The sequence below is a fragment of the Ostrea edulis genome, chromosome 3 (genome assembly GCF_947568905.1).
Source record: "Ostrea edulis chromosome 3, xbOstEdul1.1, whole genome shotgun sequence".
Classification (NCBI taxonomy): Eukaryota; Metazoa; Mollusca; class Bivalvia; order Ostreida; family Ostreidae; genus Ostrea; species Ostrea edulis.
In genome coordinates this window covers 24,331,845-24,402,507 of record NC_079166.1, presented here as the reverse complement: position 1 = coordinate 24,402,507, position 70,663 = coordinate 24,331,845, and the positions used below count along the sequence as shown (strand labels likewise).

The window sequence follows — 70,663 nt, the reverse complement described above, 5'->3', positions numbered from 1 at the left end:
CTGACAGCCAATTAATAGAAGGTTATCAAAACATATGAGGGGTAATCTGATCTAGTAGTGTTGTTTCTCTGTGACAGTAAAACTGTCACTACCCTCTTTAACTCAGATACATTTTGCAGTGAGGGTTGCTTGCTAATTCCTATCATGATAATAAATTATTACATAATATCACTTAAACTTGACATGATGCTGATAGAGCACTGGAAAAAGCACATCACAAGTGAATTTCACTTCAGACAGAATATTCCTAGCAGAATTATACATGTATGTCAGTTTTCAAAGATGGGAAAATTCAAAAAAGGGAATAATTATGGTTTTAAGCCAAAATATGTGCCTCACAACAAGGGGAAATTACATGAAAAAAAGAAAACTCACCTGCACCATTCACGAGAGTTGACAGGGAAACCCTACAACTGGTGACGCATCCACCCTCTCTGTGCGAGGAGTAGGAAATGATGCTCAGGCCTGGGTGCCACCGACTGCTTCAGCCAAGACCCCTGAAAAAGGAAGGAAACCATGAGACTTTAAATCAGGCTGAATCCTCAGGGTAACGATTACAATTCTTCTAACTTTCTTAAATTATGAAACAAAACCTCTTTGAGTCGAAAATATTTTTTCTAATTCTCAGAATAGGCCCACATATGGCCAAATTGGCTGAAATAAGGGGTATCCCTAAGATCCTGTAAATTTAATTAGCTTAATTAATTTTATAATTAATAAACTCTCTAAATTATAGCAACATTACAATAATTGTTCATTCATATGAAGAGAAAGTTACAAAAAACAGTTGTTAGGGACTGTGATGAGCCTCTTGACTCAACTTTGAGAACAAGTATAGTCAAAGGGAAGTAACTCTAATTTCTGAAAATGAACTTGCCTGGTTAGGAAGTAATCAGGTACATAACTGATTTCGGCAGGTGTGAAAATGACTCCTACAGACTGCTGCATCTGGAAAAGACATGTGGCATGTTCAACGCAGAGTTCAAAGAACATGGGCGGGCCAATCCAGGCTGTGATGGTGACCTAACCTGGGACTTGGACTCTGAAGAGAGGCGTGGCCTGGGCACTAGGTTACGGCTTAAATGTAACACCTGCACCTACGTGTCCAAAATGTATAGCCTCTATGTCGAAGTAGAATCCGGTTCCAGGGGAAGGAAAGCAGCAGCAATAAACTATGGCCTACAAATAGGTCTCAGTCAAACCCCCATTGGCAGTTCTTCTCTTCGTAAAATCCTCATGTCAACCAACACCCCACCTCCAGCCGAGTCTTCTCTACAAAAAACAAGCAACACCATTATGCAAAAAGTAATCACCTTAAACAAGTCTGATATGAAAAAAGAATGTAAGAAATTAGTTGATATTAATAAATTGAGGGGGGCCAAAAGTCCAAAAACCATAGGAATTCAGTGCGACGGGATGTATAATAACGCCCTATATTCTGGGGTAGGGGAAACCCCCTTCCAGCCAGCTATTCAAAACCACCATCTAAATATGCTAAATGAAATGAAATTTACATGTAAAATACATATAATTACATAAAATGCACCAGGGCATGTGTGACTTGCTGCACACCCCCTGCAACTGGCAGTGAATCCTCTCCTGGTTGATAGAGTGGGACTCCACTACCAAATGCTGGGGGTTCACACACAGCTTGGTATGGCAGAGGTGGCTACTTTCTACATTGTCACGTGGAAACTGACTCCGAGTCAGTTTCCATTCTGCCATAAGGGCAACTCTGTGGGCCTTTTCCACCTTTCTTCCCTCCTCTGGCCAGTAGACAGTTTGTAGCCCATAGCCAGAGGGGGAAATCCTACCCCTCCAAATGATGCAGGTGCCCCCTTGGGGGCCCCGTACACTTTTACGATTTACTTTTTCTTTCAAATTATCAAAAAATGCATCCATTTTATTGTAAAACTGACAAATGGCGCTAAAAATCCACTACTTTCTTACACTTACCTCATAAACTGGTTCTCGCTACCTCAGTATAACCAAATGGAAAACAAAGTGAAAAAGTGGCCAATTTGACATTTTTAGATAACATGCACATAGTACATGTAAAATATGTAACATGAAAAAATTACATGAAAAAACATGTAAATTATGACTATCTATATAATGTAACCCCTCACACATGATGAACTCAACTGTGATATGAAGCTGTGTTGAATGTCAACTTTATAATGACTTTTTACAGTGCTTATTGAAGTAAAAAATGTAAATAACAGTCTTATTGTCTTATTTGTTATGTTTTCAAGAGGATCTGAGGATTCACATGCAATTTACATATTCAGGGTACATTCTACCCGGTTTTTGAAAAAATGGCCAAAAAATCTTAATTTATCAAGGAAAAATGCTTTCAAAATGCATTTACTTTTCCAATTCAGAATGAATTCACTAAGCTGCTGACAGCCAATTAATAGAAGGTTATCAAAACATATGAGGGGTAATCTGATCTAGTAGTGTTGTTTCTCTGTGACAGTAAAACTGTCACTACCCTCTTTAACTCAGATACATTTTGCAGTGAGGGTTGCTTGCTAATTCCTATCATGATAATAAATTATTACATAATATCACTTAAACTTGACATGATGCTGATAGAGCACTGGAAAAAGCACATCACAAGTGAATTTCACTTCAGACAGAATATTCCTAGCAGAATTATACATGTATGTCAGTTTTCAAAGATGGGAAAATTCAAAAAAGGGAATAATTATGGTTTTAAGCCAAAATATGTGCCTCACAACAAGGGGAAATTACATGAAAAAAAGAAAACTCACCTGCACCATTCACGAGAGTTGACAGGGAAACCCTACAACTGGTGACGCATCCACCCTCTCTGTGCGAGGAGCAGGAAATGATGCTCAGGCCTGGGTGCCACCGACTGCTTCAGCCAAGACCCCTGAAAAAGGAAGGAAACCATGAGACTTTAAATCAGGCTGAATCCTCAGGGTAACGATTACAATTCTTCTAACTTTCTTAAATTATGAAACAAAACCTCTTTGAGTCGAAAATATTTTTTCTAATTCTCAGAATAGGCCCACATATGGCCAAATTGGCTGAAATAAGGGGTATCCCTAAGATCCTGTAGATTTAATTAGCTTAATTAATTTTATAATTAATAAACTCTCTAAATTATAGCAACATTACAATAATTGTTCATTCATATGAAGAGAAAGTTACAAAAAACAGTTGTTAGGGACTGTGATGAGCCTCTTGACTCAACTTTGAGAACAAGTATAGTCAAAGGGAAGTAACTCTAATTTCTGAAAATGAACTTGCCTGGTTAGGAAGTAATCAGGTACATAACTGATTTCGGCAGGTGTGAAAATGACTCCTACAGACTGCTGCATCTGGAAAAGACATGTGGCATGTTCAACGCAGAGTTCAAAGAACATGGGCGGGCCAATCCAGGCTGTGATGGTGACCTAACCTGGGACTTGGACTCTGAAGAGAGGCGTGGCCTGGGCACTAGGTTACGGCTTAAATGTAACACCTGCACCTACGTGTCCAAAATGTATAGCCTCTATGTCGAAGTAGAATCCGGTTCCAGGGGAAGGAAAGCAGCAGCAATAAACTATGGCCTACAAATAGGTCTCAGTCAAACCCCCATTGGCAGTTCTTCTCTTCGTAAAATCCTCATGTCAACCAACACCCCACCTCCAGCCGAGTCTTCTCTACAAAAAACAAGCAACACCATTATGCAAAAAGTAATCACCTTAAACAAGTCTGATATGAAAAAAAGAATGTAAGAAATTAGTTGATATTAATAAATTGAGGGGGGCCAAAAGTCCAAAAACCATAGGAATTCAGTGCGACGGGATGTATAATAACGCCCTATATTCTGGGGTAGGGGAAACCCCCTTCCAGCCAGCTATTCAAAACCACCATCTAAATATGCTAAATGAAATGAAATTTACATGTAAAATACATATAATTACATAAAATGCACCAGGGCATGTGTGACTTGCTGCACACCCCCTGCAACTGGCAGTGAATCCTCTCCTGGTTGATAGAGTGGGACTCCACTACCAAATGCTGGGGGTTCACACACAGCTTGGTATGGCAGAGGTGGCTACTTTCTACATTGTCACGTGGAAACTGACTCCGAGTCAGTTTCCATTCTGCCATAAGGGCAACTCTGTGGGCCTTTTCCACCTTTCTTCCCTCCTCTGGCCAGTAGACAGTTTGTAGCCCATAGCCAGAGGGGGAAATCCTACCCCTCCAAATGATGCAGGTGCCCCCTTGGGGGCCCCGTACACTTTTACGATTTACTTTTTCTTTCAAATTATCAAAAAATGCATCCATTTTATTGTAAAACTGACAAATGGCGCTAAAAATCCACTACTTTCTTACACTTACCTCATAAACTGGTTCTCGCTACCTCAGTATAACCAAATGGAAAACAAAGTGAAAAAGTGGCCAATTTGACATTTTTAGATAACATGCACATAGTACATGTAAAATATGTAACATGAAAAAATTACATGAAAAAACATGTAAATTATGACTATCTATATAATGTAACCCCTCACACATGATGAACTCAACTGTGATATGAAGCTGTGTTGAATGTCAACTTTATAATGACTTTTTACAGTGCTTATTGAAGTAAAAAATGTAAATAACAGTCTTATTGTCTTATTTGTTATGTTTTCAAGAGGATCTGAGGATTCACATGCAATTTACATATTCAGGGTACATTCTACCCGGTTTTTGAAAAAATGGCCAAAAAATCTTAATTTATCAAGGAAAAATGCTTTCAAAATGCATTTACTTTTCCAATTCAGAATGAATTCACTAAGCTGCTGACAGCCAATTAATAGAAGGTTATCAAAACATATGAGGGGTAATCTGATCTAGTAGTGTTGTTTCTCTGTGACAGTAAAACTGTCACTACCCTCTTTAACTCAGATACATTTTGCAGTGAGGGTTGCTTGCTAATTCCTATCATGATAATAAATTATTACATAATATCACTTAAACTTGACATGATGCTGATAGAGCACTGGAAAAAGCACATCACAAGTGAATTTCACTTCAGACAGAATATTCCTAGCAGAATTATACATGTATGTCAGTTTTCAAAGATGGGAAAATTCAAAAAAGGGAATAATTATGGTTTTAAGCCAAAATATGTGCCTCACAACAAGGGGAAATTACATGAAAAAAAGAAAACTCACCTGCACCATTCACGAGAGTTGACAGGGAAACCCTACAACTGGTGACGCATCCACCCTCTCTGTGCGAGGAGCAGGAAATGATGCTCAGGCCTGGGTGCCACCGACTGCTTCAGCCAAGACCCCTGAAAAAGGAAGGAAACCATGAGACTTTAAATCAGGCTGAATCCTCAGGGTAACGATTACAATTCTTCTAACTTTCTTAAATTATGAAACAAAACCTCTTTGAGTCGAAAATATTTTTTCTAATTCTCAGAATAGGCCCACATATGGCCAAATTGGCTGAAATAAGGGGTATCCCTAAGATCCTGTAGATTTAATTAGCTTAATTAATTTTATAATTAATAAACTCTCTAAATTATAGCAACATTACAATAATTGTTCATTCATATGAAGAGAAAGTTACAAAAAACAGTTGTTAGGGACTGTGATGAGCCTCTTGACTCAACTTTGAGAACAAGTATAGTCAAAGGGAAGTAACTCTAATTTCTGAAAATGAACTTGCCTGGTTAGGAAGTAATCAGGTACATAACTGATTTCGGCAGGTGTGAAAATGACTCCTACAGACTGCTGCATCTGGAAAAGACATGTGGCATGTTCAACGCAGAGTTCAAAGAACATGGGCGGGCCAATCCAGGCTGTGATGGTGACCTAACCTGGGACTTGGACTCTGAAGAGAGGCGTGGCCTGGGCACTAGGTTACGGCTTAAATGTAACACCTGCACCTACGTGTCCAAAATGTATAGCCTCTATGTCGAAGTAGAATCCGGTTCCAGGGGAAGGAAAGCAGCAGCAATAAACTATGGCCTACAAATAGGTCTCAGTCAAACCCCCATTGGCAGTTCTTCTCTTCGTAAAATCCTCATGTCAACCAACACCCCACCTCCAGCCGAGTCTTCTCTACAAAAAACAAGCAACACCATTATGCAAAAAGTAATCACCTTAAACAAGTCTGATATGAAAAAAAGAATGTAAGAAATTAGTTGATATTAATAAATTGAGGGGGGCCAAAAGTCCAAAAACCATAGGAATTCAGTGCGACGGGATGTATAATAACGCCCTATATTCTGGGGTAGGGGAAACCCCCTTCCAGCCAGCTATTCAAAACCACCATCTAAATATGCTAAATGAAATGAAATTTACATGTAAAATACATATAATTACATAAAATGCACCAGGGCATGTGTGACTTGCTGCACACCCCCTGCAACTGGCAGTGAATCCTCTCCTGGTTGATAGAGTGGGACTCCACTACCAAATGCTGGGGGTTCACACACAGCTTGGTATGGCAGAGGTGGCTACTTTCTACATTGTCACGTGGAAACTGACTCCGAGTCAGTTTCCATTCTGCCATAAGGGCAACTCTGTGGGCCTTTTCCACCTTTCTTCCCTCCTCTGGCCAGTAGACAGTTTGTAGCCCATAGCCAGAGGGGGAAATCCTACCCCTCCAAATGATGCAGGTGCCCCCTTGGGGGCCCCGTACACTTTTACGATTTACTTTTTCTTTCAAATTATCAAAAAATGCATCCATTTTATTGTAAAACTGACAAATGGCGCTAAAAATCCACTACTTTCTTACACTTACCTCATAAACTGGTTCTCGCTACCTCAGTATAACCAAATGGAAAACAAAGTGAAAAAGTGGCCAATTTGACATTTTTAGATAACATGCACATAGTACATGTAAAATATGTAACATGAAAAAATTACATGAAAAAACATGTAAATTATGACTATCTATATAATGTAACCCCTCACACATGATGAACTCAACTGTGATATGAAGCTGTGTTGAATGTCAACTTTATAATGACTTTTTACAGTGCTTATTGAAGTAAAAAATGTAAATAACAGTCTTATTGTCTTATTTGTTATGTTTTCAAGAGGATCTGAGGATTCACATGCAATTTACATATTCAGGGTACATTCTACCCGGTTTTTGAAAAAATGGCCAAAAAATCTTAATTTATCAAGGAAAAATGCTTTCAAAATGCATTTACTTTTCCAATTCAGAATGAATTCACTAAGCTGCTGACAGCCAATTAATAGAAGGTTATCAAAACATATGAGGGGTAATCTGATCTAGTAGTGTTGTTTCTCTGTGACAGTAAAACTGTCACTACCCTCTTTAACTCAGATACATTTTGCAGTGAGGGTTGCTTGCTAATTCCTATCATGATAATAAATTATTACATAATATCACTTAAACTTGACATGATGCTGATAGAGCACTGGAAAAAGCACATCACAAGTGAATTTCACTTCAGACAGAATATTCCTAGCAGAATTATACATGTATGTCAGTTTTCAAAGATGGGAAAATTCAAAAAAGGGAATAATTATGGTTTTAAGCCAAAATATGTGCCTCACAACAAGGGGAAATTACATGAAAAAAAGAAAACTCACCTGCACCATTCACGAGAGTTGACAGGGAAACCCTACAACTGGTGACGCATCCACCCTCTCTGTGCGAGGAGCAGGAAATGATGCTCAGGCCTGGGTGCCACCGACTGCTTCAGCCAAGACCCCTGAAAAAGGAAGGAAACCATGAGACTTTAAATCAGGCTGAATCCTCAGGGTAACGATTACAATTCTTCTAACTTTCTTAAATTATGAAACAAAACCTCTTTGAGTCGAAAATATTTTTTCTAATTCTCAGAATAGGCCCACATATGGCCAAATTGGCTGAAATAAGGGGTATCCCTAAGATCCTGTAGATTTAATTAGCTTAATTAATTTTATAATTAATAAACTCTCTAAATTATAGCAACATTACAATAATTGTTCATTCATATGAAGAGAAAGTTACAAAAAACAGTTGTTAGGGACTGTGATGAGCCTCTTGACTCAACTTTGAGAACAAGTATAGTCAAAGGGAAGTAACTCTAATTTCTGAAAATGAACTTGCCTGGTTAGGAAGTAATCAGGTACATAACTGATTTCGGCAGGTGTGAAAATGACTCCTACAGACTGCTGCATCTGGAAAAGACATGTGGCATGTTCAACGCAGAGTTCAAAGAACATGGGCGGGCCAATCCAGGCTGTGATGGTGACCTAACCTGGGACTTGGACTCTGAAGAGAGGCGTGGCCTGGGCACTAGGTTACGGCTTAAATGTAACACCTGCACCTACGTGTCCAAAATGTATAGCCTCTATGTCGAAGTAGAATCCGGTTCCAGGGGAAGGAAAGCAGCAGCAATAAACTATGGCCTACAAATAGGTCTCAGTCAAACCCCCATTGGCAGTTCTTCTCTTCGTAAAATCCTCATGTCAACCAACACCCCACCTCCAGCCGAGTCTTCTCTACAAAAAACAAGCAACACCATTATGCAAAAAGTAATCACCTTAAACAAGTCTGATATGAAAAAAAGAATGTAAGAAATTAGTTGATATTAATAAATTGAGGGGGGCCAAAAGTCCAAAAACCATAGGAATTCAGTGCGACGGGATGTATAATAACGCCCTATATTCTGGGGTAGGGGAAACCCCCTTCCAGCCAGCTATTCAAAACCACCATCTAAATATGCTAAATGAAATGAAATTTACATGTAAAATACATATAATTACATAAAATGCACCAGGGCATGTGTGACTTGCTGCACACCCCCTGCAACTGGCAGTGAATCCTCTCCTGGTTGATAGAGTGGGACTCCACTACCAAATGCTGGGGGTTCACACACAGCTTGGTATGGCAGAGGTGGCTACTTTCTACATTGTCACGTGGAAACTGACTCCGAGTCAGTTTCCATTCCGCCATAAGGGCAACTCTGTGGGCCTTTTCCACCTTTCTTCCCTCCTCTGGCCAGTAGACAGTTTGTAGCCCATAGCCAGAGGGGGAAATCCTACCCCTCCAAATGATGCAGGTGCCCCCTTGGGGGCCCCGTACACTTTTACGATTTACTTTTTCTTTCAAATTATCAAAAAATGCATCCATTTTATTGTAAAACTGACAAATGGCGCTAAAAATCCACTACTTTCTTACACTTACCTCATAAACTGGTTCTCGCTACCTCAGTATAACCAAATGGAAAACAAAGTGAAAAAGTGGCCAATTTGACATTTTTAGATAACATGCACATAGTACATGTAAAATATGTAACATGAAAAAATTACATGAAAAAAACATGTAAATTATGACTATCTATATAATGTAACCCCTCACACATGATGAACTCAACTGTGATATGAAGCTGTGTTGAATGTCAACTTTATAATGACTTTTTACAGTGCTTATTGAAGTAAAAAATGTAAATAACAGTCTTATTGTCTTATTTGTTATGTTTTCAAGAGGATCTGAGGATTCACATGCAATTTACATATTCAGGGTACATTCTACCCGGTTTTTGAAAAAATGGCCAAAAAATCTTAATTTATCAAGGAAAAATGCTTTCAAAATGCATTTACTTTTCCAATTCAGAATGAATTCACTAAGCTGCTGACAGCCAATTAATAGAAGGTTATCAAAACATATGAGGGGTAATCTGATCTAGTAGTGTTGTTTCTCTGTGACAGTAAAACTGTCACTACCCTCTTTAACTCAGATACATTTTGCAGTGAGGGTTGCTTGCTAATTCCTATCATGATAATAAATTATTACATAATATCACTTAAACTTGACATGATGCTGATAGAGCACTGGAAAAAGCACATCACAAGTGAATTTCACTTCAGACAGAATATTCCTAGCAGAATTATACATGTATGTCAGTTTTCAAAGATGGGAAAATTCAAAAAAGGGAATAATTATGGTTTTAAGCCAAAATATGTGCCTCACAACAAGGGGAAATTACATGAAAAAAAGAAAACTCACCTGCACCATTCACGAGAGTTGACAGGGAAACCCTACAACTGGTGACGCATCCACCCTCTCTGTGCGAGGAGCAGGAAATGATGCTCAGGCCTGGGTGCCACCGACTGCTTCAGCCAAGACCCCTGAAAAAGGAAGGAAACCATGAGACTTTAAATCAGGCTGAATCCTCAGGGTAACGATTACAATTCTTCTAACTTTCTTAAATTATGAAACAAAACCTCTTTGAGTCGAAAATATTTTTTCTAATTCTCAGAATAGGCCCACATATGGCCAAATTGGCTGAAATAAGGGGTATCCCTAAGATCCTGTAGATTTAATTAGCTTAATTAATTTTATAATTAATAAACTCTCTAAATTATAGCAACATTACAATAATTGTTCATTCATATGAAGAGAAAGTTACAAAAAACAGTTGTTAGGGACTGTGATGAGCCTCTTGACTCAACTTTGAGAACAAGTATAGTCAAAGGGAAGTAACTCTAATTTCTGAAAATGAACTTGCCTGGTTAGGAAGTAATCAGGTACATAACTGATTTCGGCAGGTGTGAAAATGACTCCTACAGACTGCTGCATCTGGAAAAGACATGTGGCATGTTCAACGCAGAGTTCAAAGAACATGGGCGGGCCAATCCAGGCTGTGATGGTGACCTAACCTGGGACTTGGACTCTGAAGAGAGGCGTGGCCTGGGCACTAGGTTACGGCTTAAATGTAACACCTGCACCTACGTGTCCAAAATGTATAGCCTCTATGTCGAAGTAGAATCCGGTTCCAGGGGAAGGAAAGCAGCAGCAATAAACTATGGCCTACAAATAGGTCTCAGTCAAACCCCCATTGGCAGTTCTTCTCTTCGTAAAATCCTCATGTCAACCAACACCCCACCTCCAGCCGAGTCTTCTCTACAAAAAACAAGCAACACCATTATGCAAAAAGTAATCACCTTAAACAAGTCTGATATGAAAAAAAGAATGTAAGAAATTAGTTGATATTAATAAATTGAGGGGGGCCAAAAGTCCAAAAACCATAGGAATTCAGTGCGACGGGATGTATAATAACGCCCTATATTCTGGGGTAGGGGAAACCCCCTTCCAGCCAGCTATTCAAAACCACCATCTAAATATGCTAAATGAAATGAAATTTACATGTAAAATACATATAATTACATAAAATGCACCAGGGCATGTGTGACTTGCTGCACACCCCCTGCAACTGGCAGTGAATCCTCTCCTGGTTGATAGAGTGGGACTCCACTACCAAATGCTGGGGGTTCACACACAGCTTGGTATGGCAGAGGTGGCTACTTTCTACATTGTCACGTGGAAACTGACTCCGAGTCAGTTTCCATTCTGCCATAAGGGCAACTCTGTGGGCCTTTTCCACCTTTCTTCCCTCCTCTGGCCAGTAGACAGTTTGTAGCCCATAGCCAGAGGGGGAAATCCTACCCCTCCAAATGATGCAGGTGCCCCCTTGGGGGCCCCGTACACTTTTACGATTTACTTTTTCTTTCAAATTATCAAAAAATGCATCCATTTTATTGTAAAACTGACAAATGGCGCTAAAAATCCACTACTTTCTTACACTTACCTCATAAACTGGTTCTCGCTACCTCAGTATAACCAAATGGAAAACAAAGTGAAAAAGTGGCCAATTTGACATTTTTAGATAACATGCACATAGTACATGTAAAATATGTAACATGAAAAATTACATGAAAAAACATGTAAATTATGACTATCTATATAATGTAACCCCTCACACATGATGAACTCAACTGTGATATGAAGCTGTGTTGAATGTCAACTTTATAATGACTTTTTACAGTGCTTATTGAAGTAAAAAATGTAAATAACAGTCTTATTGTCTTATTTGTTATGTTTTCAAGAGGATCTGAGGATTCACATGCAATTTACATATTCAGGGTACATTCTACCCGGTTTTTGAAAAAATGGCCAAAAAATCTTAATTTATCAAGGAAAAATGCTTTCAAAATGCATTTACTTTTCCAATTCAGAATGAATTCACTAAGCTGCTGACAGCCAATTAATAGAAGGTTATCAAAACATATGAGGGGTAATCTGATCTAGTAGTGTTGTTTCTCTGTGACAGTAAAACTGTCACTACCCTCTTTAACTCAGATACATTTTGCAGTGAGGGTTGCTTGCTAATTCCTATCATGATAATAAATTATTACATAATATCACTTAAACTTGACATGATGCTGATAGAGCACTGGAAAAAGCACATCACAAGTGAATTTCACTTCAGACAGAATATTCCTAGCAGAATTATACATGTATGTCAGTTTTCAAAGATGGGAAAATTCAAAAAAGGGAATAATTATGGTTTTAAGCCAAAATATGTGCCTCACAACAAGGGGAAATTACATGAAAAAAAGAAAACTCACCTGCACCATTCACGAGAGTTGACAGGGAAACCCTACAACTGGTGACGCATCCACCCTCTCTGTGCGAGGAGCAGGAAATGATGCTCAGGCCTGGGTGCCACCGACTGCTTCAGCCAAGACCCCTGAAAAAGGAAGGAAACTATGAGACTTTAAATCAGGCTGAATCCTCAGGGTAACGATTACAATTCTTCTAACTTTCTTAAATTATGAAACAAAACCTCTTTGAGTCGAAAATATTTTTTCTAATTCTCAGAATAGGCCCACATATGGCCAAATTGGCTGAAATAAGGGGTATCCCTAAGATCCTGTAAATTTAATTAGCTTAATTAATTTTATAATTAATAAACTCTCTAAATTATAGCAACATTACAATAATTGTTCATTCATATGAAGAGAAAGTTACAAAAAACAGTTGTTAGGGACTGTGATGAGCCTCTTGACTCAACTTTGAGAACAAGTATAGTCAAAGGGAAGTAACTCTAATTTCTGAAAATGAACTTGCCTGGTTAGGAAGTAATCAGGTACATAACTGATTTCGGCAGGTGTGAAAATGACTCCTACAGACTGCTGCATCTGGAAAAGACATGTGGCATGTTCAACGCAGAGTTCAAAGAACATGGGCGGGCCAATCCAGGCTGTGATGGTGACCTAACCTGGGACTTGGACTCTGAAGAGAGGCGTGGCCTGGGCACTAGGTTACGGCTTAAATGTAACACCTGCACCTACGTGTCCAAAATGTATAGCCTCTATGTCGAAGTAGAATCCGGTTCCAGGGGAAGGAAAGCAGCAGCAATAAACTATGGCCTACAAATAGGTCTCAGTCAAACCCCCATTGGCAGTTCTTCTCTTCGTAAAATCCTCATGTCAACCAACACCCCACCTCCAGCCGAGTCTTCTCTACAAAAAACATGCAACACCATTATGCAAAAAGTAATCACCTTAAACAAGTCTGATATGAAAAAAAGATGTAAGAAATTAGTTGATATTAATAAATTGAGGGGGGGGGGCCAAAAGTCCAAAAACCATAGGAATTCAGTGCGACGGGATGTATAATAACGCCCTATATTCTGGGGTAGGGGAAACCCCCTTCCAGCCAGCTATTCAAAACCACCATCTAAATATGCTAAATGAAATGAAATTTACATGTAAAATACATATAATTACATAAAATGCACCAGGGCATGTGTGACTTGCTGCACACCCCCTGCAACTGGCAGTGAATCCTCTCCTGGTTTATAGAGTGGGACTCCACTACCAAATGCTGGGGGTTCACACACAGCTTGGTATGGCAGAGGTGGCTACTTTCTACATTGTCACGTGGAAACTGACTCCGAGTCAGTTTCCACTCTGCCATAAGGGCAACTCTGTGGGCCTTTTCCACCTTTCTTCCCTCCTCTGGCCAGTAGACAGTTTGTAGCCCATAGCCAGAGGGGGAAATCCTACCCCTCCAAATGATGCAGGTGCCCCCTTGGGGGCCCCGTACACTTTTACGATTTACTTTTTCTTTCAAATTATCAAAAAATGCATCCATTTTATTGTAAAACTGACAAATGGCGCTAAAAATCCACTACTTTCTTACACTTACCTCATAAACTGGTTCTCGCTACCTCAGTATAGGACAAACACCACCAAATGTTTTCCCATAGACTTCCATACAAATTCCAATCACTGTCAATTATTTATTAAGCCAATTTTCAAAAAATCAGTCACCATTCAGCAAAGTTCATCATCTCCCCTTCAAAATTCCACCAAAAAATATATGGCTTGCCGTTGCGTTTTTCCTTCAAATTTTGGCCTGTTTACAACTAGTGTAGATCCGCACTGAATGAAATTGTCCATCCAAATATCACCTGTCCACTCAGATCTTCCCTTATAACTTCTGTATCTTTCTACATATTCTGTTATGTCACCTGTCATTTTTATCACTTATATTTCACTATTGAATTCCATCACAAAGATTTTCTGTTAATGACCAATCAGATCTCCTGTCAACTTTTCTTCTCCGCACAACTTTGGCTGTCCACAATGGCGGCGCCCTGTAACTAGCCAATTCTGGTGTTTTTCCAACTAGGGCAAGTAAATGTATAAAGGATTTTTGACCAAGTGACGTCATAGACGCCGTGGCTGAGTGGTAGAGAGCCCGTCCTTCAAGCAGGAGATCCGGTTTCAATTCCTACCCGTGTCAATATTTTTTTTTAAATCATACTGTTAACTACATTTTTCTTGGCATTATTGAAAAATTAATTTCTTTCAAGACACTGAAGATGAAATTATACCTGAATACAAATAAAAATCAATAGGCCTATGCAATCACAGAACACCAAGAAAATATGCAAGGATTACAGATTACATTTTTTAAAATTCATTGAAAAAGAAACAACCAAAATACTTTATTTTCGGACTTGATTTTATTTCAAAGTATGAACCAGCAAAAGATAATGGAAAGAAAAGTTTTTCCAATGCATCTAATGTACAGAAGAAAAATCAGAAAAAATGTGAATCCATTAGCTGTTCGTCATTTCCTGCAGAGTAAGAACTTTCTTGTTGAAACCACCACATGATATATTGTGTAGCAAGTGTAGACATGTGTGTCAGTAAATTCACATCCAACAAAATTGTCACCACCAATCTCGACCACTTCCTGAGACAAAGTCTCTACAGACAATTTCAATACCTCTCGACAGAACCAGGCCTGTGGTAATGGTAATTAAATGACAGCCAGTTTCAATGTAATGCGGGTGTAATGGACCATTTTTGCATTACAAGTAATGTTAATGTAATGCATACTGTACTGCACATTATTTTTCATTACATTTACACTACTTCAAATATTTGATGATATTTTGAAGATTTAGAATAATTCATTTTATTAGTGAGATTGACTGAAGCATTTGAAACATTGATGACAATCAAATGCAATGAATAACTTAATAGATATGTTTCCTAACATTGCTGAATATTTTGTGTACTTATGTTAATGTATAATTAAAAATCATAATACAGAAATAATTTTTCTGCCATTTCTTTAATATCTGACAGTATGTTATGTAAATGTGTAATGTAAATTCTCTCTCAAGTAATGTAATACATTATATTTCAAAATAGGAGTAATGGTAATGTGAAATTAAGGGTAAACTTCAGAGTCGACATGTTTCTTCCAAGCAATATAGTCTTGTTTGGATCCAGTTTTTCCAGTTCTGATATAACTGCCTAATTCTGTACAATGTAGGTGTCAATCTGGTCCCCCTATTGTGGGAATCTGTTTCCACATAACTGCTGTATAATCTGGTACCTTGCTATTGGCAGGCACAACAAGGAAGCTATGTATGAATCTGATGGCAGTGATGATAGCATTATATGGATTCTTGTCAATCTGATTCATGTCACCCTTGCCATCAATTTTTGCTGTACATATTATATCATCCTGAAATTCAAATTACTCCAGTATTATATCATTATCAAAACTATATCATAAATGAAAGGTGAAGATAACAAACAGTGATCAATCTCATAACTCCTACAAGCAATACAAAATAGATAGTTGGGCAAACACGAACCCCTGTATTATGATATTCATATAAAAGTTGTACTTTCATGCCCTCGTGTATTTTCATTGATATAAAATTCAGAAAAATTACATTTATGTATTCGGTGGGAGATTGACATGTCTTCAACTAAACAATAGAGGACAGTTTAGCTACATATACATTTCTGCATAAATAATTATATACACAAACATTTCATTTGAATTTGATCCCCCATCTAATAATTTTTGTTGTAGCTAATGTTGATATATTATCTTACTTCACAATTATCAGCAAATTCACAAAATATTTTTATGTTTCATACTCTTTCTTGTGGGAGATGTATGGACAAATTTAATATTCAATAATATAAAGGAGATAAAAAATATATGCTTAAATCATGGTAGTACCCATGAAATTCAACATTCTCTGAGTGATTCTATATCTAATCCCAATGCAGGCATGTAAGTTGTAATTGTTGAAATTAAGTTTGACATGTTTTACAATTTATCTTGAAATATGGCACATTTAAATTATAAAACCAAACTGTTCTTATGATTTTCCTGGCTTAATGGTGCTTTTAAGTATTTAAAAATTATTGAATGTAAAAATCGTTCTGACTTTTCTAATCCATGTTTCCGCGTACGGCCAAAAAAAAAATATATATGTTAATTGGTTTCCACTTTCCCAACCTACCCTAATTAAAAATTTCTGTTGACCCTAACACATTTTTTTCTATTCTCACAGATTTTGCAAATGTCATCACTACAACAAAAATATATTTATTGACTTATGAAGTTATTTATTATGCACTAATACCAGACAGATTCCAAAACACAGAAACAGTTTTTGTTTACAGTAAATTGAAGAAATGTATCGATTCATCATATAACTTTTATTTGATTACTAAATAATCACTAAATTAAGTTTAAACATAGTAGAATACTAGAATACCAAATCATTCGAAAATTATTCAACCTATAACCCCCCGCAGGCCTACATGTTACCCCAGAGACATATACCGTTATGGAAATATACATCTATATACAATTATATGTCTCTTTAACCTATACAAATACTTTTTAGACCATACAATGATACATGGAAAGTTCAAAGTGTAAAGTGAGTCAAACATCATGTAAGAAAATTCAAATAGACCCGAGAAGGTCATACACTTGGAATTGAAAATGGCATGATCCTGAAACAGCTGATTTTTCTGATCAGCTGATATACATACAATTTTAAATCTTAACAATATATAATTATAATAGATAAACAATAAATATATGTTGACAACAGTTAACAGATTTGTTGTGGGATTTCCAACAGCCCAATGCGTGAATATTATGAGTTTATGTCAACACACCACATGCGCACCATACTATTCGTTCCATGCGACTTGTTTATCATTTTTAAGAGCAATTGGTACACCTATTTGGTTATACAGTTTAACGAGTAGAGGTGAAGTATATTCATATTTCTGAAACTTACGTTGAAATGCGATGAGTACATCCTCTGCAACTTCCACGAACAGCGCAAACAGGCTAACGGCGCGGTGTGTGAAAATGGCCGAATGAAGGAGATTGAAAAATATGGTGTGCCATTCGGGCTATAAGTAAAATAACCTTATTGCGTATTGGGAGAGAAAATTTCTTTTTCAAGATCTTATTATATATTAAACCACTCATTGCATAATTATGTTTTACAATACGTTACCACTTCTAATAATATATAGCGACGTTGTATGACGCAATCTTAAAAAGTAGAGCAAATTATAGGATTTATACTAGTAATGTAAACCTAAAAATAGTGTTCTTTCACGAACTCTACGTATAAAAACCAGTACATTATAGGAAAAGAACATGTTAGAGGATATTTCTAACAAAAAATTATTCACTTTGGACGTTAGGCCGAATTTTGATAAACATGGTCTTAGTCCTTTATTAGAATGTTTGTTACTATTTCAAGACTTATTTTCCCTTTTCCTTTTCTTAAAAAAATATGATTATTTTGTTTATTTATTTTTTATCTTTGATCCCGAACTTTATTTTTGACTTTGATTCCGAACTTTATTAAAACTTTAACTTCCATGCATAACTACTAAACGTGTACGTCACTAATTGAAAATAATTTCTGTGATCTTATAATGGTAGATAATTATCTTTTCAATGCATGGTATTTCATAGCAACATGGCTGAGTGTTTGAGTCACATACAACATTACAACATTTGTTTTAATGAGTGGGGATGTCTTTTTTTTTTATCTTTTATTTAATTCAATATCAACAAATATATAAATCATTCATCAACATTATTTCAATGTTCTACATATTCAAATATATGTTATATATCAATGAATTTGTAGTGCAATATATAATACAATTTTATGCAATAGAGAGGGGATGTCGTTGCGAAATAACTAGAGAGAAAGGTATCTCATTGCCACAATGGAATGGAATCTACGCCTGTAAGTGACACTACTGAACGAAATGATTGTCAAACTGTTCGAAATATCTAGTTCGGCATTGTACCCATAGTCTAACCAAGGAATGTGGTGTCTGAACTGACGTCCGAGAATGTATCGTTATTTTTACTACGGATAACTCCGTTTACCTGATCTTGATATAGAGCTCACGGCGGGTTGACCGGTCAATAGGGGATGCTTACTCATCTTAGGCTAGGCATCTGATCCTACTTTTGGTATATCAAGGGGCATGTATTTCCCCAACTCTCTATTTTGTATTTCTTATCCAGAGGTGAAAATAGGAGTTATGAGATTGATCACTGCTCGTTTCATGCTATGAACTTTTGTTTGAATGTGTCTGATATTGTTTCCATTTCATAGCATATCAGTCTCCATTTTTATCAATAGTGTGCGCAAAGATGATATTCATATATTGTCACCTTGAAATTGCGCCCAATCTGAATGCATGACACGTTTAAAATGGATTCATTTGCAGTAACATGTATTTACTCATAAACAATGCGAAAATTCAGTAGCATCTCCTATGACTAGCATTTGACAATTTTATATATATATTCTAGACATATTTTTGCGCTTCAAGCTGGTAGCAACTTATGACTTATATGTCAATGATACGGAATTCATAGGAATGTGGTCAACTCCGGTAATTCGATATAATGTTGTTTTAATTTGGGTATGCATTAGACTCCAACAGTTTTTATTTAAAGGACTTGTATTTCTTGTGCGACTGTCAATAAATATTCAGCTGGGAACCCACATATACGTGAACTTTTTTTAATAAGTAAGACAACGTTATGGTTTTTTTAAAATAAAAACTGCCTTGATATCCAGCTTACGTAGGGTGAAATTGTCATGTGGGGAATGTATGGTAGCTCGTTCGTAGTCAACACACGGGTTAGTATTGTTTCGGTGTTTAACTGCAATGATTATAATTATACTCATGAATTTGACGTGTAATTTCACACAAAAATTGTAGTACATTTTACCATGGCAGCCCTTAACCTTCTTGTGCAGTTTTCAATGAAAGATGAAGATAAAGAACAATGATCAATCACATAACTCCCACAAGCAATACAAAATAGATAGTTGGGCAAACACGGACACCTGGACACACCAGAGGTGGGATCAGGTGCCTAGTAGGAGTAAGCATCCCCTGTCGACCGGTCATACCAACCATGAGCCCTATCTCTTGATAAAGAAAACAGAATAATCCGTAGTCAAAATCAGTATGCTACGAACGCCCTAACAATCGGTATGAAACACATCAGACAACATTTGACACAATGATGCATTGTATGTAGTATTGGCAAATTAATAGTATCGGCCGTAGAATTTGCGAAATACTGACTTTAAACGAGACTGTTGAAACCCATGTAACATAAACTTGTATGTCTGTAGCCTGTCTCGATTTAAAAACTGATCATACACAGAACAAGCTCTTGCATATCGAAGTTGAGAGATATAAACACCATATACAGGTGATAATGGGTTACTGGTAAATAAGTATGGGTAGTTGACAATATGTCAGAAAAGTAATAGGTACTCTGATGGTCAATTACTACACAAAAGGATATTCAAAAAAGAAAATATATGTGAATAATGTATATTCTTAGCTTTTGTTCTTGAAAATATCAAATTTTGAGAAAAGGCCTATTGGTTATCCGTGGGTCTAGCTCTTTGTTTGAAGTAAAATATAAAGATAATTAAACTCGCGTCAGTAAGATGCCGCCCATTATATATTTCCCACTGTAGGCTCTAGTGTAATTTTGATTGTTATAAAATTTACGATATGAAACAGAAGAACCTTGTCTCGTTGTCAACAGAGCTTACCAATTCTTTTGGAATACAATCATGTCGACAAACCAGGATTCTGTAAAAGCAAGCTCAGCTGGAAATTATTAAAAATTGATGGAGAAATCACAGATTAATCAAGTGCTGAGAGAGTATGCCAAATATCAACTAGCAAATTACTCATCATGTCTGGCGTAACAAAGATAATTTGCAACACTATATATTATTACGAAAAAATGTCCAAATTGGCCTCCATACATCCTTAGCGATATATTAAGATTTTGAGCAACTAGCCGCCATGTCTGCTATTTCTAAATTGGATGGAAAAGTTGCATTAATTACAGGTTTGTCGTAGCAAAATGTTACAATTATATGATTTTATGATATTTGGTCTCTACAGCCCAGTAGTTAAGTACATCGTTACTAGCTTGAAAATACGGATGCATATTTAATTGCTGTTATAAAATTTAGAAATTCATTTCAAAATTAAGGATTATCTCCCTCACGCATAGCTCTTATCCTTAGACGAATTTGACTCCACTTGTTTGGCACTCTGTTTTTCCCTAAAATAGCTCTAAAACTTCATTGTTATTTCGGATTTCAAACATTTCGGTTGATTATCACTGAAGAGACATTATTTGTCGAAATGCGCATCTGCTGCATCAAAATTGGTACCGTACAAGTTTTACATTATGACCCCTGGAGCGAGACCTCTCCTGGTGGACTGTTAGTCCCCGAGGGTCTCTACAGCCCAGTAGCTGAGTACTTAGTTACTAGCTTGAAAATACGGATGTATATTTAATTGTTGTGATAAAATTTAGAAATTCATTTCAAAATTAAAGATTATCTCCCTCATGCATAGCTCTTATCCTTAGACGAATTTGGCTCCACTTTTTTGGCACTCTGTTTTTGCATAAAATAGCTCTAGCAAGTTTATTGTTATTTTGGAATTCAAACATTTCGGTTGAGCATCACTGAAGAGACATTATTTGTCGAAATGCGCATCTGGTGCATCAAAATTGGTACCGTATAAGTTTTACATTCACATTATTTCCTTGTGGACCAGTCAAATTTCCTACAATGTATATATTATCATTGCATCCGTATTGAAATGCAGTACCTAGAGTCCTGATTCAGTTGCCTACGAAAAAGGGTACTTAAAAATATATTGTTTGTATTATGGTAATTGTTTTCTAGAATCATGACCCTCACGGACAAAATTTAGTGGTCGGGTTGCAAAAACATATAAAACAGCATTATTTCATAACCTATTAACAATCACACACAATCGGAAATACCTGAGCCAAATTGATCACTGATCACATTACTCTACATATTAAAAGTGCACAACAATGCTCCTTGATGGATGGCTTGACAACTCTTGACACTTCTGATATAGGTCTGCACAGGGTTTCCTGATTACTCTGCGAGGACAAAACTCATTCAATATTCTTTAGAATGTCCGCAAATTGACTGCCTTGGGATTCAATTCTTCTCCAGCGCTAGCATAGATTTTGAAGATACCTACCTTTATGTTGTATGAGGGTAAAAGAAGAACTTTTGAGTCTGTGGTTTAGTAAACGTTTTTGCAGAGGAAACCATTGTCTATAGTAAAGCAACCCAGAAATTTGTTCACTGTTTGCGTATGTCAAAATATGGGATGTGGGGTTTAGCAAATCATCAATGAACATGTGGAATTAAACCTTACACATCTAAGGATTTCACTATTGCCAAGATCTTCTCAATAAGACGTAAAATACATTATCCATACATACTCATCTTTCCTTGAAATAAAATTCTTTAAATGACTTTCTTTGCCTTTAACCTTGTATTTCTCTATATATGTGAAAGCTGAAGATAACGAACAGTGATCAATCTCATAACTCCTATGAAGAGCGTAAGCGCCTGATCCACGATAAGCAAATGAGATTCATTCACGATATCATATTCTTCAAATTCTTCAATAGTCGGTTAAAGAGTTTATAGTCGGTTAAAGAGCTTATTACCCCATGTTACTTGTTTATTGTAAATAGGTCTGATTTTAAGTACGAATTGCTTACCTACTTACCTCAATGAACAATTCTTTGCATAAAATCCGATATTCTATTAATGTAGAAAACATCATGCTACTTTTCTTAGGGTCATTTTAATAAAACTATTGTAGATCGGCTAGTACACGTTTGCTTGTACGTTTGTATACAATTCTACCTTAGCTGAGGAACTTTCTTTGCGATGTTTCTCCGCTTTGTATACTTTCTTAAAACATGGAGTATAACGGCTACACTCCATCACTGTGTTGTGTGTAATTTCCAGGTGCCAGTTCCGGTATTGGGGCAGGAACAGCCATTTTGTTTTGTAGGCTTGGTGCGAAGGTATCCATCACAGGCAGAAATGTTGACAATTTAGCTGAAACGGCTGCCCAGTGTGAAAAAGAAAATGGAAAAAGGGTTAGATATTACTGTAAATTTATTGTCGTTGCCATACACTTGAAAGCAGTTTGGGAAATGAAGTGTTGCCACATCGCTCTCTTTGTTCTTTTAGCCGTTGACTCTTAGCGGTGATTTGACAAAGGAAGATTTTGTTAAGCGACTTGTTGACGAAACAGTAAAACATTATGGAAAATTGGACATTCTGGTATGTACGAGTGTAACATATTTGGTTGAACACACTACATGTACACTAAATTTATGCTGTAGCATGCTTATGATCAGCATGGATAATAATTGAATAACATGTATACATACTTTGAGAATAAGCCAAAATGAACTTTTTATAAAGCTTGAAAATGCATTCTATTTCATTCCATGAATATCTTTATTTTCAAGTTCTTCTTCAAAACAATAGGTCAATAATGCAGGGATATTGAAATCTGGAAACATTGAAACAACATCACTGGAGCAATATGATGAATGCATGAATACTAACGTCAGGTAATATATAAATGTGAATACACAATTTGTACAAAACATCATATATGTCTGTACTTTCGGATTACAGAACTAGCCATATACACACAACAGCAGATCGAGGAATATGTAACAAATACTAATGTTATAGTTTATAACTGATCGTTATTTACTGAATGGTTGGGAAATAGCATCTCTGTTCTACTTTGATCACCAGAAATAACGTGTTTGTGAGACTGTTAGTTCGATAATTTGTTAAGTTTGATTTATCTCCCTTTTTATGGATAAGCGTGATTAAAGCAATGGCATGCGTTGATGATTAAAAGTTTGTGTTAAACTATTGTAAAAGTATGGTTTTAGTTATCACCAGAAAGTTTGATAGAACTCGCCTGGTAAACCATCCAAGCCTGGCGATTTATGATGTTGTAACATTTTGACAGCTTCATCACATTCCTTCATTGACGGAACCTCATCTAATTCTAATTTTTGTTTTTCGTTAACTATATTTAATATAGTGGTACTATCTAAGTAGGATTTAATGTTATCATCGTCAATATTCGATGATTTGTATAATTTTGTGTAGAAATCACACATTTTACCTAAATAAGCATTACAGTTGGTGGTAATATTATCTTCATATTTGATACGTTTGATAATATTATTTTCTTGGTGAGAAGATTTAAGTTTGATGAAAAAAAGGAGTTCGTTTCTCTTTCATCTATGCATTTCGCGCGGGATTTAATCTGTGCACCTTTGCCTTTTTATTTATCGATTCTTTTAATTCTGACGCTAATTTCCGCTTTTTATTCATATCAATTGATGTCACGTTTGATTCACTTTTACCTTACGTCAAAAGACAATTAGGTCCGCATCATATTAGTACAAAATTTTACTCTGTTCCATTGAGAGTTTTACATACAATATTTGAAGAAGTCACAGCTAGTCTACACCTGAATATAGACTGAATTCTATGATTATGGATGTTTCCAATCACAGGCTCTTTAAATAACGACGGATCATGAATGATATTCCTTCACAATCACGCCGCAATTTTTTTTATGCTCAAATTTACAAAGGAATAGATGCCGTCAACAAAAGCAACATTCTTTGTCATAAAAGGGTTCAGTCGTGTATTCCAACTTATTTCAAGTTCAAGTCTCTACCTATTATTTCCTACCAATATACTTCTGCTTTTACATCCAAACTGTCTATTTATAAACACATTTTGCAGTGCCTAGATATAGTTTATCTTATACTTAATCTACGTGTTCTTGTTCTTAATCTTCTTTCAACTATAGTCCAGCTGGACATGTCATTACTGGTGATGTTGACATAGTTGAAAATCAGTACTTCAAATCACTTATTCTAAAAGGTCCTAAATACAGAGAACATCGGTCTTTCAATTGGCGACATAATTTCATCTCTATTATGAATTCTGTCGAAGATTATGTCAAACGATGGGCTAAATATGAAGAAGAAAAACTTCATACATTGTCAGAATGGATTAAAAGTATGTGAGGAATTTTTAAATCCCCCATTAGACATATCAAAACAAAAGTACATACCATTTATCATTCTGTGTTTAGTAAACCAGAAGTGATAAAAGAATTAGATAGGTTACATGAGGAATATGTGTTGATTCCAGCTGACAAAGCTTGTAATAACATTGTCTTAGTTTGTAAGGCTCATTATTACAACTCCATTTTAAACGAACTTGACATTAATTCCACTTTTGGTAATCGTACTTATACTCCAACTGCTTCATAAGATGGGATCATCTTTTAAATCTATACAGGCTATCGACAAAACAAGTTGATGTTACTGCGATTTCAACAGTCTCGTTTAAAGTCACCATTTCGCAAATTGTATGGTACAGACTACAGTCCCTGAAGCGTGCTACTACACCTCCAAAGCGTTTCGTTTCGTTCCGTGCAGACCATTCACCGTTTCGTGCAGACAGTTCAGCGTTTCGTGCAGACCGTTCACCGTTCCGTGCAAACCGTTCAACGTTCCGTGCAGACCGTTTACCGTTTCGTGCAGACCGTTCATCGTTCCGTGCAAATCGTTTCGTGCAAGAATTGTTCCGTGTATGATCAAACCACGCCCATAGAAACGTGCAGATGGTTCAAATCACGCCCTTAGAAACGTACAGACCGTGCAAGTCATTTCGGCATGGGATATAGGACAGTTAAACATTGTTGGGAATTTGACCAATTATTTCAAAATGTCTCCAAGACGGGCTTTCAACAGTGAAAATCTGCAAATAATCGAAAGAAAACAGTTTATTATAAAACTACCAGGTAGAGCAAAATTCGATACTATTTTATCACACTTGATAGTTTCTAACAAGTGCAGAGATATGTAAATATCTGCCCTCATTTTTTTATTTTTTTTTTATTTTTTTTTTTTTATTTGCATGTAGGAATAATTTATTTGTCTTCTTACATTTATATGATCAAGTTTCTCTTATTAAATAAAAAGTATTTTCATGAAAATCGTTTATCGGAACTGTCTGCATAATGCAAAGACCGACCTGTGTATAACTTGTATATTCTACGCAAAATCCAAGGTCCTTTTTTTACCACAATACTAGAAGTCAGTTAATCCGGGTATTTGAAATTAACATTCTTACAGAAGGTGTGAAAATCGGCGGGAGCAATTGAAGTATGACAAAAGAGGTGTTTTGTCTCTCAAAAATGAATGCAGTTTAAATTGAGGCAAATGCAACAATCGAATTAAAATTGGATGTTAGATCCGCTCGTATATCTGTTGACCATTGCTGTAGTTTGTAATTATTTGTTTTATATATTCATTTATATGATTTATTTCTCAATCTATTTCAATCATATTTTGATTGTTTCTTTTTGTTTTGTATCTTCCCTTCTTATCCAAGGTGACAGGTTCTTAACAACTGGCTAATTCTATGTCTAGATGCACCCCCTCCCGCCCGAGAATATGTTCCAGTCTTACGAGAATTCTTTAATCATTTTATCTGTTGTCACACACATATGTAAAAATGTATAGGTTTATTCAAGATATGTTTTTGAGAAGAGGCCTGGAATATACAAATTGCACACGTGTTTTAACGGCACTCAGATTGAATGTACAAAAATAGCGATACAGACGCGACTTTTTCAATGAATTTAACAGAGCAATGAATAAATAAAGTTGAATAATAAATATCCCATGACGATACAATTTATGCATCTTTTCCCTTTATTTCCGAAGTTAAAAAATATTCATTTCGTTTTATTCCAACGTCTTCGTAAGTCATTATACTATTCCTTGTTTAAACTAACCCCAGGATGAAACAAATAATGCCGGAAAAAAATCAAAGCGTGCAGGTCATGCTTAGCGTTTCGTGCAGACCGTTCACAACCCTCTCCCCGCCCAAAAATATTTCAATCTTTCCTGACGAGAAATTTCTTGAAATCGCTTCATCTGTTTTCATACACGTACACATGTGTATAAAATGTATAGGTTTATTCAACATCTGTTTTTGGGAAGAGGACTGGAATATACAAATTGCAAAGGTAATTTAACGACACTCAAAATGAATGTACAAAAATAGCGAAACAGAGGCAACCATTTCATATTCAGTTTTTATGAATTTAATAGAGCAATGAATCAATAAAATTTGATTAATCAATATTCCGTGACGATATGATTTTTGCATATTTTTCTTTTATTTCCGAAATAAAAAAAAATTCCTTTCTTTTCATTCCAACGTGTCCATTGATATAATAAGCAAAAACGAAATTTACCGCGTCGTATATGAGCAATCATTTGAAAATGAATCATTATCATTTCTTTCTCAACCTTTTTTTAATATCTAGAATATTGTAATAATATTGAAACTATTTGAACCAAATAATATCGAAAAAATCAAAGCGTGCAGGCCACGCCTACTGTATCGTGCAGACCGTTCACAAAGCGTGCAAGCCACGCCTACAAAGTGGTCAGCGTTTCGTGCAAAGCGTTCACCGTCCCGTGCAGACCGTTCAGCGTTTCGTGCAAACCGTTCATCGTTCCGTGCAGATCGTTTAGCGTTTCGTGCAAACCGTTCACCGTTCCGTGCAAGAATCGTTTCGTACCGTTCCGTGCAAGTGGTGTAGTAGTACGCTTCAGGGTCTGTAGTTATAATGATCTAGTTTGTAAATACTTTTTATCTGTGGGTAATTGACGTGTTTCATACCGATTGTTAGGTCGTTCTTGGCACACTGATTTAAACTACATATTACTCCGTTTACCTGATCAAGACATAGGTTTCATGGTGGGTGTGACCGGTCGATGCTTACTCCTCTTAATTACCCTATTCCTCCCCAGGTATATCCAAGGGTTCGTGTTTGCCCAACTCTCTATTTTGTATTCCTTAAAGGAGTTGTGGGGTTGGTTGTTGTTCGTTATCTTAACCTTTCATCAACTAATCAAACAAAGGATAAGCTGCCTAAAAGACATCAGACATCCTCGCATAGATCATGTCTTAACGAAAATGATCTGTTTTCAGAGCTATTTATCATCTGACTATGCTTGCAGTTCCACATCTCGTCAATGCAAAGGGAAACATTGTTAATGTATCAAGTATCGCAGGTATCAGATCAGTGAGTATTCTAAATTTCTCACTTACAATTAATGAATGCATCCCTGATGGGAAATTCTGAAGATTCATAGAGTTACTTTTCTTATTTCGAAAATCTGATTTAAACCTTATCAAAAGTTAATGATATTCATGTAAGAGTGACACTATATATTTTTTTTTTAGTTTCCTGGATTTTTACCATACTGTGTGTCCAAGAGTGCCCTAGATCACTTTACTAGGTGTACTGCAATAGGTAGGTGTTCCGTTTTTTGTCAGAATTCTCCATTGTGATCAGTTTCTGTCAGAATATATATACAGAGCAGTGACACTAAATGTATCATTTGCATTAAATTGAATATAGATGAACAGTAAATACATTTTTTCCTACCATATGTGCAGAAAGTAGTTACTTTGTGATTTCATATCTTTTTATCAAGTAAATGGTCTATTAAGCCCCTATCTTTGCTCTTCACAGATATGTTAACTCCTTTGAAGGAACAGCTAACCCTAACCCTAGGGAAGTGACGTATATCAAATGTGGATTTTAAAAGTAGTTTATATAAATTGAAGTTACAAATCTTTTTTCCACATAAGCAGAATCAGAACATAGGGCTTTTTGTGGCCTTTAACTCGACATTTACAATGCAGCTATATTGACGATTATTTATCTATAAACAATACACAATTTCATTCATATGTCGATTTGATATATCCCAGTAAACTCAAAATCAAAGACATCACGTAGTCTTCCACATTTGTTTCATCTTTATGACAAACGTGACAACTTCAGCTTCCCCCTCTCCCTTCCCATATCGATGTACATGTTGTATTATACCATTATCACTTGCGTGAAAGGTGAATATAACAAACAGTGATCAATCTCAAAATTCCTACATATATCTATAAGCAATACACAATAGACAGTTGGGCAAACACGGACCACTGGATATACCAGATATGTGGTCATGTGTCTAGGAGGAGTAAGCATCCCCTGTCGACCGGTCACACTCGCCGTGAGCTCTGTGGTGCTTATGATCAGTTTTTAAGACGAGGCAGACTATGGTCTACGGATAAATATGTTGATGTTACATGGGTTTCAACAATCTCGTTTTAGCAGTTCTTTGTCTACTAAATTTGACTGCGAATTGCCCCATTTACCTTTTCCAGATATATGGTTCAAGGTGGGTGTGACCGGTCAACAGGAGGTGCTTACTCCTCTATGCACCCGATCCCACCTCTGATCTTTAAATTTCGTATCTTTCATTGAAGTTTGAGCTTAATCGCTGTTCAATATCATCACCTTTTCACTTTTCAGCACTGTACACCACCATTCTTTACAATAAAGTAAAAACTGGGCTGTTTGACATCATAGGCAGCTGCTTTCTCAATAAAAATGAAACAGAAATATTCTTATCGTTAAAGGCGAAGATAACGAACAGTGATCAATTTCATAACTCTCACAAGGAATACCCAAAAAAAGAATTCAGCGAACGCTGACCCCTGGACATACTAGAGGTGGGATCAGGTGCCTAGGAAGAGTAAGCATTCCTGTCGACCGGTCACACCCGTCGTGATCCCTATGTCTTAATCGGGTAAACGGAGTAATCCGTAGTCAAAATTAGTGTGTCAAGAACGAACTAACAATCGTTAGGAAACACGTCAAACAGCATTTGACTCGATGATAGGTTGAAATGGCACACTAGATCGTTATAACGACCATAGATGTTGCGAAATGGTGACTTTAAACGAGACTGCTGAAACCCCTGTAACATCAAATGTTATCAATCATCGAAAAATTACTTTGTTAAACACCACTCTATCGAAATTCTGCTGGGCAAGAATTGTGCTCCATTATTACCTGATACGTTTTTATATCCTTATGAGGCAATATTTGCTCAAAAGATTATACATGAGAAGAATAAATCTCTTGCTGAGGCCTTTAACTCGACATTTAGAAATATTGAAGACGTTTTATCTATTAACAATACTCATTTTTAAGTCTCTTAAACGAAGTTTGGAGACTTATTGTTTTTGCTCGGTTCTTCTCTTTCTTTCGCTTCTTTCTCGCGCCTAAAACTGTCCGACACCGTTCTCCGTAACCAGTTGATGAAAGTAATAGATATTCAAAGATATGGTAGGACAGTGTATCTAGATCTGCAGAAATGTTTTTGTGTTCAGATTGAGGGTGTTTAGGTACAGACTGGGGGATCTCTCTGGAGGGGAAAACTAATTCCAAAATTTAACAGATACAACTTGACATATATGATAGATAGAGTATTGGGGTTTTCGGAAATGAATTGAGAGTGACAGGGCCTACAAATTAGTATCAAAGTCAAGTGACTCCAGTGACCTTAACCTATGACCATAAAAACTTGTATAGCTCTAGAACCAGGACGGATAGAGACATTGCATCATAAAAAATGATAAGAGGATGTTGGGACCTACAAACTAGGATCAAAGTCATATTACACCAAATTTCAAAATCAAAGTCTTCCTGATTTAGATTCTTTAAATGAAGTTGAAATTTGCATGGATTTTGTCATGGGAGGAAAATAGTAGTACTCAGAAAAAACGACTTTTATACAGCTAGTACTTCGTTTTGGAGACTTTATAATGGTAGATAATAATCATATTTTGTCATTCATATGTTGTTTTGATACCGGAGTATATCCCAGTGAACTCGAAATAAAAGAAACCACAGAGTTTATTTTTGTATCTTCTTCATACTTAAATATTTTATTGAACATAAATGTCAATGGCAAACTGACAACGCCCATATCTATGTAGCAATGCTAACTTATCACTTGCATGATGTGTCTATGTTTTTCAACTGATTCAATACACCAGAGTATGTCCTACTTGTGATTAATCATCGAGGCAGGCTATCAACAGATAAGTTTAATGTACAGGGGTTTGTCATCAAGGCAGGCTATCAACAAATAAGTTTAATGTACAGGGGTTTGTCATCAAGGCAGGCTATCAACAAATAAGTTTAATGTACAGGGGTTTGTCATCAAGGCAGGCTATCAACAAATAAGTTTAATGTACAGGGGTTTTGAAGTCAGTTTCTCACGAATTCCATGGTCGTTATAATGCTTTTATTCATTTCATACGCATGACCAGGCCTCTATTTTCACACTGATTTGACTACGGACTACCCCGTTTACTTGATCAAGATAAAGGGCTCATGGCGGGTGTAAACGGTCCACTAGGGATGATTAGTCATCCCATGCACCTGATCACAACTCTGGGATGCCCACGGGTCCGTGTTTGTCCTATTTTTAATGTTGCTATTCGTTATGAAATAATGAGAATGACCACTGTTCTTTATACCCACTTTTTCACAGTACATCGTATTTACTATTAGTTTTGCAACAGAAATGTATGATGTCATGAAGCATTGTAAAATGTATCATGCTATTTCAGAGTTGGCCCCTAAACAGGTCCGGGTAAACAGTGTAAAGTAAGTGTATTTTTAGCAAAGTACAAATACGTCCGATCAGCTAACATCTTTTAGCATTTTTCATTACTTGTAATGAATAATTATGATTGATAAAAGACAATTTAGTTCATCATACCATTAGTGTAATGATTTTTTGAAACGCATACGCTCATTGATATCAAGGGTATAGCACTCTACGGATAAATCCTTTACCTTGATTAGATCTTTATTTAGATGTTCATGTATTTGTAGCCCCGGTGTTATAATTACTGATTTATTCAAGACGTTGAGAAAAAATGAAGAGGCCTATCAGGAGGTAAGCACAGACGTAAGGTAGAACAATTAAGATGGTAGAGTTAAATTATTTTGAAATGTTTTTGGTAGCCTGCTATATCTGTTTATTTACTCTATGCATGTATGTACACCCTCACCGCGTAGCTTTAAAAGTTCATATCATCAGCATTAGTAGCTCTAAATAGTGGTTAGTTTAAAACTAGTGCCCAACTAGTGTTCTGAGTTTTAAATTTTCAAGTATAATTACAATTACTTCATTAATGATGTGTCAGAGGTTTAGGACGTACATTATACAATTTTATAAATTGGAAAGAACTTCAAAAACAGAATACTTTGACTATGAGCCTATAATCCACTGTTCTCTTGAGAGTCTAGAATGGGAAATACTTTTGCTCTAGTTTATTGTCTACACTAAAAATATAATTTTATCCGCGTTGTACAATATGATTGGTAATTAACAGCTGCACTTAACGTTGGATACACTCGTTTAAACACAATGGAATACAATGAAAACAATTTCAGTTTTAAGATGACAAAGTAGTGATGACATAATTTTGTCTAATTGTAGTTTCTAGAGCTCTCCAAAACAAAACATCCGCTAGGACGGTCAGGTGAGGTGGAGGAAGTGGCCAATGCGATTGCTTTCCTGGCATCAGACAGTGCTTCCTTCATCACGGGTGTACAATTACCAGTGGATGGCGGTAGAAACGTTCTTTGTCCGTGATAAGAAGATATATAATGGGGGAGATCAAAAGTTCAATGTCTGAAAAAAAAAAATTCACGTCGTTTTCACCCCCCTCCCCCTCCCCATACAAAACTAAATATGATGAATGTTGAAACTAATCGATTAACAAGTAAAAACATACGATTATAGATAACACTCTGTATATCTCTTCTACTGTTTATTCACCAATGAAAGTGTACATCAGAACTGTTAAATGTTCGTTAAAATGTAATATTATCATGTGCTTTTTAACAGTCGTTTGTGTTGGTTTTTTTTTTCTTTTTCCACTAAAGTGTAATCGTTGTCGGATGACAGAAACTTACGAGAAATTTTATTCCCCCCTCCCCTAGCTATTTGAATTTAGATTTTTATCCGACATCGATCTTTTGATCTCGCCCCTGACACGTCCTTGATATCTTGCTAAGAACATAAAACAAAACTATACACCGCCACTTCTAGATTTTAACCGGATATAATTATTATTGAGAGTCAAACTCTCTCTCTCTCTATACCAGTATATAGAAAGTTATATATCATAACTTTGTCATACTGATGCTTTGCCGAGGCTCAGTATTACTGTGTACATGTATATATTCCTGAATACATTAATCTATGCAGTAACTTGGTTTGATCTACGTTAGAAAGAAATTGAGGACTTTTGGTATTTGTAAATTCTAGAGATCATTCCAAGCTCAACATATATATATTACACCATTCATTTGGTTTTGTTGTTAATCGCGTGCATTTCAATCGCTAAAGTTATTTTTTTACATTTACCTGAGAATAAACATGATAAAGAATAAAGAGTAATTGATAAAGCGGAAATAGTTGTGTTAATGTTTATACACGGGCAATGCTGATTTAGAATGCGGACAACTGACGTTCATGGTAGTCAAAATTAGTGTGAAGTCTCACTCTTGTTTGTGTGAAGTCTCACTCTTGTTTGTGTGACGTCTCACTCTTGTTTGTGTGACGTCTCACTCTTGTTTGTGTGACGTCTCACTCTTGTTTGTGTGACGTCTCACTCTTGTCTGTGTGAAGTCTCACTCTTATCCAAACTCCCCGTCGAGGCCTCATTACGTCACCTACGAATAGACCTCTCCTATGTGACGCAGCACAATATACAGATTTGTATATTGTGAATCCGCGATTATCACGCAGGCAAATAACACTAAAGAAGTAGTTCGCAGTTAAAAGTTTGAAAATATTGATATTGAGAGCATTAATATAAAAGTATGGATTTTATTTTAAACATAAAATGATCAAAAGATCATTAAAAAGTAGGGAGACTCTGTTCAAATTATTGTGTAAAGTAATGAACTTGATGTTTACGTTCTTGTTTTGAAAGTTGTTTACGTTTGACGTTATGTTTTTTCGTCATTCTACAGTGACGTCACAGTATACGCGGCCTAAGAAATCGCTATCCCATAATGCCTAAGTGGAAGAGTTTGGTTTGTGAGCAAACGAACTCTGGTGGAAGTTTGACTCTTATCTACATGTATGTGATGTCTCACTCTTGTTTGAAGAGACAATTCATTGAGTGGCTGACTGTATTTGCACACTATCAGTGCTAACCAATCTGATTAAAATCTTACCCTATATATTATGATCCGCTCACGCATATCTAGGGATCCTTAGTACAGCGATTTACGTGAGCGGGTCATAGGATCTGATTTTAATCAGATCACAGTGCTAACATAAATACTGCACTGTTTTTAAAGGATTATCATGTGTCCAAGACCAGTATATACATTGTACTGTACTATAACACTGCGGTTGTTCTTTTCAGAGTCTAATTTATGTATTCATGAATTGGTGTACGTTTCAAATGCAAAAAAGAGACAATTTTGAGTTTAATGTACTCATTGAATATAAAGGATATGCAAAAGCATTGCCTGATATATTTGAATAGTCTGTACATAGCAGACAGTTTGTTAAATTTCAAGGAATTTGACAACAGACTAAATGAGTTACAACCTACATGTAATAGTTCGTTTCTTGGATCATTCGTGTACGTCATTCTTGTACGTATGACGTCACTGTCCGCAGTTAATCATGACTTTCACTCCCTGTCCACTTCTGGCCATCTCAAACGCGTCCAAGGTCTGCTCCAGTCTGAACCGGTGTGTGATCAGCGGCTTAACGTCAATTTTGCCACAGGAGATCATTTCTATCATCGTGGGCCAACTATAACAATGAAAACAACGACAAAATTTTTACTTCGAGCCAACTGCAACAATGACTTAATTTTACTTGCAAACCAACTTCAACAGCGAAAAACCATATGACAATCTGCACTTAGGTAGGACCAATTGTTACAAAGATTTTCTTTTTCTTTTCTTTTTTTAGACCAAAAATGAAAACGTCTGCATTAACGCGGGAAACAAAAACACTAAATTGATCGTTTTACATGAATCTAACTACCACGAATTATGTCATAGTGGGTTAACTACTAACTGGAAAAAATTTCCATGGGTCAACTACTCAATCCGCACCACAACAACGAAACAATGCAAATCGATCACGAACTTTAAAATTACAATAACCTTCGAAGCATTCACACAAATACACCAAGATGTCCAAGAACCATCACACATCAATGATATACTCGTACCTCGTAATAACGAAAATCAAAATGCCTCTAGCAGCACAACACCTGACCATCTTAACTAAAACATGGATTAAAAGTAAGTGAAAAATGTAAGGGACGTTCTTCGCATTATGCATGCTATCCCATATAGAAATGGCTCTCCGTCAGCGTCATACATACGGGTATCTTGTATATTCGGTCTTTGTCAGCATTAAACATACGGGTCTCTATCAACATTATACACACACACACACACACACACACACACACACACACATATATATATATATATATATATATATATATATATATATATATATATATATATATATATATACAGGACACAGCTTTGTCGGTTCGTAGGCCTCTCAAGATCATTCTGAATTACGCGTATGTTCATCCTTCTAATTTTTATAGGATCAGCGGCTGTCCGAAAACTGTTTCCTTTGATGTAGATTAATTAAGTGATAATCGAACAGTCGTGATGAATCACTGTGTTAAGTTTTTTTACCATTAAATTTGACAAAGGTTAGTTAGGGGTGGATTAGAAGTAACACAGTGTTATAACAGAGTTTACGCATGAATCGCTTTTGAACAACACTTAACAATTTTGTTAGCTTTAACGCAATATTAACACTACGTTGAAGTTGGTCAACTTTGGAAAAGCCGATCCCAGGATTCAGTTGCATAAAGGTTTGCTAATGACGTCACTAGCAGAATTCGATTTGATTGGAATATATTATCTAACTCTGACTTACGTGTTGACATAGCGGAACGATCCTTTGATCTCTATTTCCTTGGCAACAGTGGCCACAACCGGAAACGAAACGGAGGTAGGTCCGTGTCCGATTATGATTACCTGACCCCCATGTTTGGTAGCCTGAAACAAACAAAAGTATAAATATTTATGTGCTGCGTTGGAGTACATGCATGTTAACGAAACCATGATTTCCTGTGGAAAACCTTCTTCACCGTCAGTTTTAAAATACGCAAAATATTCTAAGGAAAAAAAGGATCCACTTCATATGGCCTTCTTCTAGATAATGTAAATCAATCATAGTCATAATTTCATCTTGATTTGCAGAAAAGAGCGCGAAATTTCAATTTTGTTATGATATAGCATTGAATTTCAATAAGAATACATGTAATTACACATTGAATGGGAATAGGCATTTTAACAATAACAAAAGTGCACAAACTCTTTCAAATTTTTATCATAAGTACTAAATGCCCTTAAGGAAATATCAGGTCATGCGCATCAATACATGTACAACTCACGTGAACAGCGAGGTTGACGGCGAACTGTGCACTCAATGGTCCTGTCTGGCATCGCCCCCATAAGATCCGCCAGTTTCGCAGCTACATCCTCCTCTTTGTCCTCGCGCGTCACCAGAAAAGTGTGGGTGGCGCCACATTTCTTTGCAAACTGAAGACGCGAGGCGTCTATATCTGGTTTTAGTATGAAACATTCAATTGTTGTTGTACATCAATAACTGTATACAGTCTATCATATATAAGTATACTGTATCAAAATGTCGACAGACGAAAAAATCGAAATATGAAAATTCATAGTGAACATGATACAAAGCATGTACATCCCCGTACGGAGAAAAACGTCTAGATGCCATATTGATAATAAAAGGATAATGGAATCTGGTTACACAAAACATATGCATGGACAAGAGGCGAAGTCGTCCTTATGGACAAAACATATTTGAGTCGATGGACTATTTCTGACATTTTCATATCTTAGTGGCTACCACATCGAGCGAGCTTCATTTCATAACCAAAGGAAGCGTTTATTGCCTCCAACGAAGTGTTTTAAACCCGACCTCGAATCGACATTCAACATCCTTGTCCAAAAGACTAAATTTGTTCCGGCTACTTGTGAAATGACACATATAGTTTTACCTGTCATACAAACAGCAGAGGTGCCCAGAGCCTTAGCGCTCAACATGGCACAAAGGCCAACTGGACCTGCACCCGTCACAAGGACCTTTTGACCCAAAGTGACACCTGCTCTTCGACATCCGTGTAAACCAACCGAAAGAGGTTCTACGCATGCTCCCTCTTCAAAGCTCACGTTATCTGGAAGTCTGCCAAAATAAACAGTTTTATATCAAGACATTATTTCATAAACATTATAACTTTAACCGTGTGTGGTATTGGTCGCGGTAGTTCAGGAATAGATCGTTTTCATCGTGGCCGTGAGGTTGTGAGTTCGAGCCCCGCTCAGTTAGAAAGGGAAAGCTCTACCACCGAGTTATCGAGACCAATGGAAAACTGTTGTAAAAATGTAAGTGCAGTGTACATGCATTGTACTGGTGTGTAAGTGCAGTGTACATGACCTGTACCTGTACTGGTACAGTGTACGTGTATTGTATTGGTGTACGTATATTGTACTGGTGTATATGTATTGTACTGGTGTATATGTATTGTACTGGTGTATATGTATTGTACTGTTGTACGTATATTGTACTGGTGTACGTGTATTGTACTGGAGTACGTGTATAGTACTGGTGTAACTGTATTGTACATACATTGTACTGGTGTGTAAGTGCAGTGTACACGACCTGTACTGGTGCAGTGTACGTGTATTGTACTGGTGTATGTGTATTGTACTGGTGTACGTGTATTGTATTGGTGTACGTGTATTGTACTGGTGTACGTGTATTGTATTGGTGTACGTGTATTGTACTGGAGTACGTGTATAGTACTGGTGTAAGTGTATTGTACATACATTGTACTGGTGTGTAAGTACAGTGTACATGACATGTACTGGTGCAGTGTATGTGTATTGTACTTGTGTACGTGTATTGTACTGGTGTACGTGTATTCTACTGGTGTACATGCATTGTACTGGTGTACGTGTATTGTATTGGTGTACGTGTATTGTACTGGTGTACGTGTATTGTACTGGTGTACGTGTATTGTACTTGTGTACGTGTATTGTACTGGTGTACGTGTATTGTACTGGTGTACGTGTATTGTACTGGTGTACGTGTGTTGTACTGGTGTACGTGTATTGTACTGGTGTACGTGTATTGTACTGGTGTACGTGTATTGTACTTGTGTATGTGTATTGTAGTGGTGTACATGTATTGTACTGGTGTACGTGTATTGTACTGGTGTACGTGTATTGTACTTTGTACGTGTATTGTACTTGTGTATGTGTATTGTACTTGTGTACGTGTATTGTACTTGTGTTCGTGTATTGTACTGGTGTATGTGTATTGTACTGGTGTACATGTATTGTACTGGTGTATGTGTATTGTACTGGTATGCGTGTATTGTACTGGTGTACGTGTATTGTACTGGTATACGTGTATTGTACTGGTATATGTGTATTGTATGTGTATTGTACTGGTGTACGTGTATTGTATTGGTGTACGTGTATTGTACTGGTGTACGTGTATTGTACTGGTGTACGTGTATTGTATGTGTATTGTACTGGTGTATGTCTATTGTACTGGTGTACGTGTATTGTACTGGTGCCTTTACTTGCATTCCAATCAATAAATTAGTGTATACTGAGGGATTGTACTTGTTACACATGCGTATACTTACTTAAAAGTGAAATCTGCGGCATGCACGAAATATCTGGCTAGGGCCCCATCGTCAGGAGGCGTGGCCAAAAAGTAGACTTTGGGACACATGTTGTAACGGCCCGTCTTGCAGAACTCGCACACGCAGCATGTTATATGTGGATCTACCGCCACACGGTCCCCTGAAAGTGAGACGGCAATGTTTATCAACAACCTTAAACAACAAGAACCTCAGGAGCCACATCGCTCACACGAATCACCTTGACCCTGCTGTTGTTCAGCTATTGTGATTTTTAAAAGATTTTTGGTCATCTTTATTCCAGTGAAAAATTCTTACCCCATATTGTGACCTCAACTTAGACCAATAGAAACAAAACATAACCATGATGCAATGTCACAAGATAACAAACACCATTACATTGAATAGTACAATATATTAACGCCCAACCTTAAACAGTTCAGAAGATATTGCCTAGGTTAACCTTTCTTAAAAGTAAGGTAAAATCCTAGATCAGGTGTCAAGGTCACAACGTCTAAATCTGTGGTAACAAAAAGAGAGGTCTTGTCAAAGGGAATGCATGAAAAGCGAAGATATCGAAGAGTGATCACTCCTACAAGGAATACAAAATGAAAAGTTCGGTAGACACGGACCTCTGGACATACCAGAGGTGGGACCAGGTGCTTAAGAGGAGTAAGCATCCCTTGTCGACCGGTCTACCCGCCGTAAGCGCTAACTCTTGATCAAGTAAACTTAAAATTCGTAGTCAAAATTGGTGTGCCGAGAACGGCATACATGAAATATCAAAGATATATCGCCCAGCATTCACACTTTATGAGCAAAATTAAAGTTTCGGTTAATTTTTTCAAATTTGAGTCAAACTTTAAGGCCAAGGTCACCTGGTCAGACATCATTGCATCAAATGAAATTTCTTGCCATAAGGAATATGAAAGCCCTACTTTAAATAGTTTAGGAGATATTGCCTTAGTTAGGGTTTGAATAAATGAATCAACAAAACTTAAAACATTTTAATTCTGATATGATTCAGTGTCGTCCTGCTAATCTTGAAAAGATTTTTTTTTTAATTTCTGGTATATACCCATATCTAACTTTAATACTCTATAATTATCTTCTGGGGCCCCTGAATTTAACAAACTTAGATTTACACTATCAGAAGACGCTTGCATTAATCACAGGCACCTGAAGTATGGATATTACCCCCCCCTTTTTCATAATTTTTTTTTTGGTGGCAATAATTTCTCTGAAATGTATGAATTCCCAGTCTATCTCATCCCTCTTTCGATTCCTGTAATCGTTTCACGCTTTTTGTAAGCTTTAAAGATTGGCCTTCTACCGGTATAATAAAATACACAAGGTAAGAAACAAAACAGGGGGTCCCCGTTTCCGGGCACATTTTCCAAGTAATTACAGCGTTACCTAAGGAATTTTGACGAGCGGCAGGTCGGGGAGATGTCATACAACAAGTCTCTCAAAACCCATCTCATCTCTTTTATTTGACACAATCTTGCGTGCATTGATCGGACAGGGCTTCATCTCTTCCACTGGCAGCCAAAAAGGAGGTCACAGAGTACGAATTTATAACGTGTCGTGTGATTGGTCCGCGAATAATCCCGAGACCCTTCGGATGATCCCGAGACTAAGCAATGTCTTTGCGAACCAATCACACGGCGCGTACAACAAATTCGTACTCTGTGACCTCCTTTTTGGCTGCGTTACTATATATATTTTAAGATGTGTCACTATACCTATATTAAGGTACTTGACTGTACCTATTTTGAGGTGCTTGACTATACCTATTTTGAGGTGCGTGACTATACCTATTTTGAGGTGCGTGACTATACCTATTTTGAGGTGCGTGACGCCCTCTCCCACTTTACTGATGACTCCACTGATTTCACGACCTAGCAGTAACGGTTTAGTGACCACAAAGTGACCAATGGCACCCTCTTTCCAGTACTTGACATCAGAACCACATATACCCACTCTCTGGACAGCAATCTGCACCTCTGTAATAGATAGAAAGACAAACAGATAGAGAGACAAACAGATAGAAAGATAAAGTGTGTAAAATCAATCTGAAACATACATAAAAATAGTACAAATTCAATCATTTACGAATCTTTAATTTATGCATTGTCTATCTATAGTTGCATGCATGTGTGTACATGAGAGAGAGAGAGAGAGAGAGAGAGAGAGAGAGAGAGAGAGAGAGAGAGAGAGAGAGAGAGAGAGAGAGAGAGAGAGAGAGAGTTCATTGCATTCTTTGCGCTTTATGAAATATTTCAAATGTTGTTTGTATCTGTTTGGATCTAATATTCTTGAATGATCCTCTTATGTTTACGATAAATAACTGTATCCCATTTCCATTCTTAATGCCCGTGTAGCGTGTGACAGCGTGGCAACAATTCCATCGTCATCTAGCGCGCTATTCACGCGCTGCTAGATTTGATTCCACAGGTCGTGAGTTCAACACCGGGTTGGGGCAGAAGGGGGTATCCATATATGGTAAATTTATCTGTGATTTTATGCAGTTATGCCTTTATGGTTGATATAGGTGAAGGCACGTGACTTAAGTCGTGTGAAACTAATATATATATATATATACGGTATCAGTGGAGTTAGCGGGAACGCCACATCCAGTCACATGACAGGCAAGGGGAACGTCACATCCAGTCACGTGACAGGCAAGGGGAAAGCCACATCCAGTCACGTGACAGGCAAGAGGACCGGCACATCTAGTCACATGAACTGTGATTCACAACACATGTAATGTGCATTCTCTACACCAGTCAAAGGGGTGGGAGTGGGGGGTCCGGGGTTAGAAGCCCTCCCCATTTCGCCTGGAAAACAAATCATGCATGGTAAAATGGTAACCCCCCCTCCTCAAAATTTCTTGGATCCGCCCCTGTCGGGTCGCATAATGTTTATGAACATGTAATCGATTTGTTCCAGATACAATGTAGCAATCTAGGGTGGTCTATTTCATTCAATCAAAAGTGACGCTTCAATATCGATATATCCCTGCGAGCTCGAAATAAAAGACACCACAGAGTCGCCCGCCGCTTCTTCTTCATACTTAGATATTTTATTGAAAGTAGATATTAAAGGCAAACTACATGTAACAACTCAACTTTATGACTAACGGGATGATATCAGCTACTCCATCGTCAACTTCCCACATTTATGTAGCAATATTCCATTATCCCCTGTATACCGAGTATGGTGTTTATATCTCTCAACTGATTCGATACACAAGAGCTTGTTCTGCGTACGGTCGGTTTTTAAATGGACTGACAAAAGAGTTGATGGTTGTTATGGCAATCTGGTTTGCCAATAAAATCTATCATTGGGTGAAATGCTGTCTGACTGTTTTATACTGATTGTTATACTGTTCGTCGCACACTGATTTTGACAACGGATTACTCCATTTGCCTGGTCGGGATGTGGGGCTCGCCGCGGGTGTGACCGGTCGACAGGGGATGCTTACTCTTCCTGGGCACCTGATCCCACCTCTGGTGTGTCCGGGGTCCGTGTTTGCCCAACTATCTGTTTTGTATTGCTTGTGGGATTTATGAAATTTGTCGCTGTTTGTTATCTTCACCTTTCATCTATACCTTCTGGTTCCGGATATAAGACAATTAAAAGTGACGCTTCAATTATTCAATATCTACCTTATGATACCGGGTATAAGACAATAAAAAGTGGCACTTCAATGATTTAATATCTACAAGCTTATGATACCGGGTATAAGAAAATTAAAAGTGACGCTTCAATGATTTAATATCTACCTTATGATACCGGGTATAAGACAATTAAAAGTGACGCTTCAATGATTTAATATTTATACCTCCTGGTCCCGGGTCTTTGATTGGACAATCCACCTATAGAAGTAGAGAGAGACAAAAAGACTTACACATGAGAATTACGGATGCATTGAACAGAATGAAAGATTTCTACGAGGTATGTGTAGCCATATATCGACTTTCTCAAAAGTTAACGTGTTATCGTGTATCAAGTACGACTTCATATCATTTTATGTGGTTCTTGATCGCGACGCATGGAGAGTGCCGTAAACGCCGCTACTCCCCCCCCCACCACCACCACCACCATCACCACCACCATCTTATTCAAAATACAAAACATTATTCCTGTTGAATAGGTTTTTAGTTTTCTTTATGCTTAGAAGATTCTTTTCAATTAAATAGAATTTAAGTATACATTATATGTTTAGATTCTCAAGATTTCTTTAGCTGAATAAAATTTAAATATGTGTTAAGAAGATTTCTCTCAGTTGAATAAAGTTTTATTTACTCTATGTTTAGAAGATTTCTCCATTGAGTGATAGTGATTGATTTAATTTTTTTTCCTTTGTTTAAGAAAATGAAACATATCTGCTTAAAATGTCAAACTAATGGGTCGGAACGGGGAAACTTTTTTTCCTCAATGCCGTATTCTTTTATCATTATCAGGTCAACTCTATTATCAATATCACCCCCGGACTGTAAATCTCCTGTTGATCAAAAACCTGCATGCTTTGTTTTTCTTTCTTTCTTTCTTGTAAAAATTCAGATCAGTGTGATCAGGTTTTGAAGTGTTGCAGAATTAAAGTAAGAAAAAATTAATTATAGTAGGCTAGGGATATTCATCATAAAATAACCGTTCCCCTCAGTTAAATTTAGGACAGTTCATAAGATCGAAAACTAGGACGGAGTGGTCAGTTTGTACAAAAACGTGGCTTCCACACATACAGAAATCAGACATTTTTATCTATGTTATAGAAATCTATAGTGGTGTGCAGAATACACTAAGTATCAATGATCTGTTAATTTGTATATGTAAATATTACCCACCAATCGCAAATCTCCTTTCTTATACAACACGGCTGACAGGTTGCTAATGCTCATACTGCCTGTAATATCGTAGAAGGGAAATAGTTCAATATATATACGTGTCAGTGTGCATTATAGAGATTTTTTCTCTCCCTTTTAATCATAAAGTTTGACCACAAAAATTACTGCGAAATTCAGTTGGTATTGTCGAATGTTTGATTTCCGATACTGAAAAATAATTTACAGCCAGAATTCTTACCTTATGTGCGAATCTGTACTAGATAAACAGAACAGCACGACCTACATAATGCAAGATAAAGTTTCAGGAACCGCCAGGCAGATCGCGTACAAAACAGACAGGCGGATCCCGAAGGTCTTTCCAGGAAAAAAAGCACAAGCTCTCTCTCTCTCTCTCTCTCTCTCTCTCTCTCTCTCTCTCTCTCTCTCTCTGACGGAACCTCAGTCTTTCTCAATAAGTAAGAGGACGTCATCACTGTGTCTAGAAGAGAATATAATACACACTTTACTGACCAGTAGTACCAAAAAGTACTGATATGTTGGGTATAGCTATATGGACACTAATAGTTTTTATATGATACTCTCTATCGAATTTCGAGAAAGAATATCAGTGAGGACATATGTGTCCCCATACCACTTAATTGCTCCCACTAATCTGATATTTAAGTTTTTCACATTTTGTGGGTCACATTTATGGAGACGTCGCTGTAAGAACAGAATGTTGTCTTCCGAGTAGTAGTGCATTTCTACCATCACATTTTCCGTCAAAATAAAAGATAAAAACATACACACAGTCGCTGATTCAAATTACGTATACCAAATTCAAACCTACTAAAACATTCAGGACACAAAATTCCCAGAAGGTGTTTCACTTCAAAACAAAATGAAAGTGAATCTTAGAAAGCCGACACATGATCCAAACTCGAAAAAATCGGCGAGATTTCAGAAAATGTTTACGATTTGCCTCCTTTTTTGTTAATGCATGTAACATATATAAATGTTGTTGATTATCAAATCATTTTAAAACTTAATTATTACGTTCGATTCCATTTGATGATAGGAGTGAAATAAACTTAAATCAGCATCAATTTATCAAACCAATTAATAGGGAATAACGATATATAGGTGGCATAGGGAGATCAGGAATTTGTGAAAGTTGGGGGGGGGGAGGAGGTGGTCCTAGCACTTTATCTTTTAGATACTTTTCACAATCTCCACCCCTACCCCATTTACACCTTTAACTGCTTGTGTATATAACATCAATCATAGGAGAGATCTTGAGATAGTCTTATGCATAAAAATGTTTAGTTTATTTATTACGTATACATCTTTTCAAAGTTCTAGTCATTCTAATCGCCATACTTAGATCTGATTTCGTATTGAAATTAAAAAAACAACTGATTTTAATGTTACTCCCAAGAGGCCGGTGGTCTGAGGTAAATTTATGATGCAAAATTCTGCATTCTGGGCATCTCCTGGCATTTTATTTTCACTTTCAAATTGTCTACTTCTTAAACAAAACGTTTATGCTACATATATGCTTTTTAAGAATTCTTAAGTGAAAATATCGTAAATATTATAGATTAATGTGTCGTCATATTTATCCAAGAATCAAAAGATATACTGGTGTTCATAAATCTGAATGATGCAATGTGACATGTAAGTATTCACCTTTCACATCATTTTGACTCAAAGGATCGTTAAAATTGAAAAACTCTTAAACTGTTTGGTCCGCAAAAAATATGGGGGGGGGGGTGTTCGACCCCTTGGAACCACCAGCCCCCGTCTGGATCCACCCTTGGGTGGGACCGTCACATATTTTAAACGGTGATTAGAATGACTAGAACTTTCCCGCCGTAGAAGTTGCTTATCTCTGAACATACATATATATGTCTCTGAAAATAGCCTTCGCTTTACAAGTTTTACCAGCCTCTCTCTCTCTCTCTCTCTCTCTCTCTCTCTCTCTCTCTCTCTCTCTCTCTCATATTTCTTTCTCGCTCCCATTTCTATCCTAAGGTAAACAGAGTAATCCGTAGTCAAAAGCTGTGTGTAAGGAACGGTCTGACAATCGGCATGAAACACGTCAAAAATCATTTGACCCAATGATAGGTTTTATGGGCAAACTAGGTTGTTATAACGGCTATAGAAATTTAAAAATTTAAAAATGCTGACTTTAAACAAGACTATTGAAACCCCTCTAACATAATTTTGTTTCTTAAGTCTACCTCAATTTAAACCTGGCCATACGGAGAGAGCAAGTTCTTGTGTATGGAAATAGATGACATAAACACAATATGCAGGTGATAATGGAATATTGCTTTTTAGACATGAGGAGCTGAAATAATCCCATTTGTCATGAAGTTGAATTAGTTTGCCGTAAAGTTCCTTGCTCAATAAAATATCTTAGTACGAAGCAGATGTGGAATATGTCTGTAAGTGTAGTATTTGTAACTGTAAGATCTATATTGATTTGTGACTTCCAAATTTTTTAGAAACCACTGGCACCTGAAGTGTGGATAGCGTGTATATAAAGATCATATGTACATACCCCCTCTATCCAATGAAAAAGTAAATATAAAACTAATATAATATATCCAACTAACTAACGACTTTAAAGGGGGAAGATTAAAAGTGCAATGTCTGACAAAAAAACAAAATTTACAGTTTTCACCAAGACTCCCCACCCTCACCTTCCCCATAAAACTAAATACATGTATGATGAATGTTGAAACTAATCGATTAACAAGTATAAATAACACTCTGTATACCTTTGAAACTATTGATTGATTGCATATTGTTTAACTTCCCTCTCTGTATACCTTGTTCACAACTAAAAATATACATTCAAACTATTAAATGTCCATTTATATCATGTGGCGTAAATGTGTATTGTTTATTATAAAGCACTGTCCAATTTATTATTAATGTATTCATTTTGAATTTTTCATTTAACATGCATTCGGGTTGTAGAATTCAGTTTATTGAACAAAATGAAGCCAATTTTGATCTGTTTAATGCGATATAACCTAACTTTTAAAATTCGCGAATATTCAGTGGTGAATCTAGAGGGAGGGTTCAGGGGTCAGGTCGGACCCCCCTCCCTCCTTGTCAGAAAAGTTTGCTTAAAAGGGAATCAAGAACGCATGTTGAGGGTAGACCCCCTTTGAAAACCAAAATCAATGGTAGAACACCCCTCCCCCTTCAACACATTCCTAGATCTGCCTGTGATATTTTGCATCAAGATGGGTTACATTGTGTTAACATTGGTTAAAGTTTATTAGCTTCCTTCGTTGAAAGCAAAATGATAAAACTACACTGTACAAACTTTTAATTCATAAAAAGGTAAACAAGTACTGATACATAAAAATCGCTTGCGCCGCGCAAAGATTCACTTCGCAACGTAACGGCGAAGCGAAAGCCGCCATCTTGGTTATTTACATAAGTGGAGTTTGTAATTTATCAAAAACGCAAGATGGAGTATGCAACAAATTTTAATAGGTGTTCAGAAGACATGCGTAGGCTAAATATATGGGATAAAGTGCAGTTGTCCCTATATATATTATGTAGGCCTATTGTTTACTTCATAGCGCAAGATCAGACTTCGGAGTCGCTCAGACAGACATTACACAAAATACGCAATACAACAGAAAATGCAGAATTATTTGCGGTTTTTTATTTCATTAAAGTTTTATCAAACTGCGTTATAACTTACCCGAGCATGAACATTGTCACTAATTCAATCCGACACAGTAAAATACAAGCAATGCACAGATCGCAATCCACATGTCAATAAATGCGATGAGACGTCATTTAACAGAACATGACGCATTTTATGTTTTGATAAGCGAATTTAATCTGTTTTGTTTGCCAGAAAATTGCCGCAACTACATGTATTTGCCACTAGTGGTAAATCATTTTCAAAAGTCCCAAATGTTTACCAGTACTTTGCTACAATGTTTTACCTCTACTGGCAAACTTCTGCAATGTTTTCGTGAATAGTTATGGCCAACAAATTTATTTGCCATAAACTTGTCGCAAAGTTGCAGCAAACATTAAGTTTTGGTAAGGGTGTCAAGCTCAAATAACCCTGTATCAAGAAAAGTTTTCGCATTTCAAGGATTTAATTCGCGCTGATGTATTTAGGGATGTCTAACTATGTTTTGACTGCGGATAACTCCGTTTACTTGATCAAGATAAAGGGAACACGGCGGTTGTGACCTGCCGCCAGGGGATGCTTACTCCTCCTAGGCCGGTGATCCCACCTCTAGTATATCCAAGGGTCCATATTTGCCAAACTCTCTATTTTGTATTGCTTATAGGAGTTATGATATTGATCAATGCTCGATATCGTCACCTTTCATTCATGTTTGTGATAAAAGAGTTTCCAGTATTCGCATATTATGATGTACATAAAATTTTATTTACGTACATCAAACTTCATAACATTTTCCTTTTAGATTGAGACAAAGGGTTTAGAATTTCAACGGATCGTGGTGGTCAGTGGAGTATTGAGTTAAAAAGCCCTGATTTTACAACAAAATGGCAAATGTTACTGAAATAAAAATCCAAGGTTGTCAACTGAATACGTCCTTAAACTGTTACCCTCATGTTGAACAACAAAACAATTATTCAATACCTCTCATTACCTTATCTATGTTTGTTGGAGTTCTGGCTCTTGTGTTCAACAGTTGTATATTAGTTCTTATTGTGAGGGAAAATAAGATTAGGCTTAACCTGTACCACTTCTTAGTTCTTATGCTGTGTGTGAGTGATTTTGTGGTAGGGCTGGCATTCGTATTTGCTATCCTACGCCAATTGCTTCCAGCTGTTAGGACAAGCAAAGTTTTTGCGGTATTGAACAGTATGTTAATGACATTAGGAGTCTCTCTGTCGCTCTATCATACCTTTTTGATTAGCTTACAAAGGTGTTTGGTAATTTGTAAAGAAAAATGGAACAATTTCGTTTTTCATGAAAACCGAAAGTACATTGTGTATGTTAGTGGTTGGATCGTCATATTGATAAGCAACTGCCTCTTCATTTCACCGCCCCCGGATTCACCTACTGGTGACATAATATCATATGCCTATAATGGTCACTATAAGGCATTCTCAATATATATGAGGTCTTTAATACTGGCTCTCCTATTTTCCACAGTGCTTCTGTACGCAAGAACTATTGTATATATGTTGAAGGCATACAGTCCCCCAATAAGCAATCCAATGCTTTACAAGTAATTAAAACAATCGACATTCACATGACAGAGCCACATGCCTCTAAAAACACATGTACTTCGTCATCTCTGCCAGCTCAGGTCAAAGTCAAACCAATGAAGTCGCGCGGTGAACAGTCTAAGATCGATACACTTAGACGTAAAAAGGTTATGAGTACATTGTACCTGGTGAGTCTCTTGATCACCCTCCTCCTGATTTTTACAGGACCATTTCTTGTAACACAGCCATGGCATGATACATTGTCCATTAGATTTAAGGGTATATTGTTTTGTTTGTGTTGCATAAATTCAACGTTGAATCCTATCATATATGTGTGGAAGCTGGTTGATATCCGGGGAATTGTGAAATCAGCACTGTTTTGTTCCAAAACGTAAATCCAAACGTGCACACAAATGTAGATATTGGCAAATTGATTGTAGATATTGGCTCATTCCCTTCAAAATAGGCAATGATGTGCGGAGTGCAAAAGCAAATGGTGACTATCGTTTAAGATTGGATGCTACTTGAAAAGAGTACCAGTTTCACATTGGAATACCAATTTTGTAGATACTTATCTGCAATTGCTCCTGGATTGTAACACACTATGCGTACATGTATATTGTGTAATATACCGGTATCACAACATTTTTCTATAATCAACATCAAAACTTTACACGACCATTCCTCACCATGAATTAAAGATCAACAAAAATGGAAAAAGGAAACATCAGTTATCCAAAAATTAGTTTGTTACACACCACTTTGATTTCACCGACAAGTATTCTGCAAGTTGAAATAAAAAAAAATACGCTGGAGTTCCTCATTGAAAATATTTTCGTACTTTTTAGTGATCAGCTCTTCCAACAACCTGCTGGAAGTCCCATTGGCACGGATTGTGCTGCTTTGTCAACTGGTCTGTTTTTTATATTCTTATGAAGCAGAGTTATCAAAAAGCTTCCAAGTGAGAAGAAAAAGTTCTTGCTGTGGCCTTCAGCTCGACATTTAGATATATCGACGACGTTTTATCTATTAACAAGAATAATTTTCCTTTATATGTTTATTCAACATATCCTCGTGAACTCGAAATGAAAGACAAAGCAAAGTCCTCAACATTTGCTTCCAACTTAGATGCTTTATTGAAAATGAATATCAACGGCAAACCAACAACTCAAATTGTGACAAAAGATATGATTTCAGCTTCTCCATCACCAACTTGTGTTTTTTTTTAATGCTCTAAGTCGTCAGTACAACCTGTCATTTTGTCAAATGCTGTCTGACGTATTTCATACCGATTTTAAGTCGTTCTTGGCACACTGATTTTGACTACGGATTACTCCGCTTATCTGATCAAGGCAGGACTTACGACGGGGTGTGACCAGTCGACAGATAATGCTTACTCCTCCTAGGCACCTGACCCCACCTCTGGTATATGTATGTCCAGGTGTCCCTGTTTGTCCAACTCTTTATTTTGTATTCCTTATAGGAGTTATAAGATTGATCACTGTTCGTTATTTACACCTTTATATGAGCTATACGATTGATCACTGTTCATTATCTTCACCTTTATAGGAGTTATAAGATTGATCACTGTTCGTTATTTACACCTTTAAATGAGATATAAGATTGATCACTGTTCATTATCTTCACCTTTATAAGAGTTATAAGATTGATCACTGTTTGTTATTTTCACCTTTGATTTGATTGACATATTTGACCTAGATAAGAGTCCAGACATTCTAACTATAAAACGAAGTTTGTCTGAATTCAGTATAGAGAGGAAGTAACACACGTTTTGTCCTAACACTGTACGTTCTAGAATAGAAGGCTGTGGAAAGTTAATGTTAGTATAGTAGAATGTCTGTGTTTATCAATTTTGTATTCTTTATATTAGGTATGATATTAATCGCTCTTTGATATTTTTACTTTTTTCACTGTAAATTGTGTTGTTAGAAGTACTCGTTAAGCATTCGTTAAGCATTGCACGGAAAATCATTTTGACTTTGATATGTGGGTTTTGAATTGGACTTAATAACCAATTTGTGACAGTTTATATTTTCGTGTATAAATTCAGTTCGACGATAAACCAGCATTGGACACCGTGTATGTGAACTTTGGTGAGGTGTACTGTGTGTTTGTTAATTCATTCAATGGTGTATTTTTCTGTAAATATATGTGAATAAATTGTGAAATATTTGCATTCTTTGTGATTGATAACTTCTGGCCAAAGGGTTTATTCTGACCCAGGGAAATGTATTAATTTCAGGGTCTCCATTGTCAACTTCCAATACTTAAGTAGCAATATTCAATGATCACATGCATCTGGTGTTTATTTATGAAACATATTTTGATGTTACAGGGGCTTTAACAGTCTCGTTTAAAGTCAGCATTTCGCAAATTCTATGGTCGTTACAAGGATCTATGCTACCAATAAAACATACTATTGAGTCAAATGCTGTCTGACGTGTTTCATACCGACTACTAGACCGTTATTGACACACTGATTTGACTAAAGATTACTCCGATTACTTTTTCAAGACATAGGGTTTACAGCTGGTATGGCCGGTGGGCGTAATCGGTGGGCGTGACCGGTCAATAAGAGATGCTTACTCCTCATAGGTACCCGATCCCATCTCTCTTAAATCCAGGGGTCCGTGTTTGCTCAACTATCTATTTTGTATTACGTATAGAAGTTATGAGATTAATCGCTATTTTTTATTATCTTCCATAGCAATATTTCAGAGAGGGGTGTGTGTGATTGCTTTTTATATTTGGTGTTTGTTGTTTGGCTACACGATATAAAAAACATTGCAGTAATTTAATGGCTATTTAATGATGAAAACGTCATGACACGGCTTCTTTACAGTCCCAGTGCATTCACAATTCTACTCTTTTCTAGAAAACTACACTGTGCAATTTCAAAAGATACTTTTGAGTTGGCAAATGTAACATGAATTTCAAATACAGGAAATTTTATGTTACCTAATTAATAATTAGATGTGGTTTGATTTGAAGACGTTTTCTCAACACAATAAAAACGATCGGAAACACGTTCTACTGCTTGCAAGATCTTTTCATAGTATAATCGACACAATCGCTATTGTACACATTCTTTTTAGAATATAGCATTGATATACTCGTACATTACTTGCCTACATTTAAGTCAATCTACGCGAGTCATAAATTAGCTTATGAAAGTCAAGATAATTGTATTTTGAAACAAGCACACACAAACACTCACATACGGTCGACAGAGGATGCTTACTCTTCCTATGCATCTGTTTCCACCTCTGGTGTATCACGGATCCATGTTTGCCCAATTCTCTAATTTGTATTGCTTATAAGAGTTATGAGATTGATCACTGTTCGTTATCTTCCCCTAGCACATAAAAACTCACGTGTACGCGTGCCAAATTAACATTAACCTCTCACATGCATCTGAATACTTCTTAATGTTCTGATAGTTTTATAAGAAACTTTAGCATTTGGTGACACTGGGGACATAACTGGGGCTGTAATTTACAATAATATTGCCCAATTCACTCCTTGACTTTTGCTTATTAAGTACGCAATTGTACATAGCGATATGTACTGTAACTTTGATGTGGGACTTCACCTCGAATTCAGAAGTGTAATTGCTAGTGTTACTGCTAAACACCGAAATAATATTACCCGTCTGTTGACTGCAAGCATTCTAACATGCATTTTCTACATCGTAATTTCCCGTATGATCAAGTAACACGTTATTTTGAAAAACAAATATCAGGTTGCTCTACTAATGAACAAAAATTCAGGTGATGTACGTTAAAAGATGATCGTATAATGATAAAGCGATACGATATAAAAATTCTCTAAGTGAACAGTGCTGGGAGCAAGCGTATAATCAAAGTAAACATGCTATAATATAATAACATATCAACAGTCATCAGCGAACTACATCATATCCCCGCAATCCTTTAGATACTCTACCATTAATATAAAGGTCAACAGGTGTTCTCTGCACTTTTCAAACACATCAATCAATTTGAAATATAAATAAAACGAAATGTAATGCTGGTTATAATACATGTAGATGCCCCTGAACTTTTCCACTGTTTACGTACATCGTGATCATTTATAGAAATGGCTCCATTTGAAAGCGTGTATCATGTATGCAGATTTAGAACGATTTCAAATTCACAATATAGTAACAAAATAATCTTTGTACATATTGATGAAGGTTTGTTTTACCAAATAAAAATAACAATCATTTGACAAGCGTATGTCCAGTCAAACACCAGAGTGACAGTCGAAAATAGTTCGCGATCAAGATATTTCATGTTACGGGAAGCACATGCCAGGAACACATGTAACCCACATATCGGTTCGCAAAACAACAGATATATTGCAGAGTTGCTGAAAATTGTGCACAGCTCGTGGTGTTTTAAGCTCTCATTCCAGAATTCTCATTTTATGGGATGTATGTCAGTAGGTCACTTCTAATCTAAATACAAAATTGTAGCCCAATACGTCGACAAGCACCAGAGATATGGGTGCGGACAGACAAACAAACAGACGAATTGAAACCTATTTACTCCCATTTAAGAGGGGGTACAATAAAATAACTTTTGTGTAATCTATCCTAAAAAATCAATAAAATATTAGCGGGCGACGATTTAGGACGGGCGACAATTTGGGGTGCACTATAGTACATCCAAAATCGTCGCCCCTAATGATAGTGTAATATTGTCCCAAATCGTCGCCGGGCTTGTTCTGGGTATAGTCAGTTTTTGAATCGAGGTAAGCTACTGACAAACAAGTTGATGGTACAGGGATTTCAACAGTCTCGATTGAAGTCAGCATTTCGCAAATTCTATGGTCGTTATAACGATCTAGTTCGTCAATACAACCTCGCATTGGGTCAAATGCTGTCTGACGTGTTTCATACCGATTGTTAAGCCGTTCTTGGCACACTGATTTTGACTGCGGATAAATCCGTTTACCTGATCAGGATATGGGGCTCACGGCGGGTGTGGTCGGTCAACAAGGGATGCTTACTCCTCCTAGGCACCTGATCCCACCTCTGGTGTGTCCAGGGGTCCATGTTTGCCCAACTATCTATTTTGTATTGCTTGTAGGAGTTATGAGATTGATCACTGTTCGTTATCTTGACCTTGCATGAGAAAATCAATTGCCTGATTATATGTCAAAAAAAAGAAAAGGTTATATATTCATTTAGAGACTTATAACACAGCCAGAATCAGTTAATACCAAAATGTTGCTGAATCAGCAAAAATTGTCATATAGTCAAATGAACTACCAAATATTGTTTAAATATAGTCCTATTTGTGCTCATATATTAAATACATGTATCTAGATTATATACATAAACAAATTGAGTATTATCTCTATAAGTAATTGTAAACATTTACATTTATGGCATATCAAAAATACACAGTGAAATACATACAATGATAATAGTCATCATTAACAGTTATTCAAATATTTAACAAATTTGTTGATTACATTTGTTGACTTAGATATTCTAGGCTGCTTTGAACCAGATAATGGTTAACTGCAAACATTTCTCAACCCATTATGAGAATCCCTCTTGTGTATAATCTCTAATTTAGAAAAACATTTTGAAATCATAGTAGATATGACATTTGCCTTAATAAAAGATTCCAAAGACTTCTTGAAGGAGTAATAATTCAATGAGAACATATCATATTTTTCTGAAAAATTGCATAATGTCAACAACTTAATTTCAAAAAGTTTTTTCAGTACCTTCACAGCAGCAATAGCATCATGTTCCCAAGTAGTTACAAGAGTATTTTGTTTGAAATTTACATCATTTTTACCAAAATATCTCTTGGACACTTTCAGGGTATCAATAAAATCAATAACAGCACTGGCAAAACTATCAAATAATTTGTATCTGACAAGCTAATTAATCAAAATTGGTAAATCAAAGTTTTGAATGTTGTACCCAACCAAAATAGGTTTACCGCCAACAGACACAACAAATTCTATAAACTGCTCGAGTCCTTTAGATGGCTTCTGATGTTCAACAACCCTGTCATTGTGTTTCATCCCTCCACCAACAAAAGTAATTCCGGTTACTGTGGATGTATCAAGACTAATGGGGGACTGTGGTGTCGAGTGTATGTTGAACTCTCTCTCTCTCTCTCTCTCTCTCTCTCTCTCTCTCTCTCTCTCTCCACACACTGCAGCAATTTGAACAATATCAGATGTTCTGGCTGAAATAAAATTATATTTTCACTTCTAAGTCAACCGAAACATGCCTCTCTAGAATGAAACTAGCCAAATAAAGACATATGTAACTTGATCATAACATAACAATTTCTTCACAAACCTAATCCAGTCGTTTCTAGGTCAAATACCGCATAGGAATTGCAATCACTTGGAAGGGAATCTGGTTGATTTAAAGAAATGTCTTCCAGATCAATTTCATCTTTAAAACCAATTTTGCTGCAGTATGTGTCAGCTGCAACCTAAACACACAAGAATAAAACATTAAGTATGCACAAAATCACAAAAAATGAATTGCTCGTTATAAGCAGTATTTATGTAATTACCTTCAAGAATAGACTGTGATGCATGTATTGCAGACCACCGTTCTAACTTCAGCTCTAAGCGTCTCCATTTTGTGCTTCCGCTTTTGTCTGCTTTGGAGGATTCGGGCTATTTAACGGTAAACTGTCCTAGAGTAATTGCCAATCTCTTATTCAACTGAAAAATAACAAATGAATCAGTAAACTTGCCTTTCTAAATAAAGATCAACTGATGCTCATCGAAGTGAAAATTATCAGTTTTTTTTGAAAAAGTAAAACGTTTGATTTTTGTCAACAAAAGAAGAAATCAAATGTAAAATGAATTAAGATCTCCTGAAATGTTAAACTGCACATGCATTAAAATGTTCGGAAAAAAACCTGTTAAAAAGTATTAAACATCAACAAGACATAAAACTAATGAAAACAAAAACTAAACACCGAAAGAACTTTTTTTCAATCAAGAACATATACCTCTATTATATAATTATACCCATCATTATTTTGGCAAACTGTTGCAGATACAGTAGTCTGCAAACTTTCTGAACCCCCATAAAACGTATTAGATGGACATTTTCAACAATTATGTAATGTTTACTTTAATTCACTAGCAAAAAAGAGAACTCATTATAACTCCCTATTTGCTGATGCATGACTAGACTTTTTGACATCATAGACAGTTGCTTCTTCAACAAAAACGGAAAACGGAAATATTCATATCTAGTGATCAGTCATTCAAAAACTTACTTTGTTAAACATCACTCTGATTCCACGCACAAGTACTCTGAAGTTGAAATAAAAAATATGCTAGAGTTCCTCATTGACAATATCTTCGTGGTCTTTGGTGATCAGGTCTTCCAACAGTCTGTTGGAATTCCCATGGGCACGAATTGTGCTCCTTTGTTAGCTGACCTGTTTGTATATTCATATGAAGCAGAATTTATTCAAAAACTTCGACGTGAGAAGACAAAATCTCTCGCTGTGACCTTCAATTCGACTTTTAGATATATCGATGACGTTTTGTCTATTAACAATGATAGCTTTCATTCATATGTCGATTTGATATATCCCTGTGAGCTCGAAATAAAGGACACCACAGAGTCGTCCACTTCAGCTTCATACTTAGATATTTTATTGAAAGTAGACATTAACGGCAAACGAACAACTCAATTGTATGACAAACAGGATGATTTCAGCTTCTCCATCGTCAACTTCCCACATTTATGTAGCAATATTCCATTATCACCTGCATATGGTGTTTATATATCTCAACTGATTCGATATGCAAGAGCTTGTTCTGGGTATAGTCAGTTTTTAAATCGAGGTAAGCTACTGACAAACAAGTTGATGGTACAGGGATTTCAACAGTCTCGATTGAAGTCAGCATTTCGCAAATTCTATGGTCGTTATAACGATCTAGTTCGTCAATACAACCTCGCATTGGGTCAAATGCTGTCTGACGTGTTTCATACCGATTGTTAAGCCGTTCTTGGCACACTGATTTGACTGCGGATAACTCCGTTTACCTGATCAGGATATGGGGCTCACGGCGGGTGTGACCGGTCAACAGGGGATGCTTACTCCTCCTAGGCACCTGATCCCACCTCTGGTGTGTCCAGGGGTCCGTGTTTGCCCAACTATCTATTTTGTATTGCTTGTCGGAAATATGAGATTGATCACTGTTCGTTATCTTCACCTTGCATGAGTAAATAGGAAAGAATTATTTCTCTCACGCTTTATCCACAGTTTAGTGTATTTATTCAGAAGCTTTGAGAAAATTCAAAATTATCAAAATCCTCAATTGAATTCAATTGCAAAACTAATTAAACAATCAGGACGAGCATATCTTAAAAATGGGTTGCACTTGACGTGTAAAATGCAAAACTACATGGTTGTCCAAAAGAAAGTTGTATCATATTAAAGAAGAAAACAATACACAATATCTTATTTCACTGTACAACGTAACTCATTGAACGTACATGGCATCGTAGCAGTGTAAGACAGAAAAATATCTAATGACATTCCCACATGGGTGATATTGATTTCGCATTGGTGAGAATGTGAGAACGAAAAGTCTCACATGACTGTCATACGAATAATGTCGGTGATAAGGATTGACTTCCTAGTAGGTGATGTAAGAATCTATCCAAAATCTATCTCAAATAGCTTGTAGATTTCTTCTTCATATACTATTGATATTGATGTTAAGGTGATATCAATAGTGTCGTTTAAAGTCAGCGTTTTGCAAATCCTATGGTCGTTAAAACGATCTAGTTTGCCAATGCAACCTCTTTTGGGGTCAAATGCTGTCTGACGTGTTTCATACCGATTGTTAGGCAATTCTTGGCACTCTGATTTTGACTACGGATACCCCCGTTTACCTGATCACTATATGTGGCCGGTCGACAAGGGATGCTTACTCCTCCGATGTACCTGATCCCACCTCTGGTATATACCATGGGTTCGTGTTTGTCCAACTCTATATTTTGTATTGCTTATAAGAGGAATGAGATTGATCACTGTTTGCTATTTTCACCTTTCATTTATGAACGAAGACTGTTGGATTTTTTCTGTTTTTGGATTATTTCAGATTTTAGTGTGTAGTGTTGATACATGTTATTTATTGTTTTTGAATGATGTATGATGACTCTACAAACTTACTTCCATAAATATTTGAATGTATTTACTTTTCATATCATCAACTGATTTCAAAATGAAACGCATATTGCCAGTTTTGGACATCTACCCATTATTTTTTGAATTCTAAATATAGGTTTATTGCTTAGTATGTTGACCCATATGACATATGTTTAATAAATTAAAATTTTCTTCATATTACCAAAGGCGGCAAGTGCAAAAAGGTCAGTTTCTAATCATATGTCAGTCATGTGAATTTGAACGTCTTCATTATATCATCATTTAACAATATTTTGGTTCATTTAAATCATTAAAAAAATTTCATTATGCTTTCTTTATACATTGAATACATTAATGTACTATGTTACTTACTGTCTCTGTCACATCACAATAAACAGATTAATTCATACACATTCAATCAATAATATAGTATTTTCCTTGTTCTGTACGTTGTAAATCGGTGCCGCTTTATCACCTTTGCTAGTATTTTACCTTGGTAAGCTGTTCTTTTATTTGACTTCCGTATCCTGCAGGTAGTTGTAGATATTTATAATGTTACTGTACGTCTTTCACAGATAGAGATTGTGTTGGTCGTCCACACACGCATTCCATGTTCTTGTGTAAGCAGTAGAGAAAGGAACTGGCCGTCCTGATCCGGGAAATGGATACTGCTATTGTTATAACCACACACCAATACGTGTCCGTGGACATCAGTGCAGATTCCTGTTGGATAAAAGACAGGTTGATGACCTGAGTGGTCATACTGACGACCTTTGTAGTTAAACCGACGGCGTCCTGATTTATCCACCACCACTAATACTGCTTTCGTTCTCCATTCAGAAGTCCAGATGTATCCGATCTTGTTCTCCGTGATGTATGCTGGTACTCCATACAGACTTTGTCCCTTGTCGTCCTTCTTAATGACCCGAGGATTCCGTCCTGTCCTGTCGTACTTCGTCACTTTCTCATAACTCCCCACCAGTATATCGCCATTAATACGGGAGGAGTGGATACAGAGTGCTCTCCTGTCTGGTGTGAAGAGTGTGGTGTCGACTGATGTTAACTTACGGACTTCATCATCACCGTCTATAAACAGAAGGTTCCCGTCTTCTGTGATGGTGTAACAACCTGTAAAACCGTATTTGACTATCCGTTTGTCGCGTACTACGTGTCCAGGGGAGTCCACCCTTAGGTGTTCTTCATTGTTTAATACTTTGGATTTGGGAATGGTCGATACCTGTTAACATTGCAAAAGTAACGAAAGGGTAGTCGATTTTCGATAAAGAATTCAGAATGAGAGAGAGAGAGAGAGAGAGAGAGAGAGAGAGAGAGAGAGAGAGAGAGAGAGAGAGAGAGAGAGAGAGTGTGTGTGTGTGTGTGTGTGTGTGTGTGTGTGTGTGTGTGTGTGTGTGTGTGTGTGTGTGTGTGTGTGTTGCAAAATACCACGAACGTTATTGATAAATTCATATATTGGTACCGACGGTTGCAATTATACCTATATATTTGATATAAATACGGTCGATACAACATATTTTGACCAGGGATTTTGTTTTGTGTATTAAGATATAAGTACAAGTGATCATCAGCGACATAGCTGAACAGCTAACTGTAAACAGTATGCGCAATTTGTCAGAGAATGAATAAAACAAGATCTTGTCCTTATAAAAGGAAACCAATACGTGAACAATAGGTATGTGTAATATCTTAAGTTGAATCTGTGTACGATTTCATTACAAGTCACATTGCTAGAGTTTTAATGATCAGATGATGTATCATATTGATATGAAATATTGGTAGCTTTGACTTTTAACCTCAAAATTAAGAGTCATTCTTGTATTTGATCTGGACCGTAAAGTTCATCTGGACCGTAAACTTCAAATTCAACAGGGATCACTATGTGATTTACCTGATCAAGATATAGGGCTCACGGAGGGTGTGACCGGTTGACAGGGGATGCTTCCTCCTCCAGGGCACCTGATCCCACCTTTGGTATATCCAGAGGTCCGTGTTTGCCCAACTCTCTATTTTTCGTATTGCTTATAAGGACTATGAGATTGATCACTGTCCGTTATCTGCGCCTTTCATATATGTTCTAGAAATGGAATCCAAGGTTTTCTAGACCAGTGTTAAACCGTGTAAATAGACTCCCGATTGATGAGAATTGCAAGTATTCAATAAACGTCTATGGGGCAGTGATTGATTTCCTGGACACATTATCCCCTGGTATGCGTGCCTTTCCATTTCATGCCTCAGATCAATGGGGGATAAGATGGCTCGGATTACTGTTTGAATATTTGGCTTTCATATTTAGCTTTTCACAGCAACATCACATTCTTTACTAAAATAATGTTGTGGATTTGTAAATGGATGTGTTAATTTCAAACGCACACCGTCCAAGAGTAATCTGGATCTTCAATAGATAAACAGGTTAATCAACTGATTTATGAATGTTTTACATATTAATGGAGATACTTTATTCAATAACATATACACGATACTTGGTTTCACTATCGGTAACTGAATACATCACATGACCAAACAGCCATGATCAGAGTCAGCGAAAAAGAGTAAGGGCAATTTTTATTGAAATTTGCAATGAAGATGGCGGAAGTTTACCTAATCCTGCTCATTGTTCTTTGGCGTTTGACTAATTGTTGCCATCTCGAGACACTTTACGCCTTATCCGGAAATGTCGTCAACGCTTTGTATATCAGCTTTTCCACGAATGTCTCCTTTTGTTTTGGCAGGAGGTGCAAACTTCAGGGGAAATGTTTGTCCTTCAACTTTGACACTAGGGACAAGAACTGTTACCTTAACTACAAAAGCCACGTGAAAATCCAAATCGCATTCGATCTTTTGATGTCAGTGCGTGGAGCTTTATTTCTGATCTAAAATTGTGTTTAAAAGGGTATCTATAAACTCTTGTTGTGGCAGTTAATTAATTGAATTGTTTTAATTGTCTGATAATGTATATGCATCAACATAACATGTGTATGTTCGAAACATACGATGACAATAGTAGACATTTCTAAGTATTTCCTCTGTCACCGGAAACTGCAGCAACCACAGCTGTAGACATGATCTTGTCTGTAGTGAGGGAGAAAGCGATCCCACAATACCCTATAGGTGTACACATGACACACAGTGTCAGATGAATGGGCGTTCCAGCAGTATACAGGATGAGACAACTCTGGCCATACGTAATTATTTAGATTGCAAAATGTCTCTAACTTGAACAATCCGTTAATTGTTGGTCACTGACCGGTTTGGGATACAACACATTCTATTACTAATCAGATGTTAGTTATTCATGTCCATTGTTGGAGTCGATAAATGTATATAGTACGCCGAAATTACATGAATAATTGTTGGCAAAATGAAAAATTTAACCTCCATAAAATATCAATGAAAACCAAGGTAATATTTTGGACTCTTTTGTAGGAATGAAAATTCTGTATCAAAACAATACAATGTCTTATTGTCGTCCTCACATTTTCTTATCGTTGTATTCTCTTTATAGCTTAATATATGGAATATGGAAATCCTTTAAATGTTATGGAAATAAAAAGCTATTTGAAATTTGTTGTAGGTAGTGGGAATACGATACAAGAAAGGTGAAGATAACGAACAGTGATCAATCTTACAACTCCTATAAGCAATACAAACTAGATAGTTGGGCAACACGGACCCCTGGACACACCAGAGGTGGGATCAGGTGCCTAGGAGGAGTAATCATCCCTTGTCAACCGCTCACACCCGCCATGAGCCCTATATCTTTATCAGGTAAATGGAATTATCTGTAGTCAAAATCAGTGTGCCGAGAATGGCCTAACAACCGGTATGAAACACGTCAAATAGCATTTGACCCAATCATAGGTTGTATTGGCAAACTAGAGCCGAATTCATTTTATTTGGCAGCAGGAGGCAACTGGATAAGTGTAGCACAAAAGTTATTAACATTAATGGTGATGAAATTGATCCAGAACTTTAGATAAGATACTTAGGTGCATATTTGGAGGAAACTCTCAATTTGAAGGAACATATAAAAAGGAAATGCCGAACAGCTATGATCAATTATCTTAGGATTAAAAGTATTCGCAAATATTTGACAAAAGAAGGTACAGAGATTTTGGTTTTATCTTTAGTAATTTCTCATTTGGACTATTGTAATGTGATTTTAAACGGCATAGCACATACTGAAATATGTAAAATGCAAAGAATCCAAAACATGGGTGCGAAACTGGTATTAAATCGTAATAAATTTGACAGCTCTAGGGATGTTCTCATTGACCTACATTGGTTACATATCGATTCTAGAATATCATTTAAATTATTGACCTTCATGTATAAGTGTCATGTGGGCGAAGCGTCATTGTATTTAACAGAACTTTTAATGAAACAGGTATCAAATAAAAAGTTGCTCTATCTTCTGAGAGTTGCTACATTGTTCCTTTGAACAGGCGTAAAACTGTCAGTGATAGAAGTTTCGGAACCATTGGTCCGAGACTGTGGAACAGTTTACCGGCTGAAATAAGACAGTCCAAATCTTTACATACTTTTAAAGCCAAATTGAAAACACATTTGTTTAGACAGTTTTAATGTACATGTTTTTAGTTTAGTATATGTAGAGTGTGTTTGCATGCATATGACGTATTGTTTATTCATTTAAAGCTTTTTACATGTATATTGTACATGTACAACGCCATTGAATACTTTGTGTAAAATTAGGCGTTAAATCAAATAAAAACAGTTTCAGTAGAGCGTTATATCGACCATAAAATATGCAAATTGCTGACTGTAAACGAGACTGTTGAAACTCCTGTACCATCAACTTGTTTGTCAGTAGCTTGCCTCGATTTAGAAACTGACCATATAAAGAACAAACTCTAGCGTATCGAATCAGTTGAGAGATATAAACACCATATGCAAGTGGTAATGGAATACTCTCTCTCTCTCTCTCTCTCTCTCTCTCTCTCTCTCTCTCTCTCTCTCTCTCTCTGTGTGTGTGTGTGTGAGTGTGTGTGTGTGTGTGTGTCTATATTTTCATAAATCAGTCATGATATGATATGCCATTTTCCATCAAAAGGATTATTTTTAGGTCAAACGATAAAATGATAGAACCGTCATTTGTCAAAGCATAGGCTACACCATAGAATTGTCTAGCAGTGCATGATTTTAAATGAACTTAATATTAATTAGTAGAAAATTGCAAAGATGCGTATCTTTAGACAAAAACTATTAATGAAAAGGTGAAGATAACGAAAAAATTATCAATATAAAAAACTCTTGATATATTAGAGGTGGGTCAGGGGTACACTGTTATGCTTGATATATTAGAGGTGGGTCAGGGGTACACCGTTATGCTTGATATATTAGAGGTGGATCAGGTGTACACCGTTATGCTTGATATATTAGAGGTGGGTCAGGTGTACACCATTATGCTTGATATATTAGAGGTGGGTCAGGTGTACACCGTTATGCTTGATATATTAGAGGTGGGTCAGGTGTACACTGTTATGCTTGATATATTAGAGGTGGGTCAGGTGTACACTGTTATGCTTGGTGGAATGACACAATTACACTTATAGATATGCTAATAACCCGCGTTTAGTAAGCGATTTACAATTTTTGATATATTCTAAACATCTTTTTATTACTGTTGAAATTGTCGTATGTCAATGAGGAAGGTAAACAATTGCATATAGTAATTCACCACAAAACAAAAACATTTTTGGTTTTTACTCTTGCAGAATCATAAACATTTCCATCTACTTCTGCCACAGAAATACATAATTTAACCGTTGGTACTGAGGCCAAACAGAAGAACCAACAACCCGACACCACTGGCGACTGCAGCAGTCCCGAGGGAGGTCAGGATTAGCGGAAGTCGTCTGGGATCCTTTGTGGTGGTAGGTGTGGTAGGTGTGGTAGGTGTGATAGGTGTGGTAGGTGTGGTAGGTGTGGTAGTGGTTGTAACTACAGATACCAAAAACAGATAATAAATAAAGAGAGTTCGGCTATAGTAAGTATGAAATGAACTGGTATGGAATCGAAATTGAGTGAAGGCATACCTTGGTCACATTGAAACCCGTCTCCGATAAATCCCTCCTTGCATTCACAGCGAAAGGAGCCGTCAGTGTTGAAACATTCAGCGTTGGTGTCACAAGGTTCAGTTTCCTGTGCACATTCGTCTATATCTTTTGTACAAACCACAGATATAAGCATCAGGGCAAAATATAAAACATGGTTTGGATGGTTTCGTGGTTACATATTTAATTATTATTTCTTACTGAAAGTAGAAGGATTTTTTCATTAATTCTGATATAACATGAAAGTTGTATCATCAATATCGCCAGTTAGACCAATACTTAAATCCTTGGGCAGTGTCCTACTTTTCCATTTTCTATCAAGGTACATCCGTGATCTATTTATAACAGTTATGCAATGACGTCATATGGAAGCGCATGTTTGTCATGTTGTTATGATACAAAATGTTCTCGTGTAAACAACCAAAATAGTTTTCAAGAGTTAGTAGCTCCCTCTCTCCTCTCTGTGTAGGACATATTTAAAATGAATATGCAGTTTACGTGCAGAAATGGAACAAGACCTACCTTAACATTCCTGCGTACATCAGCGACAGACAAAATCAGAGTTAAGGTAAGTGAAATGCCAATAAAGAAACTATTTTTGTGTTTAATGCTATCTTTTAATTTACGACCAGATACCTCTTACAGGAGTTATAAGATTGATCACTGTTAGATATCTTCTTTTTTCACTTTGACAATGATATGTGATGGCTTAATCAGGATCAACTTCACACCTCTGATCTTAATTAGATACAAGTGGGTTAGTCAGATGCCCGGTGATATTTGTTCATAATGGGGATTTTAGATGTCTACGATCATAATAAACAGTACCAATTTTGTACATCATACTTTAGCAGTTTGGGTATGATTGCAACGATGATTTTTCCAAATCTTAATCATCATCAAAACCCTTTTTTTTTATATAGAGATTGGTGTTTGTTTTCTTCATAACATCATGGTAGGGAGAAAAAACATCTAATAATTCATATACATGTAAATCATTAATAAATGCTAATATTGTGGTAAATCGGCCATCCCTGTGGTCACTGGTCATTGTTTCAATCCGATCGTTTCATTTCGCCTAGTAGCTGACCGGATATAGTCATTTTGTTGTATTTCCGATTCTCTCTTTTACTGTAGTAGCAGGTGACTAAATATAAGATAATTTAATCTAGCCAGTCTTTAATTCATGATGAGGAATGATTTATATTAAAGACGTTTTATACAGTAGGTGTATACATTTAATTTCAATAATGGAAACTTTCGTTTTAGGTCACTTCGTGGTGTGCTTGAAACGAAGTAACAAAAATTCAGAGCCATTAGATATATACTTGGAATGACTAGGAGTAGGTATCATGCGGATCGGACTTGGCTAAATGTGCTGGTAGTCTGTTGACATTCGGGAAATATTGTACCAGGGGGTGGGATGGGCTTAAAGACGTCAAAAGTAAATTAGAGAAAATTCCCTTGGTAACATCTTGTATATAGAATAAATTTCGACAAACGTCATAAAAGATAACTACGAAATGGATTGGTTCACATCAAGGATAAAGGTTCCCCAAAGATAGCAATGCACCAAATTCTTAGGATGCCCTTTATAAATATGATATGATTGAGATTTTTTTAATGGATCATTATGATCTAATCAAATGAAATATAACAGTTTACATTCAAATCGCTAATAGGAAACATTCGCCGATTTCACTGTACGAAATGGCCCCACTGTTCTGAAGATGGTTACGCGTACGTTTGATATCGCTGCACCGTTTGAATTCCCATTGTTTTTGCATTAGACCTGACTAGTCTCTTTTTTGCATTTTCGATTTCACGCGATTAAAATGCTATAATATTGCTGTTTACCAGAATACGCCAACTCTAGAGGACACCACTTTCCATAGAATTCCGAATCATGCTTAAAATGGATAGTGGTAATTCGTAGAATGAATGAGAAAACTAAGCGTCTGTGGAAGCAGGAAAGTCCGATGCTGTGTGTCACAGCCATTTTTGTTCGGGGTGACGATAGAACAGCTAGTTTATTAGGTTATTATTACCTTCACATTGCATACGTTCAATTCAAGTGTTTTATTTTTTGTTTCCTTGTTAGCGTTTTTTAAGAGTTCATGTTGTTTTGTGGTTCTTGATTATCATTTCAGATTATACGTTTCTCTTTGATGACCGGTTCATCCCACAAGACAAGAAGCAGGCTTGTTATCCTGATACAATAACTCAGGAATTCTTGCCTAATTCAGTGATGTACACTAAAAGGAACATGTCTCCATCATGGATATATATGAATGCATAACATTTACACGATAGTTTTTATCATGACATGTGAGTAATACTGAAAAGCATGATTTACGAGGAAATTTTTGAAACTTTTTTCAATTCAGTTTAGAATAAAACATTAATGATTCTAGGTTTAATGAATATTTCTATATCACCAGAAAACATCAAATGTCTTTGATGTAGGGGAGTCATTACGGGACACGAGATACAAACACAGAACATCCTCACTTGCAAATTGCAAAACGAACCATTAGAAAATATAGCTTGATGATTTTGATATTCATTGTCAAGCTGAAATTGTGTCAGGCAATGAATAAGAATGTGGAGGAGAACGTGTCATAAAATATTTGCCATCAAGGAATTATTTTTTCTATTAAAAATTTTCAACCCAAAAACAAAATTGTCAATTACTACACAGTGTTTGATTGTGATCATTTTATGATGTTTTTCAGTTGTTTTGGACAGGTAGCTTATTATTAACTGAATTATATCTGTTCAGTTCACAACCAAACGAGTTGGGATCCGGTTTACAATAGGTCCTCAATACCCCTTGCGACGAAATAAGTCGGTCCATCAAAGATGACCACATAAACTGAGACCTCGTGCTACAGCAGGTGTGGTACGATAAAAATATTCCTCTCTGCTCAAAGGCCATAAGCGCCGATCATAGACCAAAATTTTGCAGCCCTTTCCCTGTAATGGGGACAATTCCATAAGAGTGAAAAAATTCTAGAGAGGGACGTTAAACAATATACAATTATAATCATATCCAAAAGATAAATTTTTCATGACATTAATGAAATTAAGGCCAACAAAAAAAAAGAGAAAAGAATATCGCACTAATTTTGTTATTCAATTTGTCAGAGTCAACTGTTTGAAGAGTGTTTGATACATGGATAATCTTTTATCTTTGCAATCATTTGGCCATCTAAAGAAATAGTAAAAAACACCATACCAGAAAAGTCCCAAACACAAAAATCATTTAGATGCAACAGGTGTTCCTATAGAAAATATGTCCATGCCCAATATCAGAGTAAAACGTGGTCAAATTACACGCATAAAAATACCCCGAAAACAATGATTGGGCGTAGTCCTATGTGCAGTCAGGTATATATTTGATTACTTGGGTAGTTCAGCTAGTGGCAGACATATTATTCAAAAGTCTTGTATTTTAATTCCAAAAACATGATGTTTGATCAAGATGATAGTATTAAGGCAGATTATGATGCAAGGTTTTTTTCATGGTAAAATGTTATCGTGAGTATATCTAAATTCTTAAAATGCAAATCACAGTAAGGAATTCAGGAGGTTGGTAATATCAGACATATTTCATGCAATGTATAGGCCCAGAATGTTAATCAACTACCAATTGCAGTACGCTGTGATTTTAAGCCATTGGATTTTAAGCCAACTATTTTTTCGGTCAAAAACAACATTTAAAATTCAGGTAACTCTAATGATACTAGCAATACGGGAAATAATGGAAATCCGAATAAGAACACGTTGTCTTTTACCTTTCGGTGTGTTGTTTCATACTATTGATAGTCATGCACGACGATTTGTACTAAACTGTAAGTTACATAGATTGTATGATGCATAGGTCATAATATATCTTTCAGCTAAATCCAACTTCCTGCCACTTGTTGTAGCTTCTCTTTTAACCAACTCCTTCTTTAATTGCTGTGCAGTAAGACTACTTTCTTTCTCTCTCCATTGTTGTCATTTGGAACAAGCGCGTACATGCGTTTCAAGCGCAAAAGTAGTCATCCTTATAACGATCATGCGACCTGACGATTAATGTCACGAATGTTTTATTGTTTCAATATTACGTGTACAAAATCTACAGGGATCATTTGTTTTAACACTAATGTTTTTCAAATAATAACCAACAGGAAGAATTCTATGTAAAATTCTAAACTGTAGCCACTGAACGGAAGAATCACTAGATGTTTTGAAACAAATTTTAAACACATCTTGCACTGAAATATCATCTACTACATATGAAGATAGTTCAGTTTTCCACTTGCCCATAGAAGTTGGAATATCTTCTTAATTATGTGGCTAAAATGAGATGTATTGTATGTGACCGAAAAAATAAATAAATTATAAAAAAAAAATGTCACGAATGTTTCCTATTGAACTATTTGCTGACATATATAATTGTACAATACCTTTCTGGCTGAAGAGAATTAGAAACCCGGTTTCCTGCTCAAAACCATCTGGTGCGAATAGGATACGTAGAGCTCTCTCCGAACTTTGACCCCCGTTTTCAGGATGGAATAAAGCACAGTTGTCATAGAGTTTGTTTTCCTTCATAGATCCTTTACAATAAAAATGGAAAACATTCTACTCAAAATCTAGCAGTTTTAAAGAAAGCTATGTTGATCATCATTGGTTTATATGCCATAATGAAAAATAAGGAAAGAGAACGAAAAGTGGTTAATCTCAAAAATCGTTTGAGGAATAACTGAGTGTGGGATAAATATGGACCCCTGGAAACACCAAAGATGGATCTGGTGCCAGGAAGAAGACACCAACATCGAATGACCAGGAGCAACTACAGTGAGCCCTATGTTTTAGTCAGGCAAACGGATTAATCTGTAGTCAATATCAATGTCTACAAATGCCGTGATAATTTGTACTAAACACGCCAAACAGCACTGGACTGAATGTCAGGTAGTAATTGAAAAACATAATCATTATAACGGCAATATAATTTGGAAAATGTTGATTTCAAACATGAATGTTAAAACTCAATTTATATGTCAGTAGCCTGTTTTCAGCTGAACAAAAAACATACGCAGAATGTTTTTAAGTATCAAATTAGTTGAGAAAAAAGAACATCAAAATATGATGTAAGTGATATCCACATTTGCTACATAAATATGGAAAACGAATGATGGAGAAGCTGAAGACATAACGTTGGTCATAAAACTGTGTTGTTAATTTGTCGTTGACTACATTTCCATATATGAAGCAGAGGTGATGAAATATTGATGGTGTCCTTTACTTTGTGTCACTGATACATATTATGTAGTTATTTGGGTTAAATGCACTGTGAAGATGAAATGCAGAATCCATTAAGACCTTTACAAGGACAAATGCTGTTACGGAGAAACTTCAACCCATTGTGCCACATGATATGTGAGAAACTGTAAAACTTTAAAAAGGGGGAGGGGCTCTAAATCTCCCAATGCAATGCATAAGCAAAATGTCAGATGAATGTTTGACGGGGTGATTCCATTCATACGCAGGAAAAGACTGATCATGTGACTTATGTCATGATGCAAGAAATTGAGTGTCAATTTCATTAGTATTGTAATATAAGGAAGTGCATTAGCAAATGTAAATATATCATATTGTGTAAGAATATCAATAACAATTTCAGTGAACTTATGCTCTTGCATAAGAACATATCTGTTTAATTCACGTTTTTAAAAGGGAAAACGACTGCTCGCGATGAATTAAAGAATAGGAATTTTGACATCACGGAAAGCAGCTTCCTTAATAAAATATGAACTCGGAACTATTTATATCTTGTGATCTGTTCAGACTTCAATTTGAAATCTATGTCCAAATGATGCTGGAGTTGCTCATTAGCAACACCTACACTGGCTTTGATGATGATGTCGTCTTCTGCATGAGGCATTTATTCATTCCAAACAATTTACATGAGAAGACATATTTTGTTGTAGTCTTTAACTCGACACTTGGACATACTTACGACGTTTTATTTTTAAAAAAGCATTCACTGTCATTCATTTGTCGATTCGATATATCCCAGTGAACGGTTTTGATTCTCCATATCTGTTTCATATTTGGATAATGTATTGGGCATAGACATAATCGACAAAATATTAGCTCAGTTTTATGATGATGAGATGTCCAGTTTCTCCAATTTCAACTTTCCATATTCATGCAACACTCATATATTATCACCATGTATGATGTTTATGTCTCTGAACAGTTTCGATACTCAAGGCTATGTCTTGTGCATGATCAATTTTAAAACACAGATGTCTACTGACAAATAAATCAATTTTTGGGGGCTTCGATAGTCTCGTTGAAATTCAGCATTTTCACAATTTCCATGGTTGTTATTGTGCTATAATGTACATCATTTATCCGATCAATATATAGGATTCACAAAGGTCTGAGAATTTAGTAGAGTATTGCTTACTCACAGGTATATGATCCGATTTGTCCTGTTTCCAGGGATGTGTGCTTGCCTTGTTTACCTTTTCATTTTTGATTAAAATGACTAAGTGCGGAAATTCTAATACATCAGATGGCACTATGATAGTATCAGTCATGTGATTTAATATTCATACCTCTTTAAATTGTCTCAGCTCAATGGCAAAGCATAAACAAAACGAAAACTTGAATATACATGTATATATATACAAAGCAGATTAAGGTGAAAAGGTAATCGTATACGTGATACTTTGTGGAAAATATCGAATATTCTTAAGTGTGAACAATTTTGATTAAGAAAAAAAAAAGACCAAGGAGCAGTTATAAAAAATCGAGCAAGACTTCACATTTTTTAGTTGTTTTTTTTTCCAGAAAATATCAATGAACAATCTTTATGCTTGGGGTGAAGTGAAAATCTACATATACATTATATACACAAGCAATAACTATGTCTTACCGTCAAATACTTTAACAACAAATGAATCTTTTTTCAAAACTCGATATATCCCGGAATATGTTCATTCTAATTCTCAAACATTTCTAACGTTGCACACTGTCGAATAATTT

General features: G+C 36.5%; 2 protein-coding genes, 2 long non-coding RNA genes and 1 pseudogene across 4 annotated transcripts in view; 1 reads left to right on the top strand and 4 right to left on the bottom strand.

Moving 5' to 3' along the window:
- LOC130052509 (uncharacterized) overlaps positions 1 to 2,902 on the bottom strand; it is a 3,886-nt gene extending 984 nt beyond the window's left edge. The window contains exons 1-2 of the long non-coding RNA XR_008800855.1: positions 2,778 to 2,902; positions 376 to 1,272 (exon numbers count right to left, since the gene is read on the bottom strand). This is a non-coding gene — a long non-coding RNA (uncharacterized LOC130052509). The remainder of the gene's footprint in view (positions 1 to 375; positions 1,273 to 2,777) is intronic.
- Positions 2,903 to 14,778: 11,876 nt separating this feature from the next.
- Positions 14,779 to 17,843, bottom strand: LOC130052504 (uncharacterized). The gene is made up of 2 exons (XR_008800849.1): positions 17,405 to 17,843; positions 14,779 to 15,813 (listed from the first exon to the last, which is right to left on the bottom strand). It is a non-coding gene; the product is annotated as an uncharacterized LOC130052504 (long non-coding RNA).
- A 2,587-nt stretch (positions 17,844 to 20,430) lies between these two features.
- LOC125674767 (3-oxoacyl-[acyl-carrier-protein] reductase FabG-like) lies at positions 20,431 to 32,952 on the top strand. The gene is made up of 9 exons (XM_048912045.2): positions 20,431 to 20,532; positions 22,502 to 22,635; positions 22,730 to 22,822; positions 23,033 to 23,118; positions 27,602 to 27,695; positions 27,857 to 27,926; positions 31,100 to 31,136; positions 31,368 to 31,431; positions 31,978 to 32,952. Exons 1-9 carry the CDS (start codon positions 20,487 to 20,489, stop codon positions 32,131 to 32,133), a joined length of 780 nt encoding a protein of 259 aa, XP_048768002.2. The 5' UTR covers positions 20,431 to 20,486; the 3' UTR covers positions 32,134 to 32,952.
- Positions 32,953 to 34,004: 1,052 nt separating this feature from the next.
- Positions 34,005 to 43,409, bottom strand: LOC130052502 (sorbitol dehydrogenase-like; annotated as a pseudogene).
- A 19,859-nt stretch (positions 43,410 to 63,268) lies between these two features.
- On the bottom strand, positions 63,269 to 70,154 carry LOC130052500 (epidermal growth factor-like protein 6). The gene is made up of 4 exons (XM_056157656.1): positions 70,083 to 70,154; positions 68,074 to 68,223; positions 63,602 to 63,727; positions 63,269 to 63,506 (listed from the first exon to the last, which is right to left on the bottom strand). The coding sequence occupies exons 2-4, from the start codon at positions 68,216 to 68,218 to the stop codon at positions 63,325 to 63,327; spliced, it is 453 nt and encodes a 150-aa protein (XP_056013631.1). The 5' UTR covers positions 68,219 to 68,223; positions 70,083 to 70,154; the 3' UTR covers positions 63,269 to 63,324.
- Between the last annotated feature and the right edge of the window lie 509 nt (positions 70,155 to 70,663).

Excerpts from the sequence above, each read along its gene's own strand:
- LOC125674767 (XM_048912045.2), top strand. The coding sequence starts at position 20,487 with ATGTCTGCTATTTCTAAATTGGATGGAAAAGTTGCATTAATTACAG. Across the intron at positions 27,696-27,856 it reads GTATCGCAGGTATCAGATCA|TTTCCTGGATTTTTACCATA; the intron begins GTGAGTATTCTA and ends TTTTTTTTTTAG. Across the intron at positions 27,927-31,099 it reads TACTAGGTGTACTGCAATAG|AGTTGGCCCCTAAACAGGTC; the intron begins GTAGGTGTTCCG and ends ATGCTATTTCAG.
- LOC130052500 (XM_056157656.1), bottom strand. The coding sequence starts at position 68,218 with ATGAAGGAAAACAAACTCTATGACAACTGTGCTTTATTCCATCCTGAA. Across the intron at positions 63,728-68,073 it reads AATTCTCTTCAGCCAGAAAG|ATATAGACGAATGTGCACAG; the intron begins GTATTGTACAAT and ends TTTGTACAAAAG. Across the intron at positions 63,507-63,601 it reads CGGGTTTCAATGTGACCAAG|TTACAACCACTACCACACCT; the intron begins GTATGCCTTCAC and ends TGGTATCTGTAG.